Genomic DNA, 72,089 nt, shown 5'->3' with positions numbered 1-72,089 from the left:
TCTTGGACAGGCTGAAAAAGTTGCCAGTTCAACACACGAACACCCAACTTACGGTCAAGGCTCTCAATCAAATTCAAGTCTGAACTTTGACTAGGCCACTCCAAAACTTAATTGTCTTACAGTAGAATATGAGTGGAATAAGGAAAATCACTTTAAAGCATCGTATCCTTAAGCTGCTGCAAACTCGCCCCAAGGCAGGTATGACCTGTAGGTGGACAGCATCAAATGTCCCATGGCAAATGGTTTGTTTTAGTAAAAGAGTGAAATGATGAAGGGCAAATAGAACGTAAAAAAAATGAACGTAAAAAACATAAAAACAGAGAAAAATTAATAAAACAAATCTAGAACTTACCTTTTTCATTCTTTTCGGGTGTGACGAGCCTTCGTATGGAGAGTTTTTATTTCTCTCATTATTGCGGTCATCATTTGAGGGCCGTTTCGAGGTTGAGAGAGTAGGTGGCCTGATTATGAGAGGTTTTAGCAAACCAGCACACAGATGTTCAGAAAAGGAACTCTGGTTGGGAGATGATGAGGGAATTTGGTGCTTTGGGTTTGGGACGGGGTTAGAGTGCGAGGGTCGAGCCTTGCCGTGGGACTGTGTTAAAGAAACGCTGTCGATAGCCGGTCTAGTGGGATGTATGACACTGGTATGCTGCTTGCTCCTCTCCTCTGCAGTCCTGGCAGTGTGGAAAAACAGTGCTGTGCAAGTAGGCAGACCAGCAGGATGAGCATGGGACTGAAGCCGATCGGCGGAAGTCACAGGAAGACTGCGACAAAAACTCTCTTGACAAGCATTTCCTTCTCCTGCTAAAGGTCCCTTCTCTTTACTCTCAGAAGTGTTGTGCATCAGATGCTGAGTGGGAGGAAAACAAGAAAAAAAAGACAGAATGTCATGTCGGCTACTGCTGAGAGATTCATACACTAGCAGTTCCGTCATCTAACACATGCTCTCAGCTTTCCACCCACCAACTGAGCATGACTGTTGACAATCCAGAGCAGAAATTATCATATACACTTTACAAAGGTTTGTACCTTCGCTCCAGCTATATTCAGAAAATAAATACAGTGCCTTGCAAAGGTATTCTGAAGTAATAATTTTTCCTATTACAAACCTTAATGCATAATATCATTGGGTCTTTGTACGATAATGAGCCCAAATTTGATTGAGGAAGTTGAGCAATGGACACATCTGAGAAATACAGGTTGTCGTCTCTTCATTGCTGGAGTTGGTTGAAGCCTGATTATAGCATTATTATGTGTAAAAATGGCCTTGTCAAAGTTAAAGACTTTGACTAGGCCATTTTTTTGCCCCAATCTAACTGAACTTCAGCATTTCTATAAATAAGAATGGGCAAGACGTCTGTGTCTTGGCCTGCAACCCTGGTAGAAACATGCTTATAAAGACTTGCAGTGTTATTGTACAACATTTTAACTCAAAAGGCAACACTGTTCAGATTTATATTTTGAACCATTTTAAAAACCATGTATCATTTTCGTTATGCTTCCCAACGATGAACTACTTTCTGTTGGTCTATCACACGAGATCCCAATTAAATAGAAAGTCACTTTGTATGGAACACTTTGCAGCAAACTGTCACTGAGCAAGGTGTCTAGTTTGCACAAAAAGATTACAGTTACACTGACTTTCTTTTTAACAGGAACCTCATTTTCAGAATCTGAGTCGTCGCTGCCGCTGCTTAGATCCTCATCATCTTTCTCCATATTGTCAGAATCACTGCTGGTTTCTTCGCTGGAGCTCTCTGACAGGGATCCCGATAGGCAGCCATTCAGCTTGGGTGTCTCTGGCTGACTTTTCTTATGATCCTGAATGAAAATTAAATACGATTGGAAAAACATTACATAATAAAAAAAGAGGAAAAAAAAGGAAAAATGAGCTTGACTTAATACAAACCTTTTCCTTTCCTGTCAGAATGGTATTCTGGTGTTGCACAAACTCACAGAGGTTCTGCTGACTCCAACTTGAGTTGGTTGGGGTTTTCTCCTTTTCTTTAGCGCATAATGGACTGATGTTCAAGCTCCTATTTGGGAAGGAGCTGCCCCATCCGTTCCCTCCTGCACAGACTAGCATTTTAATCGACTTAAGAGGAACAGGGCGTGCAATGTGAACCCAACACAATGACCCCCCCCAGCAGCAACACTTAACTTAGTGTTAAACTTAAAACATCTCTTTGCTGTTTAGGTTTCATTTACATTTCAGTATTGCTTGATGTGGGATGACATACTTATGAAATGACTGTTTTCTTATGTTAGAGACCTTTATTTACCTGAAGAGCAAAGTTGTGAATCAGCAGGACTATGGTTATTGAAGGCTGGTGCAAACAAGGGATGCAGACCCAGAAGAGGGTTAAAGAGGGCTGCTGCTCGTCTGTTATCCATCTCTGCAGGCCGCCACAGCTCTGATTAGACACGACAGATTGTCATACATAAAGGCTAAATATGCATCTATTCTGTCAAACAGAAAACGATGACTTGAAGGAGTATGACTTAATTTAAAATGAGTAATACCAAATATTACTCCATAAAAAATTTTTTTTTTTAGGTTTTCTATCAAGTTTACCAATGAAGCCACATCATATATGTTTGTTTAGAATAATTTTTTAAATAATATGAAACAACTGTATTTTTCTACAAAGTCATCATACCATGAGAATCATATTCATATTTAACCATCATCAATAAAAAATATTATTTTCCATTACTCAAAGCCTTACACATCCTTACCTGGAAATGCTTTGAATTGGCTGTGTGCTGGTAACGCAGATAAACCCAGTTCACCTGTCTGGTACGTCTGACCTAAAAAAAAAAAAAAAAAAAAGCAAAAACCACAGTCTTAAAATACAAAAAGTGAAAATCTAAAAAAAAATAAAAAAAAAATAAAAAAAAATAGGATAACTGGTTGATGTTGGGTGAATACAAGGTTTTTATTTGGGGGTGCTGAATGACGGTATTGTGAGAATACAGCTTTAATATCACTCATGCATCGACTATTTCAGCAATTCTCTGCCGCCATCTCACTTTTTTCAGCAGCACCAGCATTGTTTCCTTTTGTCAATTATGGTTTAATATTCTCCATACAGCTTTATTAAAAATTTCTAAATCCACTTGTGATCCACTTGCGGGAAACCTGCAATTCAAGACATTTTCTTTCCTGCCTTCTTCTTCCTTCTTTCCATGGTGATCCGTGTTATCTGTGTGCCATTGATGGGGGCTTCTTTCATGCTCATGGTTAACTCAGGGTTGTTAGGACGGTAGTTTAGTTACCTGATTGATATCATGCTGAGTATGACAGCGTGAGGTAGAACTACTCAGAGTAGCTGCTTTCTACTCGCTGTAGATCGGCCATTGTTTTCTTTCTGAAATGGGCCCAGATGGCAACTAATAGTTTTAATTAGGGATGACCCAAAAAAAAAAAAAATACTTTGTCCTGCAGCAAAATCAGATGACAGAATAGCTCAATTTATGGCTTGACCAGCCCTGATCGGTGACCACCCGGGTGAAACATTTACAAGCTAATTACCAATAAAAGCTGCTAAATTAAATATCAAGTCTAAACTGTCTCTGTTAAAATAGTGAAATCTTGTTTCACTGCGACTGCTCTCTTACACACAAGCTGGGTTGTCACACCAGCTCTTGATATAAACAATTCATGAAGGCTCACGTTGGGAGGGCTCAAAAAAAACAAAAAAAAAAAAATAGATTTCATAAGCTGTTCTCATATCTAATGATAGTTTTTAGAGAACTTGAAATGGGTTACAAGCGGTACGAGCAGGTCAAATCTTTACAATCAGATATCAGAACAACAACTTCAAATAATCAGTGCATCTCCACTTCATGTTGTAATTCTACATTTCTTTGCTGCGTATCAGGATAGCATCACAAAACTCCACCAACTGCCAGTTTAATGAGGCTTATTTTTACATACAGCAGAAATATTGTGGCTACATCAAAAGATTAAATCTGTCCACCTTTCCAACTGTTTTTCGTTCAACAAGCAATGCTGTGGCTGTCAACACATTTGCTTTGACTGTTAACATGGAGCCCTGCAACAAAAGAATCCCCTTTGGAAACTATTATTTGTCCCTTAAAGGAACCAAACGTATTTTCTTTGTCTCTGAGGTTCCCGTTTGATGGACGTGTGGCGTTGCAACAGAACTCAGTTGACTGATTGGCTACAGCAATGTGACTGCGTCTAAAATGGAGTATAAAGTGTATATTTAAAAATGAATAATTTATAACTGTGTCCATGTTTTGGCAAAGAGAAAAGGTTTTCCGGGCATCTTCTCATGGAGGAAAAAATGAGTTCAAACTACTGTATTTAAATCAGCATATTACCCTGGGTTCATGTGTAATCTGACAGTTTTGTGCATCACTGCTGCTCAGTACATAATGGCTTTGGCCACAATTAGTATTCAGAGAAAATAAGAGATGTCAGAGGCTGCACAAACCGAGTGGGGATGACAGGCATGTTAAATCACAAAAGATAAACCGGAGCAAAACTAATTTCACAAGGGAGTCTACTGGTTTTTAAATGCCTGACATTCTTTAATTGCTGCTTTATCATGTTAATACTAGGAGATGGTTATTGTATTGTCAAAATCTTGTTGCTTTTAAAGGGAAGTTTACTGAATTCTCAAAATAGATTTCCTTTTAAAAGATTTATACAGATGTGCAACTCTAAAGTGTGCTCTGTAAAGTCTGATTAATGATGCATAAAATTAATAAAAGCTATTAAAAACATGCCTCTGTGGGTAAGTTAACCAGGTGTGCAGTACAGGACGTGTGTTTTTTGACTTGCTGTTTAATTTATACAAACCAAAGATGGTGAGAGGGATGCTGCCTCCAGGACTAGGCGCTGGACTGTACTTGATAGGGACTGATTGAAGTGGAGCAGGAGATGATCTGGGTACAGATGGCATCCTTTGAAAGGAGGGTGGGGCAGAAGGTGAAGAGGCCAGCCGCTTTTCTGACTCCATGTCTGTCAAACACAATTCAGTCCAAGATCAATGTCTTTGTCTTACAGAGAGTCCTTGTGAGAAATATTTGAATAACCCAGTCAGAACAGCAACTCACTATAACAATAGATTTTTGACCCTAACACAGCCTGCCGCACTGTAGAAAAAATAAAAAAAAAATCTTGCTCCTTTAAGTATTTTTTTCAGTTTGTTTTGCATATTTGTCACACTTAAATGTTTCAGACTGATTGATGGCCATGACTGTGTCTTGTGTTCTTGAATATCTTTAGATCAGAACACAAATGTGTTGCTTTTTCGCATCTGAAAACCTACTTCATGTTGTCTTACAGGTTCTTGGCTCCGATTTCTTGATTCTACAACTCTGGTAGCAATCAGACATGGATGTGGTTGATGAAACTGAACACAGCGTTTGTGGTTAATCACTGTTACTTCATGATTTAACAGAATGGGCAACTGGTATACTCCTTATTTTCTAGAAAGTGTTTTTCTTTTCTATTTCACATTTAATTGGGCGGAAAAATATGTTGACTTATTTGAGTTACCCCTGGATTGTAAGTGTAGTGTGTAACAACATTTTTGGTCACATTCTTTCAGCCAACAACAACAATCGGTACTGTAACAGATGGTTGATGTAAACCACAATAATCTAGTTACGCAGTCATCAGCATAGATCAGCAGTATTCTAACTGCAGACACAGTGTCTTTTTAGCTAATATAACAACAAGGCAATATATCAAACACCTTGACAAGGTTTGGTCACATGCAGAGCAATGAACAGCTTGAAATGGCATCAGTGGTGCTTAGAGTGCACTAGCAGAACGGACTATGATATAAATAAACGAAAACACATGTTTGTCAAGTTCCTACTGGAACTGCCATGTGTTTCTGATACACCATTAATTAGCATAGTATGAACATAACTAACTCATATACAATAAATGTTGAATAAATAACTTAGGAGTGAAATCATGTTCTTTGCAAACTTTGCAGCGTCACTTTTGTAGTTGCAATTCCGACAGTTGTTAGACAACTAATGTCACAACCAGTAAATATATTTTTACTAAGAATATTGCACCTTAAAGGAAAGTTTTGTGAGCTGTCGCAGAGGTCCCGCAGCATTATTAAGGTTATTAATTCTGCCAATGAAGCTGTCAGGAAGAATCAAGAGTCTTTGTTGTCATTATGTAACCACTATGAAATCTTCATTGAGACACTGGCTCAGAAAACATATGAACAAATAAATCAGGACGCTATGAGAGCCTGTGGCCTTTTCTAGGGTATTTCAACATTTAACATCAATCTTAGCAATGCTGCAAAATTCAAGTAACACTACCAAACAAAACAGAAGAACAGATCTTTTAAAAGAAATTAAATAAAAATAAAAATCTACTAACCTTTTCTGGTGAGTAATTAATTAGGACACCCCACAATTAATAACTCCTAAAGTCCTAATCTTATCATTATGAATCTCCTGAATAGTTTGTAAAGCTTTGGGCTGAGGACAAAATTATGACACTTGTTAAACATTGAGTGCACTGATATGGAAGAAACAAAACAAGACACGGATACTTAAATTGCCTAACACCTGCCCTTTAGTTGCTTATGAGGGGCAGCGTAGTGAGGAGAGATTTTTGTTGAGATTAGTTTAATAAATACAACTTTATTTTCTGAATGCTTCTAAATCTCTTAAGACATTGATATATGACGTTTATTTAAATCAAATCTTTATTGAGGTGTTTTTTTTTTACATAAATGCTGATTGGGTTAATAGTAAGAACGTTTGCTACTGTAGAAATGAAAAAACAAAATTATTTCGGTTTTGCAGCACTGGAGTACAGAGGTGGTGCAGCAGAGATAAACACTCCACTAAAAGCTGTCTTTTTTTTCAGATTTATTCTATTTAGTGAGGACCTGTTTTTATGACTTTGTGTGAGAAAACTCAAAACCAAGTGCTTTTTGGACATTAAACTCAAAAGGTTCGTCTTCGAGGACCAGTTTTTACTAATGATCAAAACTAACAGCCATTAAATCCTGTCCATATATATCCAGTCTATAGGGAAAAGGACCAATAACCATGACTGATAAGTGCACCCCTGGATCCTCCATCTCTCATCAATTACCCTTCACAAAAGGAACAAACCCTGTTTGGAAGATCTCAACATCAGCTCACTGGAACCCAGACATCATCAGGATCGACATTATGTCCTCCATCGCTTCATTCCCTCCGATTTGAATTAACAGCCTAGCACATCTCTCTCAGTTAAATTCACATTTTCGCAGCTTGCATCTAACGCCCGTCCTCCCGTTCCAGACGCTGTCAAGCCAGAATCCCGAGCCCACCTCTACATTGTTCAGTAACCTGAACATTTTTTTTTAAATTGTCTGAGTGGGTCAGACAACTAAGCTAAATCATGACACAAACTTTAAGTTCAAGGGTCCAAATCTGATTCCTGGATAAGGTCGCTATAGAAAAACATGTGATGACTTACTCCCTTTTATTCAACTAACTTACAAGCCAAATAAATTATGCGAACAGCAGTATCTTTGTCTTTAATAAATCCTTAAAAGTACTCTAACTTTATAAGAACTGTTATTTTAAAAGTTAATCACTTTTCATCCTTTATTAAATGAAGTGACTAAAGATTATTTCACTAAAGAAAAACTGCAACCAGACCCTAACTTACAATAGAAGCAAAAATTCCTTATACCCAGATATTGTTATATTGCATAACCACCGACTGTAAAAAATGGCACTGTCTGTCTTCATTGACGTGATTATTACACAAAATTAGCATTTTTTTTAACCTAAATTCGTTTTTATTTTTTCCCACAGTTAAAACTAAACTTCAAAGCAATTACATTTTACTTATGTACCGCCAAATCCCATCACACGTCATCTCAAGGCACTTTACAAAGTCAAATTCAATTAAATCATACAAGCAGATTGGTCAAAAAGTTTTGTATCTAAAGAAAGCCAGCAGATTCACTCCTCCATTCACTCCTCCATGAAAGAGCGTAGAGCCACAGTGGAAACCTAAACGTGTCAAAGACTGTGTGATAATATAATAAAGGCCAAATTACATCCGTTTATTACTGGGATAAATTATTTTCTATTTTGGAGTTCTATTTTCTCATTTTTATTAAGCATATTTGTAATGAAGTGGTAGCTCAAGTTTCATTCAAAAGTTAAGAAACCATCCTTTCTACAGATGTGAGCTCAAAATGTACACTTTATTTAATCAGTATTATATATATATATGGATTATTTTTCTAACCACAACATTGTTAAAGAAAACAGCTTTTCATATCAATCCAGTTCAGTCAGTTTACAAAAATCTCAGCTGTAAATTAAAGCACACTATGCAAGAATGAAGGTGATTTAACTGTCTGCATAGATAAACATAATGTGGAGGAAACAAAATACAATTTTTAGGAGCACTGAAATAGATTTCTTAATATTAGGGAAACAAATCAAGCCTAATTTAGGTACTAGAGTCCAGGGTTCTATCAGCCTTTCAGGTTAGACACTGCAATGTCAAAAATCTCATTCTTAAAATGGTCCAACAGAGACTTATGCCCTGTATAACAAAACACGAGGTCTCACAGAGGTACCAACACGCTGCCAATGTCCAGGATGAAATGAAAGGCAGCAGGGATCAAGGTAAACATCACTAGCACAGCACTTCTCTGTCTCTATCTCAAGTGCACAGCATAAATCATATTGCAACCATAATGGGAAATGAGGCTGCAGTGTGCTAAATGAAGCAATAAAACAGATCCAGCGTGCTCCTTTCAAGGCATTAGTGACATTGTCTACATCTCCACTGCTTTACTAAAGATGCATGCGTGTACAGCGCGTACGCTAAATGGTCCCATTTCTTTGAGCATCTTTGCGATACTCTGATGGTTTCCTTGTTTTAAATAATCTATTACTTTGAATAGCCAAAAGCACACAAAGGTTTAAATGATAATGTGTTGTCCTTTGGCAAATTCAACAGTTTATCCTTGAGAAGTTGGAAAACCATCCAATTAGGCTACAGATATAGAAGAAAATGGCAGAGGAAAGACCTAGTGAAATCCTGCTGCCTTATGCAATAATATTTAATAGTTAGACACAATAGCAGAGCTCTATATTAAAAGATGGGGCAAATTAATCGGATTCATCTGATAAAAAATAATAATAAATATAACTATTGTAATAATAATAATAATAATAATAATAATAATAATAATAATAATAATAATATTGTTATGTATATGCTGCTCAAAACTAAGTTAAGTTCATCAGTAAGTTGACCCATACCAGTATCTTTTACGGATATTATCTATGGCTCTTAGAACAATTACTAACCTTTGTTGATGCAGTCTTTTCTGACTGTTAAATGGAAAACTTTCAATACTGTAGTGCAACAAGTGCTGCATGAATGTGTATCTGAGCTTTTTTACTCTGATACCCTCAAATACAATCCAGGGTGATCTATAGCCTTAAAAGTCACATGATAAATTCAGCATGTATTTGATTTAATATTAGTTTAAATTCAGCTGTTCTGTGAAGGCCTCAGAGGTTCCTTGGAAAACATTAGTGAAGCAACAGCATCATGAAGCCCAAGGAACACAGCAGACGAGTCAGAGAGAAAGTTGTGGCGACACCTAAAGCAGCAACCCAGGTAAAATGAGACACGCTATGTAGTATGTGTGGTGGAAAGCTAACTCTACGCACCATGTCCACACCGTGAATCGCCACATGGTCATGGCAACATCATGCTGCGGGGATGGAGAAGCTGGTCATAGTTGATGGAAAGAAAGAAATACAGATCCTGGATGAAAACCAGTTAGAGGCAACAAAAGCCGGATCTTCACCTTTCCGCAGGACAAAGAGTTTGTGGTTGAAACGTGACAAAATGTTAAAAGGGGTATGAATACATTTGCACACCAATACATTTCTGACTTAACAACTATATCATGTTCCTACATTATGGATACAGGTCAATAACAGAGAGATGTAATAAATCTGACCTAACCTAACTCAGCATTTAAAACTCCTGAAATGAAAAGGTTTTAATATTAGGAATAAACGAAGACCAGAGTGTCGTATTGAACAATGTGTCTATTTCCTGTTGATTATTCAGTCCAGAGAAATGCAATATTCATCTGACTGCAGGAAGCCAGTTGGTGCATAACAATGAGATCGGCTAATGAAATCGACCATCAAGCTGAAACGCATACATATTAAAACCGGTGTGTCAATGTCATTAGGTTTTCGCATTGTTTGCTCTTTTTTGCCTTTCATATTTACATCAATTTATTTACAGTGAAGAACAATGTGTCTGTCAGTGTTTGCGTTTGTACATTTTTCCATTAGCTGTGTTGTGAGAGAGGCCGTTTCAAAATCATCATCATTCGCATAAACAGTTACAATTATTATGAAGATTTTCATTGAAACAGCTTACCGTACCTGTCTAGAGTTATATTGTTATAAAACTATTTGCCTAAATGATTCCTTGCAATACATCAATTCTCCTTAAGAATCTCTTGCGTTATGTTGCTCATCCCTGGGTCTGTGATGAGATTATTTATTAACTGAGGCGTTGGATGATACTAGATATTAAGTTGTGCTTCACACAATAGATTAATTTAAAATATATTCTGTTCCTTAGAATAAAAGCACACATCATAACTAAGAAGTCAAAGTCAATAAGGTTACGGCAGTTTCATTGTCTTGTTCATTTTCACAGAGATTAAAAGTTGAACGTTCGCATGAGGCGTTCCTCACACTATTCACTATTAAATCTTGTTTTAAAAAAGAAAACATTTTAAAAATACATAAACTGGGGGAAATGTAACACTTCTTTGAGGTTAGTTCTAAAAAAAAAATACACCTTTGTGTTTTCTGTTCATAGAAAATTTAGATTTTTTTTTTTATCTATGCCAGCCAAGATAATATGTTATTGTATTCCTAGTTACATGTAAATTCATATATATTAGTTTGTCTTGCCTTATTTATCTATTTGATCACGTTTATTGTGCAGTACCGAAAAAGGAAAAATGACAAATTATCCTAGAGAACTCAGTGAACATTAATTCATACAGTAAGATGATAAATTATGGCCTATTACTGTGAAACTATGGAAGCAAAATGTCTGATCAAGTGTTGCTGATTTCAGAAGGTCATAGCCGCTGGTGGGAGCTGGATGGTGTTGACTTTCCCTAGCTGCCATTCCCCCCCACCCCGACAAAGACTCCATCTGCCACTGAGCCATTTACAGCCACTGAGTCAGAATCTCAATGATTTCCAACGAATCTACAACTCCGCATTCACCTTGACGCCACCTCTAAGTCTGTCTGAGCGCTGACAAAACAGATCCTATCTGTGCAGGGTGCCAGAAAAACTGTCATTTAGCAAAGTTGCATTTCTGATCATTAGGAGCTGATAGATTTTTACAATCCCGGATGGCAATTCATTTATTAGAATGACATTTTTTTTGTGTTCTGTTTTTGTTTGTGAAATTATATTTAGTGTTTCTGAGATATTCAAAAATTCTTGCAAGTGTTGGTTTCATCAAAAATCTCAAAGGAGAGCTTCCGTTGGATGGCTTTTCTCCACAAAACTTAGAAAACAAAGTCTACCCTGAAGCGGATTCTCTGTCAGGGGAAATAAAAAAGATTTGTAAAAAGGGGAAACCAAACTAATCAATGTTAACAATATAAGGAATGAAATGGACAAAGTCATAAAACTTCCTCAACTTTTACAAATTGTCATGGCACAAGCACAAGTGCTCACTTGTACTTGTACTTATTTGTACATTTAAAAGAGATAAATAGATAAATAAGGGACACGGATAAAGTATATTCAACACTGTATCGGCTCAAGACTCTCCTTGAACAACATTTTTTCAAGTCGTAAAAATAAGTTCCTCAGAATTGAGGCCACAGACTTTACCTACAGATCGGATCAGACTGGAGTTTTACATGTAGAACTCCGTCTTCTGACTGTAATTTATAGGGTGCCCCCCACCCCCACCCCCGAGGGTGAAAACTATAGATGCAAGCTCTTATTTTGTTGTTGAAGACAAGTCCATGCCACCTTGTCTATGGATTTTGGACAACTATTTTTGGTAGAATTGATTGCTAATATAAATTAAATTCATTAGTGTCCTGGTACAGATCCAGCTTTTAGGCATACATTTTCTATAGGATCGAGGTTGGGGGTTTTGGGAAGGCTGTTACAGAAACGTAAAGTTCGCCTGCTTTTACCAGCCTAAAACCAGTTTCCATGTGCATTTGGGATTTTGGTCCAGCTGAGACACTCAATTTTATCTAAATTCCACCCATCTGACCCAAACTGTGACCTTCAGATGAAAGGAAATAGGAACTACTAAGGCTCAGCTGATCATAAAGAGGAAGCTGCTGGGATGCCAGTGTAGCATCAACATAGACTGAGAGGGCACCCACTAGGGAAGAAGGGCCTCGTTCAAAGTTATCAGTATTAACATGGGGAGGTCCAATAAAATGATGGATTTTATGTAACTCCTAAGATTATTTATTCATTTATTCATAAAGAAGGGGAAACAGAAGGTCATTTAAAACTCCTGCCCTAGCCTCCACCAAATTCAGATTAAAGGGGAAATGTTGGCTTTAGAGAAAGATTGGATTCCTGTGGAGAAACTCATTTTGCCTCTTTTTTTGATTGAGCCTATCCCCGGCGCAGCAGATCATCTGCATCTCAGCAGCGTCAGTGACAGGAGGAGCTGAAGATGTTTCCTCTATTTGGCAGTGTACAAGTCGTTAATTTCATAACACAATTTAAGACGTCTTGATCTGTTACAAACATATTATAATCCAGAAATCCCCTGCTGGCGCTCTCGAGGAGCGGAAACAAAATGTTGAACTTAAGACTGATGATTTTCTCTGGTCGTCTCATTAATTTTTATTTATTTTTTTTTTAAATATGGAGGTCATAAACCCTACAGTGAGCAGCCGTGGATGACTAACTGCTTTTGAAAAGACATGAAACACCTTATAACTTATCTCCAAGCACTGTAATCAAATAAAAAACATGAATAAATAAAATCAGATGGAGTAGGTACGCTACAACTGGTACACAGTGAATATGTTACACCCACTCACTGTGTCTTGAGGCAACAATTACAATCTTAATAGCCTCTAACACACATTTGTACAAAAGCGAAGGGAAGTCACCCAAATTAAACTTTAAAACAAAGCCAAACAGTGGCTCCAACCCCACAAATTACTCCTGTTGGATCACAGTCATTTATTGTCAAATACCCTGTGGTAAAAAAACATTTTCTTGCTCTCCCCAAGAGATTTAAATATGCTCTGAAGGTTTAATGCTAATTCAAGGAAAGATGTGAATTAATTAGCTGCACACAAAATGAGAACAAAGTGTAATGCAGCACAAACTAATTTCATAAAGGAGGGGTTTTTGGGGCTTAACCTAATTGGACATCTTAATCCTATACTGAAATGAGAGTTTAAAATGAGGTGTTCACCATTGTGAAGCATTTCTATTCAGCTGTTGCTTTCTCCAATTCAACAAAGCAGATTTATTTTTCTCCGAAAACCAAAAGAGAAGAAAGCACTTCAGGGAGCAAAATAGCAGAAACGGATTACGAGCTGCTGATGTATCCAAACACTTACTGCATGAGACTTTGCTTCAGTTTTAGGGGATCGCTGCTGTCATCCTGAAAAACAAGAACACAAACACACGCATAATGTTGGATTTTACTAATAGGAGTACTTCAGCATTCGTTACCTGGGAGAGCTTCGTGAAAATGTTGGCAGATCGAAATGCAATGTACACCATAATTGGAAATGTACTTTTTCTATTTGCTGAAAGCCAGAATAATGTGAGACATTTACTTTTCAGAGAATTAAATACTATCTTGATAGAAATTTAAATACACTAATTAAAACTAGTGGATTTTTTTTCAATGCAATTCATGTAGCGCCAATTCATAACAAATGTCATCTCAAGACACTTTACATATCAAGTCAAATTCAATCAAATCATACAGACAGATTGGTCAAAGCATGCATGAAGTGACAGTGGAGAGGAAAGCTCCCCTTTAACAGGGAGGAAAACCTCCAGCAGAATAAGGCTCAGTGTGAACGGTCATCTGCCTCGATCGACTGGGGGTTGGAGAAGACAGAGCAGAGACAAGAAGAACAGAAGTACACATTGATCCAGGAATCCTTTCTATATTAGAGGGTAATGGCAGATGATCTGCCCCCTGGATGGTGCCACAGCTAACAGAACACCAGACCAGGTGTCTCTACTATGAAGGGGAAAAAAAACAGATAACAAAAAGTTATAAGTTGAAATGACAACAATGCAAATTGGGGAACAGTAGGAGAACTCAGCAGAGTGAGAAAAATAGACCCTGATGTCTTCCAGCAGCCTTAGCCTGTAGCAGCATAACTATAGAGATAACTCAGGGTAACCTAAGCCACTCTAACTATAAACTTTATCAAAAAGGAAAGTTTTAAGCCTAGATTTAAAAGTAGACAGGGTGTCTGCCTTTATGCCTTTAAACAACTTGGAAAAGCCCAAATGATGATGATGTCAAGGTTTTGTTGGCTTCTGATAAATTCCTTCTCTAGATCTAAGTAAAATGGGAGAACACCTGTTGAAAGAGGCGGCTGGTGATTACATTTTGGGGTACACTAGAGGTCAATTACCACAACAGCAAACTCTATGGGAACAGAAATCCGTCTACAGTCACATGCTTGCTACTGGATTTTTAAGTCCGACCCGAATTCCTTTATCAGCTTTCCCTCATATCAAAAACCTTGTGACTTTTTTTGTAAATAAATTAATAAATTTTTATTTGCTGCACCTTTGTCTCGTCTTTTTATTGTTGTTGTCTGACTCACCTGTTTGCATCAGTATTTGTGATATTCGCGCTTATGCATTTAGATGCCGAGGGTGTGACACGCATAATGAAATAACCTGATTGGCTGTAGGATAACACAAAACACACTGATTACGGATGTATTTTAAAAAGGTAAGACCACAACCATACTGATTACACAGGAAAAACAAAAACAAAAAATAAAACAGAAGAAATCAAACCAGATATCGCTGCAGATAACTGAGTCTCCGAAAGTCCAAGTCATACTTGGGTACCAGATACCAGAAGGTGCTGCATTCATCTAGTTAAACAATTACATGAAGGCATAAACAGCATGTATATGTCCACAGTGTGCAGGGAGGAGACAGATTCTACATCCCATAGATGAACACGTTTTAGTGTGAAATGTACCAATCGAATCGTGAAAAAATAAATAAAAAGGACCTTGTGACAGTTTGTAAATGTCTTGAGGGATAAAAACCTTAATTTTTGAAGACATGACCGAATGTAACTAAAATCCACATGTTTGGCCACGGTGACCATCATGACATTTAAATTATGTCATTAAGAATGGCATCCTGATAGTGAACTATGGGCATGGCGAGACCATGCCAGGTGGTTCAGGAACATTTGGTGGAAATATTGAAGCAACATCTCAAGACACCAGCCAGAAACCTATATCATAGCGCCAAACTAGTTAAGGATGGGGTTTAAGGACAACAAAGTCATTCATGTTTAGGAGTGACTATCACAAAGCCCCGATCTCAGTTACAAAGAAAATCTGTAGGTTCAGCTGAAAGGGTTTCTAAAACTGGCCGACACAGAAAGCTGACCCAGCTACACCAGTCTACTTTAAGTGCAAGTTGTCTACTTTAAAAAGGTAAGTTTAACCGATGATAAGGAGATTTATTAAAACCTTTGCATTTGAAGAAACTAAACAAAGTTGGCAAGGAAATCCTCTCGCCCTGAATTTATTGTAATTTTTCCCCAAACATAATTAAAAGGTATTTGCCATCATTGACTATTTTATTTTGTTATTAGGTTGGTCAGCATATTCTCTCATAATGATTAATTATAAAAAGGTGTCTCCATTGGAAGGTAATGAACCATCCATGTGTCCTTGATAAATGCCTTCTTAATGATCAGTTTCCAATGAGCTGGACCAAAATTACACTCATTTAGGGTATGGCGTCAGACTGAAATGATGCATCATTGTTGTTCATAAAATTATGTTTTCCACTAAGAAAAAAATATGCATTATAAAACCACTGAACTAAACTCAGAACTAGAGTACATTTACTCTTTAGAGGCATCATATATGCAAGGGAGCAATGAATAAAAGCTGCTGCAGCAGCACCACTACAGCTTAAACATTAAAAAGGAGCTATAAGTAATATTGACACCTTGTACCTCAAACAGCTTGCCAATCACAACAATCTGATATGCCGTTTTTAAACAGTGTATTGCAGTTGTGAATTTTTACTTCCACCTGAAAGGTTTATGACGTTGTGTTTTGTTCTATTGCTGGTCTGCTTCTCTTACTGGGTTCCATGTTAGCAGGCTGCTGCTCTTTTGCCAAGATAAAATACCAAATGCTGCGCTTTGTTTTGGGAACCCAGGGAGCTCTCATATGATTGGCTCAGGAACCAGGAAGTAAACACGGGCTACACTCTGAACCAAAGTAGTTTCGGACCGTAGCTCTAGGTTTAAAAGGAAAAAAGCGTGACTAAGACATTGTTGATGGAGAGGATTGATTGTTGATAGGGAATGTCACTTCCATCCTAGGTGGCAAATCAGAATAATTTAGGTTGATCTTATAGTAAATATCTTACTTATAACTCCTTTAAGTATTTTTAGATACACAAGGATCAATAACAACTGAGGTGCATAATTTATATAAGAGTACAATTGCTTACACAAGCCAAAAGGTAAATGTCTGCTAATATTAATGCACTGGAGCACCCATCAAAAATCTTTAACATAAAAGCTTGTATTAGTGCCACTGCGGAGCCACAAGCATTTTAAACATCAGGCCCATTAACAAAGCAGGTAGAATAGCATCTCTGATGCATCGGTGGTTTAAATAAAAGCCCAACAATATGCACCTCCGGGGGGGGGAGATAAATTGAAACAGAGGAATCTCCCTGACATGTCCTAATAATCCACTTCCCGTGCGCTGCTCCCCTCCAGCTCACCCAATCATGAAGTGTCAACACTGACCTACAAAGCACAACCCCAGTCGAGCCTTTCATGTTTAGAAACATCAATCACGGCAGACAAAGAGAGGGGGACATCAAATTATGCAGCATTAACCTTCAGGGCTTGCATATTTAGACCGTCGATTTATTTATGCCTGTGTGTTAAGAGCTTTTTGCCCTGTTCCTTACAGAAAAGCGGGCTACCAGATTGATGGACCTGCAGCTCAGCAGGAGAGGAGCATCTTTGATTAACGGGTGCAAACTTGCAGAAAGGGTAAGAGCAGAGGAGACAGGGTGAAAATGAGTGAAACACAATTATGAGAAGCCCCCCCCTTAGCTTGCTGTAAAAGCCAAAACAACAGCGAGACATGTAAACGAAATACTTTCCTGTTCAACGAGAAGATATTAAAATATAATTGTATTATTTCATTTGATTTTAACTCGAGGAAGTGAGGAAAACAGCAAAGGACAAATGTTTGAAAATGTACCTTAAATCTTTTTATTGCTTAATTTCAGCATATGACCTGTATGCATCCACGTATGTCTGTCCGGGCAGCCAGGGCTGGACTGTTTCATTTCATTTATATGCGGCACTGCCACAGGGAACTGAACACAATCTTTAAGAGTCGCTTCAAGAAAAGGAGTCGACGACAGCGCTTTAAGCAGCAGAACCGCCAAATTACGTGCAAAACTTTAATATCAGCCTCCTTTTGTTCCAGGAGCCTCAGATCAGCAGGGGGACGACAGCGCCGCGTCTGCAGTGGACAAGGACGTGTGCGCTGAATAAATAAGAGGCAGATGCAGTGACCTTCTACCTGCGTGTTGATTTACTGGCAGCCACTAGACGCATGCATTACGCGTCAAGGCTGTGATCGGATTTATCCGGGAGCCGCGGCTACTGAAGCCATCTAAAAAAAAATTATAATAATTTCAAAGCAACTAATGGCTGCTGCCATTTCATTGAGACTACAAGTACGCTGAGATCAGACACACAAGCTCTTTGTTATCCATCATCTGGATCTGCAAACACATATCAGCATTGACATGCAGCAAATTTAAAGGGGTCGGATAAAGCAGACTAGATGGCATTTGACGTGCTGCAAAATAAATTATGCAGATCCTATTTACTGGATTATTATCCAGACGATAAGTGTGGAAATGTGATTTAACCCTGCCTTTAAGAGGATGGTAAAATGTTTTTAAATATTTACAATTGAACCTTACAGGTGGATTTTTGATAGCAAGATTTTAACTATGTTGCATATTATCGGATGACTGCTGCTTCGTCGTTGGGCTGCAAATCCAAGCAGAAGCATTTCAGAGCTGTATTTTTTGATTTAGGCTCATTAAGTGCTCAACTTCTCCTCCACAGAGACACAGTAACATTTCGTATGCACTATCAAATAACCTTACCAAAACAAAAGTGGAGAAAGAGTGGTTACAAGAGATACCTTAAACTTTCTGTGAACTTTTTGCATGAGAGCTTTCTTTCTTCTTACCATGGCTGCAGCCCTAGCGCCGCTTTCACCTAAACCGGAGGGGATGTGAGGATATAAAAGGAGGTGATTCTAGCTAAACGCCTGATGTTAACACTACTGATCGATCACTTATAGTTTAAAACACATCTAGAAGAGAATATTCTATTCTACTCTTTTCTTCAAATTAAGAGGTTTCCATTTATTTCCTCAATGTTTGGTAGAATAGGTTTTTTTTTAATTTTTTTTAAATCAGTTTGACTAAAGAGGGACTTTACTGTCCTTAAACTACTTTGTGACTGACTTGGTGGTATGTTCTGGGTCATTGTCCATTTGGAGGAACCGTTTGCACCAAAGCTTTAACTTCCAGTTGTTTTAAATGTGTCTTAAATATTACCACGTCACGTTCTTTCTTCCTGATGCCATGTACTTTGCGCCCCATTGCCTTACAAAACATGATGCTGCTATCCCTGTGTATTACACCTGGGAGGGCAGTCTCAGACTTGCACGTGTCCTTTTTCCTTCATTTGCATCAGTGGGAATTGAGGCCAAGCACTTCCGTTTTTGTTTACATCAGGCACCAGGATATCATCAAGATGAAGGTATTGGTGTCTGAACACGTCTGCAAAATGTAATCAGGCTTTTTTTAATGCTGCTTTGGGAGTAATGGCTTCTTCGTTGCTGAGTGTCCTTTCAGACCATGTTGCTACGATATTTGTTTCGCTGTGGAGAAAATAACTTATCTTCAGCCAGCTTCTTCACAAGGTTTTTGGCTTTTTCTTCTAGGGTAGATTTGTGTGTTTCACACCAAAACCCGTTTAATCTCTAGGGACACAGAACGGTATCTTGAATGGACCTTTTTTTACTCGCATATAATTGTTTGAAAATAGATATGGCCCCGTCATACATTCATAAAAAAAGGACTTGGGTTTGAGAAGTTCAACAATTCTCTCTAATATCTTTACTCATACCTAAAGATTTTGCCTCCAAAATCCATGCACAGGTTGGTCTCTTACTCTCCGGGGAACTCAAAACTTGTGAATTTAACAGAAGTTGGCATCACCTTGGACTTCACAATCAATTCAGCGACAGGATCGTCTTAAGCTTCCATATTCAGAGGATGTTCTAAAAAATACCTAAAAACAAATCCTTTCGGTAATCATGGGGTTATTTAGTAGAGGTGTCCCGTTACCAGTTATTCCAGACCGAGTACTTCAGTTTAGATACTGAGTACTTAATAAATTGGTACTTACAAATCACAAATAACAATATCATTGACCATTGAGAACAACTGACCATCAAGGGCGATGAATTTGGTTTGTTTGAGCTTCATTCTCTCCTTCTTTTTCTTTTGGAGGGTCATCAAACATCCTCTTTGGTGTACAGCACCACTACCTGGTATATAGTAGTATCTAGCCTTTGAGTTGTAGCGTAGCCTGGCCCAGGAGGAATATTGGTATTGGTTCAGAGTATTGGGTTGCTTTTAAAAGTACGAGTACTTGAAGCTGGTATCGGAACCGATACCCCACTATTATTTAGCAAACAAACACTATTTTAACAATCCTAACAAAACACATTTTGTTCATTGACTCATTTTTAATTGACCTAATTACTTCAACCTAATATTTTTTTTGGGACTGTGAGAAAATGGAGTACCCGGAGAGAACATGCAACCCAAGGAGAGCACGCAAACTACATACAGACACACCCCCCAGGCCGGGGTTCGAACCCAGAACCCTGCCACCACTGTGCAGCCCTATCTGCACAGAGATGTTACCGTTTTTTCAAAAAATGACATCCTAAGATTTTTATGTTACTAATTATGAAATAACCCCTTCAAGCAAAAATGAAAATAAGTTGCAAACGTGTTTTCAGGGGCAGCTGAGAGAGGCTGCTGTGTGGATCAGGTAGGCAGTCACAACGCACCGGTGTCGTTTTAAATAATTACACAAACCAGCAGTTAGGGAGGTCAGAATCTTGTATCCAAGTAACTATTTTCTACATGACAACAGCTCTATTTCAAACACATTTCGGTTCAACAAGACGCGTTGCATTATTAGTCAGGATAGCTTTTTTTTTTTAAGTTAACTATTTTGTTTTTTTACTTTTAAATTGGCGTGTTCAACTTCAGCTGCGCTACAGAAGGGGGACACTACGGAGAACGACGCTTTAGGTCCAATTAGCCCAGAAAGCTTTAACTGCTGCTTGCCTTGGCGACAGAAAATACGTTAGTCACAATAAAAGATATAATGAGAACACCGGAGCCCCAAGTTACAGAGTACCACACCACATCACCGCATTTCTTTATATAAAAAAGGGGGGAAACGTACACTTACTTCCCAGTTTTGAAGCTGTTTCTTCTTTTTCTTTTTTTTAAAGGTCCGCTGATAAAACAGGGGGCAGGCGGTCAGTAGCTGAGTCCGACTGTTGGTCTGTTACCGCAGATTGGAAAGACTCCTTTCTGAGTGACGTCAAAAAAGGGGTTTTTGTTTTTTTACAACGCGAACTTCTGATCCCAGATCTGCAGCGAAAGGAACGATCAGTCAGGAGTTAAGGCATGCCGTTGTGGCATTTAATTACACCCCACTGCTACGTCTGCAACCCGCGGCTCTGTATCCACAAACGCTCCTAATCATTTGACCTAAAGTCATTTAAAAAAAAATCGAACAATGTTTTAAAAGAGAAACAAGACTCAAAAAAAGACACGTTTTTGCATGTTCATGGTGTTTTTAAGCAAGAACTGCTTATGATTTTATCCACACACCCAAGGTAATGGTCATAGAATTACTTTTTTCCTAATTTTCAATAAATATGGAAATTAAGAAAAGCTATTTATTCTGCTCAGTGCACGTTTGATTGTGACCTAAAATAGAAAGATGTTGACATAAGTTTTGTTAGCTTTTTTTATTGGGTAATATGAAACTGAGGGCAAAATGGTTCTTTGAATAGTAAACGTTGGTGACCCCTGCTCTAGTGAACAAGTCCACATTAGATAAAAACAAGTGGGACAAAGACAACACAGGAATGACAAAGAGAAATAATTTTCCCCATATGATGGCCTTGTTTGTTGTAGATGAGTACAAATTTAGAGATATCTAAAACATAATTTTAACCACAGGAAAAACTTTAAATATGTGCTTTAAATTTGCTTTAAAGATTTTCTTTCACTATCATATGATGAAATGCTTGCCATACACTTGAAAAGCATAGGTTCATATACTTACAGAGCCATCATCAGTGGCATAATATTTACTGGTAGGTTATTTAGTATGGGATGTTGTGACTGATTAAATTGTTATTGATTGAATTGAACTTCCACTTTTAGTATTATCTCAAGTGCTGTATAGTAGTATATTTAGAAATGTAAGCAGATATGTATCTTGGATGTGTGATTGGCTTGATGCTGAGGTTTTCTAGCCTGTCCTAACACTTTTCTCCTAGAGTAAATGTCCAATACAAATGATAAATACACTACAACGGTATAACTTTCATAAGCATATGAAAAGTAATATGTTGAACTATATCTGAAAAGGGAAAACTAAAAATATTGCTTGAAATCCATGTTGGAAATGCATTTATGAAATACTTAACTCAGTAGCTCTAGTGGTTAAATGATAATTATATATATGTGTGTGTGTGTATATATTGTTTCCTGGCTACCCGACGTTTGATTAAAGATTTTCTAATTTAACCTGCTGTCCTCAATTTGTTATCCAACATATGAGTTAATATGAGTTGGGCATTAATGGGTTATCCAAGATCCAGCACAGATTGTCTTTATGGAAACTGATAAAAAGATATTAGAATGTGTTCATATTAGTCTTATTACTTCACCAGCAGATAAGGATACCCCTTCAGGCATGGGCGCTGCGTGGACATACTTATTTTTTTTGCCACATTATTTAATACAGATTTTAATCAATCTGCTGATCCCTTTAAACCAAAAGCCTCCCATCTCTGATAATAAATTTGATTTCTAAGAAGGTCGAGTGTTATCTCCTAGGTTTGCAGCAGCAGTGTTGAGGGAAACATGCATTGTAAATCCATGATAATATCTAATGAACACGTTCAGTTTTAAAGTGTCGCAAAAATAAAAGCATGAATCAATGCATTCTTAAAATGCAATCAAGACTTATTTCTTAAGCATTCTGTTTGCGTTTAGTTTAGCATCAAACCGCATCCAAACATTACAAATAAATAAAATATATATTTTATGATTATGCATGTTTTAGTTAGTATATTCTACATCTGATCTGTGAAATACAAAACATTAAGATGACCCTGGCGTGCTTAAGAGTGAATAATGTTGACATTGTTGTAACATGCTCCGAATCATATCCAGGTGATCGTCCAGATTTTCTGTCAAATGTAGCTCTGTAATCTGCTAAAACCTTCCCAATTTCCTTTATTTTTTATCTATTTTTTTTATGTTTTTTGATGATGATGATTTGTGGTTGTATTTCTCTTCATCTTCAGTCTTCCATCAGACGCCTGAAGGTTTTGGTTCAGAGCAGACCGCCATTTGGAACTGGAAACCTACACACCATACAGCTGACAACAGACAACAATAAATCAAACAACAGCTGATTTATAATCTAATAAAGCACTCATAGCTGAGTAAAAGTACAAGTAGCAAGTATACAAAATTATTGCACATATTAACAACACACCTAAACATGCAGGGACCCTTAAGGGTACAATGAAATTGTGGTCGATGCTGTGTTTACGCTTATCTTTAACACATACAGTATGTCATATTGTACATGTACATGTCCATATTCATGAGTAAGTCTCAGTCAGTGGCCCCTTCCTTTCTTCTCCAAGCAGTGGTGTGTGGCAGATGTGAAAAAGGAAATTCATTTGCTGATATTTGAGTAAAAATAGGCCATCGTGGCTTTTGTGATGAGACAACAGTCCCCTGTGTGACAATAAAATACGGATGCCCCAGTTACAACAAGAAAAGGCTGCAGACATGTGAAGGGATGAATGACACATATAAAAAAAAAAGTAAACTTTCAAGGTAAATCAGGAAAAATATTTATTTTTATGAGAGGTTAAAGAGTTTTTGTTGTTGTTGTTGCTGTAAACCATTAAAATAGGGGGTTAAAAAAATCAAGATTTTATTGAACTTCGTCAGGCTGATTTTAAAGCATAATTATTGGTTTGCTTTTGTTTCATTCTTGTTCATAATTTGATTATTATGGATGGAAATGAAAAAAAAACAACAACAACTAACTGACTACTGTGTCACCACACTGACCATTCAGTCACATCAGTCAAATCATTGGACTAAAAAGCCTGTAGACAATATTGGCCACAGGTCATATTTTGCTTTTTCATGGATTTCCATTTGCATGGGTGTTAGGAGTTGTTCCCACAGATTCTCAGCTAAATAAATGAACATCTAAGTACATTAGAATACCAAATAAAGTGTATTATTTTCATTCATTTCCCTCAAAATAGAAACGTATATGCAATCCATGAGATATTTCAAACTTTTTATTTCTGTTATTTTCTGTTATTGTGGTTTACAGCTAAGAACAACAAGTTTCTCAGTAAATTTGACAATAACCTAAAACGAAAAACAATAACAGAAAAAGGTTTTTTAATTTAGATTTTAGGGGGGGGGGGGGGGGGGGGGGGGGGGGTAACGATCATTGCTAAAGAAGCTGGGCACTTAAGGAGCGGCCTGTCTAAAACGATTAATAGAAAGTTGTGTGGAAGGAAAAATGTGCCAAAATAAGGTGCACAAGCAACGTAAATCCAATTCAAGAGTTTGGTGAAGAGTCATAAGGCATGGATAGTACCGGTAGCTGGAGTCAGTGCTTGAAGAGTCAACCTACACAGACATGTCCACAACTGTTTTATTCTCTGGGTTAAGCCACTTTTGAACCAGACACAACATCAGAAATGCCTTTCCTGGGCTAAGGGAATAAAAATCTCAACTGTTGCCCAGAGCTCCAAAGTCCTCATTAAATATTAAAATTATTTTTCAGTTTAATTTTGGTGTCAAGGTCTCAGATATTCACTGTGACGTTTCTGCAGCCAATGGTGTGTTTCAGTCCAAATTCAGCCCAACTGAGTTGCAGGAAATTTTTGTTTCATGCTTCCTTCTTGTGCCAAAGCTTTATATAGATGCTGATTTCATTTTCCAGCACGCTGCAAAAAGGGAACTAAAAGTAAGCAAAATGTTCTTGAAATGAGTGTATTTGTTCTTGATTTGAGCAGGAAAATAAGATTATCTGCCAATGGAATGAGTATTATGACCTCTAAAGTAAGATAATTAGATATACTGCACTTGAAATAAGAGGGAGATAAGCTGTTCCTACTTTAAGTGCAAAAGTCTTATTCCATTGGCAGATAATTTAAACTTGCCTCCTCAAATCAAGGACAGATACACACATTTCAAGAAAATTGTTCTTACTTTTTGTTCCGTTTTTGCAGTACAGGACTTGGCACCTTGTCAACCGAGACAAAGATATCAAAAGCTGATTCAATGACAATGGTGTTACTGGGCTTGACGGGTCAGTAATCCGGCCTCACCTGAACCTTAAAGGGATACATGGCCATACTTTTCAGTATGCCAACATTTTAGAACGAATGCTCTTATTAGTCTTCTGAAATATTCAAACTGAGCTTTGGGTTAAGACATAATCATCAAATTTACCCAAACACCTGAAGCGTATTATTCCATGTGTAATAAAATTGACCCCACATATGAGTTTCCCTTCTAAATATTCTTATGGTCTGAGACCTCTTGCCACAGCTAAGATGTGTTGCAGCTCGTCAGCCGCTGCATAAAGGGAGCCATGTCAGGGTGCCACGCCCCCTTTCCCTGGGCCTTGATCTTGTCTGTAAACAGTGTAGACTTAAACGTTTTTAATTTTGATAAATGTGTAACGTCTGAGAAGACAGGAGTGCTTAGTTCACAGTGGAAGCTGGTCGGGGTCTTCTGCCATTTCTATTCCTTTTCCTGCTGTTTTGTGGCTAGACTGGAACCTCAGCTGTTGGACCTCTCTGTTCACATAGAGATGTATTTTATTTCATAGTTAGACGGGGGTATTTTGCTCGTTTCAACCTTGGAGACCCTGAAACTTAAAGCTTTCCTGTGTTTATTTTATTTCAAACCGTTATTGATTTGTTTCCCTGAATTGCAAAAGAAATAATTTTCTTCTGATATGAATTATTTTCCTTTATAGTGTGTAGTTTTGTGTTACACCCAGACATCATCCCCGGTGTTTAGGAGGTCGTAACAAATATAAGATAATTGATTCACTTTTAGGTGATAACTTAGAGACGACCTTTAATTTTTATTGAAATATGAATCATTTCTTATTTGCAGACAGCTTAAAATATAATAAATAAATGCCCCCACATGAAGAGCATGTGAATACATCTATTATAAGATCTACCTTCTTAAACTTTACGTCAGATGTGATAAATATTTATATACTACATCCACACTTGGTGTATATTTCACATTCAGACATAAATAAATAATCCTTGCTTTATTTTTTCGTATTGCATAATTTGAGAAATATGTTATTCTCTTCTTCAGGAAGAAGCTTCACTATTAATGTGTTTGTGTCCCATCTGGTGGTCAAATCTGGAAATTACCTGGCACACACACACACACACACACAATGAATAAACAACAGGATTATCGAGTCACAACTGACTAATCATTCACCAAATGTTGAAAATAACATAAAGGGGAGGGGGTAGTCTAGATTTACAGAGGAATTTGTCAGCTGATGACTTTATGGAAACCTACAATTAGATGTCCCTGAAAATAAAGAAGAAACAAAAAAAATATATATATCCTGCTGACTTCTGTCGGTTCTCTTCATCTCAGCTCACGCAGAGCGGGTAACAGAGCCTCTGGCCTCCCAGAGGAAGTCTCTTTTCACATGACAGAGATTGAGATCATCAGATCTCTTTAGATTGCATTCAAGGTTCAGTGGCCTAATTTATCCTTAATCACCTTAATTATGCCACAACACATGCTTATTTGTGCTGATAAAACAACCATAAAACACGCAAAAAAATATTGTTATAAATACAAAAGTAGCTCAGGAGTTTATCTCCACTCATGCGAATGATGATACAATTTGTTGCAGAAGTATAATGTCACACTGAGGAAGAGCCTCCTGCAGAATAACCCAAAATTTAATCTGAGTACGTTTATTCAGCCCGGAAAGATTAAAACCTGGTGCCACAAATATTGATACCCTATAAATCAGCCTATTTGTGAGTTCTACTTCCATTTTTTGAAGTTGATTGGAGATTTAGCATCTTAAACAGTGATCAGTGCCTTTCTGTTCGGGCATAAAATTGAGGGGACACAGTTATTTTCTTCTAGGCACCACGCTGCGCGACAGAGCACAGTGAGCAGGATGTCTCCATCACAACCATCACTATTGTGTGGAGTTTACCAAACAGTGAGCAACACTCCAGTTGGGTAGGTCATTAAGCAAAGCATGAGTATGTGGAAATGTCTCCCCCAATGCAAGCTGCTAAGTACGGTGGAAGGGACCTTGATGCTCTGGGTCTGGTCTGGAAATCTTACAGCACATAATCAGAAAATGGTTGACCAGAAACAAAAGGAATCCCCTTTTGAAAAAAATCCCCTTGTGAAAAATTTAACAAAAAAAAAAAAGACCCAAATAATCACGAAACACAGACATCATATGGGCAAATAGTGATTGTCTTTATTCATTCACAGGTCGGTATATTTACAATTTCCTAAAAATTATACGATTGCATTTCACATGGCAGAAAATAAACTAATTCACATCTAAAAAAAAAGGAAAGAAAAAAGACAAGAAGCTTGCCAGATCTTTATAACGGTTCACATAAAAGTGGCATGTAAAACTAAATGTTAAGAATTCCCATGAAAATCCACAACAGATATAATGAGGTCTGAAAGGTTCCCTAGCTTTATGCTCACATTGATAAATGTTGTGAAGCCCAAACAATGCAAGCCATTTTCAAAGAGCAAGCATAGCCCTATGAGGCTCCTCTTCACCATCAGCTCTCCTATTCTTTATATTGAAAATATACTTGGGAAAAAAAAAAAAAAAAACAGAAGATTCCTGAATTATTTAAAAAGGACAACTTAAAAAACACTTAGTTTTTCACCAAAAATTACTTTTTAAAAACACATTTTAGAATAGACAACCAAACAGGCAACTCATAGAGGGAGTCTGATCAAATTAATATGAAGAACAAATCGGCTTTTATAGAATTAACAATGCAGGGAAGCAGCTCTGAATGTCTTGTTATGATTCTGGTTTAGGACGATTATAAAAATAGCATTTTGCATGAAGCAACTTCACTTTATGTGCATGCATACCATAACTAGACATTAGCTCATGGTCTAACTAGGTTCCTGCTGTGATGAAGATATTAAAATGGGACATTTAGAGCTGTGACAAAAATCAACCAGTCTTAGAACAACGGCTGAAAGAAAACTAGACTAATTTTAGACATTTATTTTAAGCATAACTTGTTCAAAACATGGCAACAGATTATTAACTATTTAAAAACAGGTGCAGGTCTTCACAAAATCTGGATGAGATTTGACACATTTAAAAGCAGGATTCAAATGTGCAAGATGTAGCACGGACGCTCTGAGATGACAGAGCACAATACTGTGATGGATAAAGTCAGGTTACCTTCAGCAACTGCACTGTTATTTGATATAGACGTCGATACATCTTAGTTTTGGCTATAACGAGTGTCCTCTCTGACTTCATGTCAATTATCTATCATAGCAATTTGAAAAAACAAAAAAAAACATTTTTTGCAAAGCCCTAAAAACATCATCTACTCACTCAAGAAAAGGAAGAATCAAAAGTTAACCTATGAGTGACAGAAACTGGGAGCCGAAAATTAACTAAGTTGCCTTGACTCAGAGACCTGCACAAAGATTTAAAAAATCCTGTTAAAATCAGTGCAGCTCACTACAAAAAGGAGTAATGACAATTCTAGCTGCTTGAGCGAGGAGGTTAGCAACTTGGGGTCATTATTCTTCCAATGAAAATACATTTTTCGGAGTCCAGGTCAGCGGCACGTTAATTCAAATGAAGCGACAGACTGATTTAAGAGGCAACACGTCTCTGCAGAAAGCAAACAACCGCCAATTCTAATCTGGAAGAAAGGGAGAGAGTTTTCTCAAGGCACGCTGTCAGTTTCCTCAGCCTCCACCAGGCAAGACTGGTCCGAGTCCAAGACCCGGAACGGAGGGTGGTACTCGAACGCCGTGATCATGGTGGAGCCGAAACTGTGCCTCTGGTGCAGAAACCAAATCACAGCAGAGACTCCCACGATGGCCACCACGCTGAGAATGACCAGAGCGGAGACCAACGGGCTGGGTTCTGAGGAGGGGAGAGGGAACAATGCAGGGAAGGTCTCAGCTACGAGGACAAAGACCTCAGGGATATAAAGAGAAACAACAACAGAAAGCTCAAAGAGGTTCACTTACTGGGTCTGGGCTGCTCCGCTGCTGAACAGCAAAAGAAAAGAAAGTGAGTTGAGACAATGCAGACTGTAGCTTCAAAGATCACACACTGAGTGCATATAATTAGAGTGGCATGAAAAAAAAAAAAGTATGTGCACCCCCTTGATCTTTTTCACACTACAATCACAAACTTTAACATAGTTTATTGGGACTTTATGTGACAGACCACGACAAAGAAGCACACAATTGTGAAGTGGAGGACAATAAGGTTGTTTGAAAAGATTTTTCCAACAGATATAGAGAGTCTTCAAAGCGTTGGTATTTTCCTCCCCAAGTAAATACGTTGCAGGACCTCCTTTTGTTGCAAATACAAAACAAGTACGTTTTTGGTTATGTCTCTCGCAGTTTTGTGCATCTGGAGACTGAAAGTTTAGTTATTGCAAATACTTCAAATTCAGGTAGATTGGACGGAGGGAATCTGTTTTAAGGTCGAGCCATAGTCGCGTGTGGACTTGAATATTTTATACTCTTGTATGATGCGACCCCCATGTAAAGTGTCACCTTTGTGACACAGACTGTTTTTGATGTTGGCCAAAAGATCAAGCTTGTTTGTATATGCGACCTACATCGCCTGTGGCAAACCACATACAATTTGTCACTACTTGTCAGATCAACGTTCATTTTTGAATTAACCAGGAGTCGGTCAATTCAAGAGTCTCGCATTGCAGTTGAGCTCAACTTAAAGAGTAACTCAACCCCAAAATCAACTTTATTTTTGCCAATAAACTGTTAACATGGTTGTCTTATAGAACTGTCTACATATCCTGGTAATCATTTAGAAAAATTGGTGCATATTTGTTGAAATCCTGCTTTTGTGTCTACAATCCTCAGTGTTGCGCCATCCTAGACGCCCTCGTAGGGTTAAACGGGGGTCTTGCATTGAATTTCAAATTAACATTGCTTTCGGTTGATGTGAAGCAAGTCTGATATAGTGACGTTGGTAGCGACTAGAAACAAATCTACCAACTTTTTATGCGTTATTGGCACATTTATGTGAAAGCAATCAATTGTTGTGCAGTTGGTGTCTTGAGGCAGCCAGGAAGGGTTGCCTCAAATGTGGGTTGGACATTGGACATTCGCGCTCCGCGGCTTCAACAGCCTGCAGACAGAGAGCGGCAGCCCCAGATCGGCCTCCCTGTATCGGCCCGAACAGGAATGCCGTGAATTTCCCCCTCTGCCTTCCATCATATTAAAACCTGCCTGCTGCAGTCAGAGCAAAGAGAAGATCAACCATTCTTTGTGCCCACATTACAAATGAATCAGGAAGTGCAAAGGTGCCGGTGATCCTGCAGCAGAGCTCAAACTGATAAGCCTGCTGTGACGAGGGGGGGGGGATCCTCCACCTCAAAAGACCAAGCCGGGGGCACAACTACCAGCATAACTCTGCTCATTCTCCATGATTCAATATAGCAAAAATTAAGCTCATGGCTGCTTTCCCCCCCATGCTGAACACAGACCCATGCACTCCCTTTCCCACATATGCCCGCCCACTTTGATGGGCTTTTTCAACTTTGTCTGGGGGCGGAAATATGCTTTAACATGGGGGTGAGTTACACTTTAACTCAGTTCTGTTTAAAGTTGACATCTCATGCTTTTTAATGCCTTCATGTTCACATTTAAATCATTCAGTTGTGGTCTATATAAAGTAGAATGGCATGGTTTTGGTCTGAATTTCTCGCTGCTCTTTTGCTGCTGTTCTGAGGTGTGTCTGAGAGCAACTCGTTTTGGTGCTCTTTAAAAAGGATCCACGTTTAGTTTTAACAGTAGACTTGATTTGAGAACTATCTATTTTAGATGTAAAAACAATACAGTAAAAATACTGTACTGTAAAATAGTACATAATTTCCTTTCACTTGATTATGCATGGTTTTATGTAAAAAAAGACCGAAAGCTGTTAAAAGAAACTGTAAACACAGCTTCAAACTAAAAGGCAGAAATGTGCGCAGATTTCAAACATTTTCTACTTTTAGTTTTACACAGGAGGATGACTCACTTTGAGGTGCTTCACAGACCACTCCATTCTCCACGTCATCCTGGCAGCTCACGTTCTCCCACCTCCCTGAGCTGCTGTGCAGAGCCACACAGATATCCCCCAGTGGGAGGTCAGGAGGAGAAGGGCTGTACTCCCAGTTAGTAAACCTTACAGACTTGTTGTCTGACCACTTCATGGCATCATCTGAAAAGACACAACAATCCGTCCTTGCCGTTTCTGTACAGTCTTTTTTTGGTTTGCAGGAATCTTCCAACAGTTTCTCTTATGGATGGGAGGAAATATATTTCAATAGGCCAGATAACAATATATCCCCTGCTGTGTGTGTCAGGAATGCTTTGAAAGCAAAAACAACAAGGATTTCCTGGCATTATCTAATACCAAAGTTAAACTCTTAAAAACTGAAAACCACCATGTTTTCAGAGACTTCTGGTCACATGACCCTTACCGTCTGTGTCATATTTCATTCCCAGCCAAATATTGACGTTGCCTTTCCACACCTCTGGACTATAGCGCATGACAAAATCATTTTCTTCTGCACTCTGGATTGTCAAAAGGCCTGCAAAAAAAAAAAAAATAATAATAATAATTATGGCGAATAATAACATACATAAGTCGAATGTCTCTTTTCTTCAAATAATTGAAAACATCAGAAGTACCAAATCCTTTGCAGTGCGAAAGCGCTGCTTCAAATACATAGCTCTTGATTTTGTCTTCTTCTCCATGGACAAAGTGGTAACATTTGTCTCCAAAGGGGACCCAAGTGCGTCCATCTGCAGGACATTCTGGAAAAAAAAAAAAAAAAAAGCAACTCAATACAAACTTCTAAGCAAGGCTAACGCTTTGGTCGATTCAATTTCAAATAGTTTTCTACACTTGAAAATCAAGCCTCAAGTTTCACTTGGCAAGACTTATAGCAGGATTAGCTGCCGAGTTATAAACAGAATTTACAGCACGTAGCCATAGTTTGTTGCTTGAAAATCATTCTATAGCCCTTTTCTTTGGGAACTAGAAAAAAAAAAAAATACTATGTATGTATATCTCCATAAAAACATTTCATTGTCCCAAACAGGTCTATACAAGGTTGAGACAACATCAGCTGGACAAAACTTGTGATATATTCCTATATTATGTTGTAATCTATATTGCAAAATCTAAAGCATAAGTAAAAATTTGTCTAACTAAGCATATTCTAGTTCCGCTAACGTTAGTATTTTTATTTATTTAACCATTTTTCCAGGAAGTCCCTCAAGAGAAAATCTCAGGAGACCTGGCCAAGAAGCACACCCGTATCTATGATCCAGAAACTGGCCTTAAAGGAAGACAGACAAAACAAAGTCTTCCCAAAATTATTCACACCACTCACACATTTAGGTTTAAGGTGATCTTTTAATGTCACCAGCAGGTTTTCTTCTGACTGGAAAGTATTATTAAATCTCTGGAGCGGCCCAGCCAGAGTTCTGACTGGCAATTACAACAAGAGTTTAATTGATGTAATGCCGATAAAAGTTTTTTCTATTGATTATCCAAAATGTTATGAAGATTTTTTGAAATTTTCACTAAATGCAAGTAAAAACAGATTTACAGGGTAGCAATTTAGGGCTTAACAGGGTAATAGTAGAATAACACTTGTTAGCGGCTGCAATAACAAATAACAAAAATAAACACATTTTGCTGGTCGTGTTCCACTTTTATCAGAACAATGACCCAAGAACATACAGCCAGAGCTACAAAGCAATGGTTAGATGAAAGCATATTCATGTGTTAGAAGGGGCAATCAAAGCCAGGACTTAAACCAATTTAATATTGTTGGCAACGTTTGCCGATTTTTACTCACAGGGACATTGTATGCTTGACAAGCATAGAGATTACTAATATCGAATCCCAATAATTGTTGCAATATCAATGTTTGAAATACAAAGGACTGCTTAGAAGCAATATTTGGTATGATATATTTCCAGCGTCATGCCATTTGGTCGATGAGTGAAAATATAATTAATATAATTATTGTAGTATCCAGCAATGATTTGTTGTCTTTCCCATGTCTATCACAAACTCTGAATAAATTATATCAGTTTGTGGTTGTAATGTGACTGAATGTGAGAAAGTTCAAGGGGGATAAAAAGTTTTGCAAGAAACTGCAGCCAAATTGCAGTAGGGTGCCATCGCACTTGATGAAATGATTATCACTAGGGGTGAGCACCTCTACAGAGGCAGAAATTTTGGTGGTTTACTGGTCTGAAGCATGTAGGTGGATGTTAACGCAATGCTCAAGAGAAAAGACATCTGCAGTAAACTCAAAAAAGCAAGTGTGGCTGCCCATCAGTCTGGAAAGGGCTGTAGGTGGAAGTGTAAAACCTTCTAGACAGCTGCCAATCTTCTCATGGGTGGACAGCACTGCAAGTTCACCACAAAGTCAGATTGGCAATGAACAGAAGAAATTGGAAAAAGCCCAGGACCTACTTCTCAGACACAACAGGCCTCAACTTGTTAATTACTAAAATATGTGACAGCAAAACAGTGTAGGGGAAAAAAAACAAAAAACTTTAGCATAACTTTTCTATAAGGTCACCAGCAAATAAAATATTCACATCAAAAAGAACATGGCAGCACAGCTTCAGTTAGCAAAGCTGAAGTCTAAAACAAGAGTAAACAGTAAATTAATGTCCTCTGGATCAGTGGTTCCAACCATGGTGCGTGGGCCATCAGGTACCAGGCTACACAGACAGAATAAATGGCATTATTTCCATTTTATTTACCATCAGATTCTAAACTATGTTAATTTTGAAAAAAGCGGGATTCTCTCCATTACACTTGTATTGACGAATCTCCATGGATCCATTGGATTCAAGGATTTTTTGCCACCAGACGTTTTTTTTTACAGAAAATACACCTATTTGTATCCACCTGCACTGCAAAAACGGAGCTAGTTCTTAAAGTTAGTGTATTTATCCTTAATTTGAGCAGGTAAATAAGATGATTTGCCAATGGAATTAAATTTTTGCACTTAAAATAGGAACAATTCATCTCAACCATCTTATTTCAAGTGCAGGATATCTAATTATCTTATTTTAGGGGTCAAAATACTCATTCCAATGGCAGATAATCTTACTTACCTGCTCAAATAAAGGATAAATACACTAACTTTAAGAACATTTTACTTATTTTTAGATCCGTTTTGCAGTGTGGGCCCCATTTCAGAAAGAATGGCAAAAGCAGCTACTCTGATAAGTTCTACCTCACACTGTCATACTCAAAGTTTGCGGTTTCAGAACAGGTGATATCAAACAGGTAACTAAACTCAGCATCTAAAATCAACCGAGAGTTGAGCGCGAGCATGAAAGAAGCCCTCAATGGAACGCAGATAATGCAATTCACCATGGCAAGGCCAGGGAAGAAGAAGCCTCCAAGTGTGCATTTCCTGCAAGTGGAATTAGAAATCTTTAATGAAGGCCTTTGGAGAATATTAAACTATAAGTAACTAAAAGAAACAATGTTGCATGGGCTCAGTTTGCCCACACTACTCTGCTCGGGAGCCGGGTTGTTTCACGGAGTAATTTGTTGTCATAATTGGACTCGTGGTAAAGGCTTCTGAGCTTTCTGAAATGAAAAAGCCAGGGTATGTAGGAATTTACCCCAGAAATTAGAAATTACTCTGGCCACTAACCCAGCTTTCTGAAACGGGGCCCTGGAGGATATGTTTTACTTACTTTGAACACAGATGACTGGAAGTAGTGTCTTTTTACACTATTCATAGTCTGTTAAAAAGAAAATCTCAAAAGAGTACCAAAAGGAGGCGTTCTATGGTCATCAGAAAATGAAATGTGAGATTTGACTATTTTTTTTTTATTATTAATCTCCATAAATCAACTAACCTCCCAAAGAAATAAATATGATATAAGATAAGAAATTCCTTTAAGGTCCCACAATGAGGAAATTCTGGAGTGACAGTGGCAAAGACACAAAGTTACACACAGTTTATGGTAATGAAAGACAGAAAAAAAAAAAAAAACAACAACAACAACAACAACAAGGTACGAACACTATATGCAATAGTTTAGTGGTACAAAATAGATGCATAAAGGGAGGAAATGCTAAAGCACATGCACAAACTGATGTGTAGCTGCACTGCAGCAAAAAAAAAAAAAAAAAAAACACTGGGGAAGAAAATCTAGGTAAAGCTGAACTGAAGGCTAAAGAGAGCTGTGTACAAACTAATGACAGATGATCACTGTACATTACTGGTGTTAAAAGCTCTTGAATTTGCTGCTAAATTTAATTCGACACACGGCACTTTCTTACCCCGGTTCTGTTTAAGGCATTTTTTTTTTTTAAACCAACAAATTAGATTTCAGCTAGTAGTTTTGTAGTGCCTCAATAACCTTGAAGCTGCTGCAGCAAATGAACCATTGATGCCTGAGAATAGGAGGTAGTAATAAAACCAGAAAAAGTTTCCTATTCAGAAATGTAGGGCATCAGAAAATCTCAAAATACTACTTTGCAATTTTTCAGCCCCTGCTTCCTCTGCGTAAAACGGAAGACGCAGAGGAAAGGACCCCCTATACGACCCCGGTCTCTGAAAACAGTTTCCTTATTGTAGCTTGATACTGAATAATAAATAAATGAATGAGGTTTTCATGGAGGCCATCATGTGTGGATGAGAATGAGTCACTTCCATTGTTATAATTTATTTAAAACAGGAAGTCCCATTAAAAATCTGAAGTCTGAACAATTAAAGAAAGAAAAATAAATCCATTAAAATTACATTTCTCCTTTACTGTATTTTTATAATACTTTTAAAACATTTAACAGATGCATTTTTGTGTATTATTCAAACACTTTGGTGCACGGTGGGAAAATGCTTTTCTGTCTGTGAAAGCCCTTAGGACAGGGTTGTCTGAAGTGTGGCCCCATTTACATGGGGCCACACTTGTTCAGACACTTTGCAGGTGGACCCCCAACTGCAAATCAAGAATCATTTAGCACAGGAGGTTGAAGCAGATGGAGGCTTTTTATTTTTAACTAGGGAAAAATTATTACCTACAAGTAAAAATCTTCTTACAAATAATAATATTAGGCACAAGACTAATTATTCGTCTTCTAATAATCAGTGTTTAAATTCTCAAATTTTATAGTAAATCGGCCCACATCCATCTAAAAGCTTTTAAGCAAATGTTATGGTGCACCGAAAGTTGCTTTTGATTAATTTAATAAAATTGGATAAATAAAGCAAACATTTTCTAAGACTGACCCAAATCCTACTCTTATCCTGACAAGAAAATGTCCATCGAGCCCAAAAGAATTTACAAACTGCCTGACCATCTTTCAATACGACAAATGTGTAAAACCCTGTTTAAAAAGGGGACATATCATGGTTTCTAATGCCTTCTTTTTCACATTTAAATCATTTTAGTTGTGGTCTATATAAAGTGGAACTGCGTCGTTTTGGTCAGAATTCCTTGTTATTGTAGGCCCACAGCCCCTCCTTTACCATCTTCTGAGGTGCGTGTGAGAGCTCCTCGTTTTGTTGTGGTATCTTTAAATGCAAAGAAGCATTTCACACACCCTGCCCCCCCTTCAGGTCACAGAGCGTTCCACTCCACCCCGGTCGGCCATTTTTGTAGCATGTTGGGAGACGGTGTGGTGAATCAATTGTGTGGGTTCATACACCCAACGACGAACATTTAGCCTCATCCACTTACAGTGGTGGGCACAGTCGCGCTAATCTGCAAACAAGTTATTGTGGAGTTAACTTTTTGGTAATACCATCATTATTCACGCTAAGTTTAGAAACTGTGTGTGGACCGCTTAGTGTCCACTTTATTGGGGTACAATACTTGTAAGTATGATAACAATATTCACGAGATATTCATCCGCATTATGTCTGAAGACACGTGACTCAGGCTGAGTGACAGCTGGTGTTTAGCAGCTAGTGTTTTCCTTGTCATATTTCCCCAATTTATCTTTGGTTTACTGGTAGGGAAGCTAATATTTATGTTCGCATAAATGCGCTTGTGAGGCTGAGTTTTTGGTTAACTGTTTCCTCCACTGTCCACTTGTTGCTTCAACTTGGAATACAAAATTGGAATTAAAACAATTTAAATGATTCACAAAATCAATTAGCTGGAAGTGCATGACCTTGTTTAGAAAGTTCAACAGCAAATACCGTGACATTATTGTTGTTCAAAGAACATAATAGAAAATAGAGAAAACTGAACGTCTTGAAAAATATGACTCAAACAGATTATAACGATACGTACGCAGCACCTGGACAGACTCCATTAAACTTTTCTGCATTCCCAGAGATTCAAAGTACAGAACAAAACACATGTAAGGGCTTAAAAAGTGGGCTTTTAATGATGTGGCCACTTTAGGTTTTGGATATACAATGTTTTACTCATCCATTTCCTATAAATCTGACTAATTTGTGTACTTTAAATATTGCATGCTCATCTTGTGGAACAGCTAAAAGAAAAAGAAAAAAAAATCACAAGACCATTTTTGGGGTAGTTTTAGTTATATTAAGTATTGGACGCCCCTGCTCAAGAACATTCAAATGCAACCATTTGGAGGCGGCTTGGAGGTTCAGTCCTTCCAAAACTTACATAAGGCCTATAGATTAAACTCAACCTGCTTATGTCAGCTATTTTATTTTAAACCAGACGACTAAACAGAAAAAGCTTAATTTTGTTTATGGATCTGACCCCTCTTTGTTTAAATTAGTTCAGCTGCAGAGGTACACCCCTCCGGGTATTTTTGGTGACAGGCAGATTCATAGCTGACACAACTTTGGAGCGTTGTCGGTTTCAACTTGTGACCATTGTTCCCCTTTGCACTATTTTACGTGCAGAACCGGCGCCATGATTTCAGAAAACGGCTCTCGTTGTCATTTTTTGGCAGACATGTCTTTTTTTAAATGGCTTCCTTTTCGAATATATTTATTTATTTATTTGTTTGTTTGTTTCTTAAGTTTCGTATAGCTCCAAAGCGTTTCGCAACATGGACAACGTTCTGCGTAGTCATGACGCGCAGGGTCAGATTTTGAGGGGACAATTGTCGACATTGAGGAAAGTTGGGAGAGCCAGCTGCGTGTGTTTACATACCTCCGTGCGGTAAAGCGCGTCTCATCGACTGAAACCCTCCACAGACAACAACATAAACACCCTTAAAAAAAAAAAAAAAAAAAAAAAAAACAGGCCTAGTCGGTGCAACAAAAACCCACTGCGTCTTTCAGTGACCGTGGCGTGTATTTCTTATTTTCTACCTCTAAGAAGTGATTTTACCCCCCCTCACCTCCAGCTGAAGCCGTCTGCAGGTGGACACACAGAGCGAAAACCAAGCAGAGGAGGAACGGAGAGCGGGGGAGATCGCCACCTTTCTTCCGCGGCTCCATGATAGCAGCACCACCAGAAAAAAAAAAAACTGCAGCAGCAGCTCCTGAGTTTCTCTCCTCGACTGTTGCTCTCGACTCGCAGCGTCGCCAGCAGCGTGAGCCGTGATCCCTCCCACGACCCACCTCCGCGCGGCACACGCGCCCCTTCCGAACCCAACCGGGCCTGGACGCTGCGCCTTTAAACAGCGTCCGCCATGTTTCCGTCGAATCTGTGTTTATGAGCAATAATATCTGGTGTGCAGCAACAACAGAGGCAGCTGAAGTTTTTTTTCTCCCCCTGCTTTCTAGTAGCCACTCAAAAGGGTTTAAAATGTGCACATTTGTGAAAAAAATATTACCATTATTATAATATAGAAAAAATATATACGTTACTGTTCGAAATCAACAATGTTCCTGAACTGGATTTTGTTGGTGTTGTTTTGCACCAGACCAAAAACGATTTTGCACAATTAAATCTGTAGATGGCGCTGCAAGGACAGGGATCAACAACACAAGTCAACTCTAAAGTGTACTTTCTACATTCAGACTCATCGAAATATGTTCATTATGGTTTAATAGGCTTCGTCTTGAAAGTTGTTTAAAACAGACATAAATTTATCAACATCACTACCTAATTAGTTTTGAATAAATGTACAAAGGCACGTTACTTATATGCCTTGCCAAAGCATTCTTATATTATATAATATAATACAAATATAACCAGAAGCTGTAATAATCTTCTTCTTGTTCTCTTCCATGAATAAAAAAAGAAGTCTTACAGCAAATAAATGTTTGAAAGAGGAGCAGTTCTCACACATTGTGCCTGCCCAAAACTATTCATCCCCCATCTGGAATCCTTGTTTATAATAACGGAATTAAAATAAAAATCAGGGTTATGGCAAGGAGATCTTTGAACCTAAAATAGCTAAATCGTAAAAACAAAACAAAACGTGGAAACATGGAAAAAGCTGCTCAGCAGTTATAAAAAGGGTTTGGTTGCCGTAATGCCAATCGAGATTTTTCCACCGATTATTGAGAACAAGAATAAATAGTTTTTGGCAAACCATTAAAAAATGCAAATAAGCTTTGATTTTTTATTTTTATTTTTTTAAATATTTGCTGCTTTTACTCTGTTTTCTTCTCACTTACGAACAATCGTTCTCATTTTTGACCACAAACTTCTGGCTTGAATGAAAAAAAAAGTTTAAAATCAAAACCATATATATATATATATATATATATATATATATATATATATATATATATATATATATATATAAACTTAACTGCAGGGCTTAAACCTTGTCGCTCGTTATTTGTACTCCACCTGACTTTCCAATTTTCCACCATCACAGCCAAATTAAAGTTAGATTATTTCATGGTGCTTTCTTGTGCTCATTTACTCTTCTGTTTTTTTGAAAATGTGTCTAATTTATCACAGGATGCTTTAACGGTGCTGGCTAAATAAAGGCCGTCAGAAGTAAAGAACTTCATACGGAGTGGATAATGGGGACAGGGAGGCTTGTAATTAAGTGGAAGAAAGGAGGTTTCAACTTCACTGCTTGTAGGCGCATGTGGCACAAACACAGACAGCTGGAGCGTGAGTTTTGTTCCTCGTCTGGAGCCTGTGGCTTCCCGTAGGGTGGCACAACACTCTGCGGGCTACTGTGGGGGGGACCCATCTGCCACGGAGAGGCCTGCTCACAGTCGGGTACGTCCAAGCAATTAGAGTGCCTCCACTAGTGCACTACCCTCCTGGTGCCCCAAACCCACCCTGTCCAGGCCATGCATGTTGTCACCAATCAAATGTGACAGTGTTGATAAAGTACTTACCAGATCTTCACCTTCTGGGTTAAAAGCAAAGGGGATCGTAAACATTTTTATGCAATTTAAACGGTACAAGCTGTTTAAGATTTCTCTCTCAAAGAATGGGGTTTTAGTTTGGTTTTTTTTTGTTGTCTTAAGACAAGCCTGTGTTCATCTTCTCATTTAAAATTTGAAAATTAAATGAAAAAAGCACATCATATGTTTCCTTTGATACCATTAGACCCTCACCTTTGACACGTTTCTAGCCACACACACGACATGATACAATCTCAGTAATCCCCTGTGTGTAAAAGGGTAATTGATTAATGTGCAAGTTGGATAAATGGGGCCAAGGTTGCGGCGGTGAAGTTTCCATTTTTAGTTTTCACATTTGAAATTTCAAAACAAATCACAATTTTTCTTATATTTTGGAATTATTCTTTAAGACTGGCCTTTTTTAAATTTGTGCTATTAAAGTACAAATCCAGTGAGTCATGAGTGCTAATGAATCATAATTTAAACATTGGTTTCTTCTAGAGATGTAGCCTTGGCTTTTAAAGTCTGTTTGTACAGAGAGCTTTTGCGAGAATTTTTCGAGCTGCATCGAGTAAATCATCCATAAATGTTTATATAGCTACATCACCGTTTAGAATAACATTACTAAGCCCTATGAACCTGCATGCAATTTCTAGAAACATTAGGGATGTTATAAAATGTAACCGTGGGTGTTGTTTAAAAAGAAATTACACACGTAACACCTCACACTCACAATAACAGCTTTGCTTCAAAATATCCTTGAGGAGCCAGCGGTTTTGTCTCAATCAACGACCTCTTGCAAATGGCACCCCTGAATCTACAATATGTCAAAGCTTTTGGGACCTCGACGTGTTATAGAAGTGTTGTCCAATTTGTCAAAGTACGTCTAATATGAATTGTATTGACTCGCTAACTCGGAACTTCAGAAAAGCTTAAATATAACTTCAAATGCTGATTGAGATGTTAAAATATGAAACGTAGTCCTGTCCTGCTTTTCAGAGGAAGGACCACATGTTTGGAAACCTTGAATGTGAAAACAGTGACTTAAATTTTTTTCTTTGTAGCATATGGTTTGCTATGTTTTTTCAATTTTCCTGTAGGTTTCCAACATAAATGTTTGCTTTTATTTTCATTTATGCTATGGACCTATTGGGGGGGTGAAGAAAAGATTTTAGAATGTTTTTAGGGGTAGATTTTAAATATTTTGTGCTGAAAGGTTGTTTGCATTTTCTCCTTTAAGAGAGCACCGAGTGCATCCATCTGTAGGCGGCTGCTGTATTATCCACATTGCCCGTTTTTTGTTTTTTTTTGCTAGAACCTGTATTAGTAATGTGGAGCAATGTGTTTCCTTTGCTTTAAACTTGACTGTGCCACCTTTGGCTTTGCCTTAAATATAAAATTATATTCTGAAAGGCTCAAAACTAACAGATTAAACTGGGATTTTTTACATCCCAGATTTGGTATGTAATGGCAGGTGATAAAGCAAAAAAAAAAAAAAAAAAAGGCAGGGAAGTTGCGGTTGCGTTCAGGTGCACCTTTTGAAGTTTCCGTCATATCATCCTCATAAACAACTATGAATTTAAATGTATTTATTTGGTTGAAGATTGTGTCATCTGATATTTACTGGGCTCATCATATTAAAGAGGGATTTTATGGTATTCAAAGTGACAACTGTGGCTCTTAATGGGCCATTTTTTAGCACAGTGTTCAGACTGCATTTCTTTTCTGACAACGAAAGCATTCAAATATTTAAATAAGTGATTAATAATGACATGGGTCAGGGTTACAATGCTACAAACTTAACATTGGCTGTGGTGTTTTTTTGAGTGATGTGCAGAACCAATCTGGCTCCAAACATGGAGTGCATCCTCATATGACCAGACTAATCTATCCTAGTCTCTCACTGTCGTGACCAAAATCTTCTGCATACAACACTGAACAAGCGTTATTTTGTTCAACAGTGAACTCTTGCACAGTGAGTGTGAATAGAGGCTTTTCCTGCTCATATCTTCTATTCACAATATGAATTGCTACCTTCCAGCAAACGGTACAGAGTGCCCATTTGCTAACTTAATAGATAAAAATATTCATTCATCCCTACCTCCATCAGATTAATAATCATTGTAGGCATTTAGTGTGCGGACGTATGAAGGCTGCTTCAAGGATTTGGTTTGCTGTGTTGGTTGTTGGTATGTATGTGTATTTTTTATGTTTTTATTGTGCAGCACATGTTTTTGTTTCAGTGGTGTAATATGTACTATGTGTATTCAGTGTTTGTGTTTTTGTTTTTTATGCTGGCATTTTTGTTATTTTATCTTTTTAGCACATGTAGTCCAAGACAAATTTCCCCTGTGGGGATAATGAAAGTATAATCTAATCGATTGCAGGTTTGCATTACTATTTTTGACATACTTTTGTTTTTCCATGGGAAAAACTTGCTACATGACTTAGACTTAGACTTTCTTTATTGTCATTTTGTAGCACAGAGTGCATACAGAACGAAATTTCGTTTTTTCATACAGCTCAGAAAGATTGCAGTAACTCTACAGGATACCTTGCAGTGAATTTACAGTACAGGATAAGAAAAATGCAGTGGTAAATCACAGTCAAATACAGGATAACTTTCAAAGATACATCACAGTCATTCTGAGGTTCTATCCGAGTGCTCCTCCTTGGCTCTTGGACAACGCCTTTGATCATTCTGAAATCTTATGAACGGCTCCCAGAGCTGGGTAGAGTAGCCAAAACCATGCTCACGTCAGTAGCACTGCTGCATACATTTGCAAAACAATGTCTTCTAAAAACAAGAGAACGTTTTTTTTTACAATACTGGGTAACATCATAACTTCTGATTTATGAATATGAGAGGCAAAAAACACAGTTGGTGGAAATTCTGGTATTTTAAAGATGTATCTATTCACAACATAAAGCTTCTGTAGGCGATACTTACATAATGTATCGAAGTAGTGTAAAGTACCTTCTGTGACAATATATTCACTCGACCTCTCGGTGGCTCCGCAGGCTCAGCAGATAGAAAACAAAACAATAAAGTTTGTGTACGAACAAGAAGTCTCGCTTCAGCATCAGTTGTAGGTGGGAACCTTCAGACGTTTTGAAACGCAGCCAGAATCATTAGTACGATTTGCCACAGAAAGACCCTTTCTTCAGAGGGTCATCTCTTTATCAATTTAAGGGCACCAATTTGTTTCTGAAACGTTTGAATCTCCTCTCCCATCTCATATTAATGTGTAGTATTAGTAATGTACATTAGTAAAAGTTAATGTAGCTCAGTGGTAAGGTAAGTTTATTTATATAGCACTTTTAAGTAACAATACATTCAAAGTGCTGTTCTCAAATGTTGTTGCAGTGGTTCTCAAATGTTTTTTATGTTGCGCCCACCGTTGAAGAATGAAAATTGTAACTTATCGTTTTCTGTTTTAATGCATTAAAGCCGCCATTCTGAAGATTACCCAGAATCCCTTTTAAAATGTGTAACAGTTGAATACAGTAAATAACAACCGACTAGTTTCTAACAACTATAATTTTTCAACATTGCCACACTTTTAACTTTATAATATTACCAACATTATAAAAAAAAGTTTTTATCTCCAATGCAATGGAGCCATTGGTTTCAGGATTACAGAGAATCCCTTCCTAGTTATTCTGCTGAATGCAGGTACAAACCAACCAGCAGGGGGTGCTGTTATCACATTTAGAAGGCTTTAGACAGCCTGTACTGCATTTTCTGGACAAAAATGGGTGTTCTTGCACCCCCCGTATTTGAGAAGCACTAATGTAGCTTATCAGCGCTATAAAAGACTAAAATCACACAAAATTAAAAGCAAATTCGTTTTATTACAAAAAAGAAGTCAAAAACATTAACAGAATAAACCATGGGCAACAATCTAGTGGGGGTGGGGGAAGAAATTTTAGCCATAAACAAACTTCATAAAACAAAAAACAGAAAAGAAATTCATGGAACTGTACATATATGTTACCTTTGGTTATAGTGGCACAAATAAAAAAAGCAACCTTTATACAGCTCTATGAAAATCTCATATTTTCCCAATCTGTCTGTACAAAACTCTTCATAAGTTAGAACCATTTCATATAACTTAATGAACGTTCAATATGGTGGTCACCAATATGAGCTTTTTTTTTCCACTTAAGCACCTCTTTAGCCCTTGACCCAGATTATGGCACTTGGTTCAGACACCACTAGCAGCATAAACCTCACTGAGACTGGAATTACTTGTCAGTCTCATGCATTACATAGAAATCTCAAGTATAACCATAGTTGGCCCTTGACACTTATTTCAGATCTCAGCAAATTACAGGGGAAAATAATCTTTTATATTAAGCAACCACTAAAAGTTGATTTTTTTTTAACCACCAAAATGTTTTGTTGTTTCTGTGCGTCTAAAAAGGATTTCTAGGCCCCCACAGAGTTATAGGCGGTCATCATAGAGAAACTTACAAAAGCCTTTAAGTAACTTGTTTTGGAGACGTGGTGAACCCAGATGTCACTCTGCTGCAGTTCCCGACCAGTGAGCTTTTAGAGTGCCCTGACCCTTGTGTTTCATAGTTTCAGTTGTTTTAAATTCTACTGTTCATTTCTACATTTATGAAAGTTAACAGAAATCTACCTTACTTGAATTTGTCTTTCTCATTGTGACGGATGGCTAAGAGAAATTAGGCTGTTTTACAAAAAAAAAAAAGTGTTTCGTCACATTTTGAAGCCTCTGCAGCAATGACTGTGGAGGCTGCCCTAAATCCAGCCCTGGACTCTTTAAATAAGGGGGGGGGGGGCTCTGAAAATATGTTGCAGCTAATTTGATGCTAACTATGCACCATCATAGAAAAATAACTGAGGAAAAAGTAAAAACCTGTCTGCATCCAGCTCCTGAGTGTGGTGTTTGGTCTGGAAGGACGGGCAGGACCTGCTAACCCGACCGGATACAGAGGAGAAAGCAAACTCTGAGGTAGATAACTGGTCCGGCTGGTGACCAGCTCAGACCACAGGCTTCGAGGACGAAACTTTAAGCAGAAATCTCGCTTAAATCCACTGCATTTGATTTTAAAGCACATTTTCTTTTTCTGTTAAACATTTTTTTTCTGTTTATTTCTGCAGTCAAAGTTATGTGGCACACTAGCTCATGCTTTTGTGCGCTCAGAACGGTCTAAGATCTAACGTCGAAGAAAACGAGGTGTAAAGAAAGGCACTGTGTTCAAACTGTAATCTAGTTTGTTGAGGCCTTCAAACCTCGGTTAAAGAGACAAATCGTACAGTCTTCGATTGAAGAAAACTAAACTTAAAAGTGCCAAGTTTGTTTTCTAATAAAGAGCGAGGCGTTACAAATCAGATTTAATACCCAGCCAACTGATGTTTAGTGGTTTTTCATAAGGCTTTCGTTGTTTCACAATCACATGTCCCGTGTTTTCCTCCTCGTGTTTTTTTTTTTCAGCAAAAGAAACAAAATAAAACCATACATACCCCATCAAATGAACAATTATCACCTGAAAACAAAAAAAACAAAAACAATTGAATTCGGTCCAAATTCCTTCCCCTGCCAAGTTTAATTTAAGCTACCCTAAAATACCATGATTTCTTTTTTAAAAAAAGGTGGCAAAATGTGATTTATCAGGAGAATTTCCACATCCCTACAACTGTGAGTCCTTCAGCTAAAAAAATAAATATTAAGTTCAATAGAATAATTACATGTAGTCAGTTGATTCAAGGCATTCGTTCAGACATCTTTCTACTTTCCCGCTGGGCCTACGTGCTACGAGCACATTTCTTTTATCTTGACATTATTAAAACGTTTTTTGTGCCGTTGATCTCTCCACGTTTACTGCTCCTTTCCCCTCTTGGCAGCAGCGCCAAAGCTATGTCGGCAAATTCAATGAGAAGTCCTTTTTAAAGAGAAAACAACACTGAACACTTCAGCGTAGCAACACTCACGCAGCAAGCACAAAACATTTTCCAAATGTCTGGCAGAAAAACAGGGAAAAATGGTGAAAAAAAAAAAGAAAAAAAAAAAAAGAAAAACCATACAGATATCTACAACCCTGGACTTCGCACAAGCAGTCACATGATTCTTTTGGATCCTGTGGGAAAACCCCAGTAGAAAAAAAAAATACATTTTCTTGTATGAAAATAAAACTCTGTTGTTTTCAATAGAATATGAATCATTTGAGGATCTCAGATAAGCTCTGAAATCAGACCAGAAAAAACAGCGATTTAATTAAACATGTGAAAAACAGTTAAAGTTCTTTAGCGTCCACTGGATTTATAGATATGGTTGTTTTTGCTGTTGTCCAAACGTTACCGATCCACTACTTGGTGTGCTGGTAGGAATAAGGGGAATGGGTGCCAGACGAGTCGGCTTGAGTCGGGACGCCATTTTCCTGGAAGAGAGCACGAGATCAACCTAAGCCTTGGGTTTCTGTTAAATGAGAAGATCGCATTGTCTCAAATTCACGCACCTCAGCCGGGACGGCTGCTGTCGGCATGTGTGCGTACTGCGGGATGTATGCTCCTTGCATAGCTGTGTTGGCGGCCATGAACTGCAGGAAAGGAGAAACAGTGTAAACTCATGGTTTACACGAGTCGATCCGGACCCAGCACACAGATTATTTTTAGGAGGCCTGTGATTTCTGTGATCGGGAAAACTTCATCTGGGTTTGTGGGACAGGACATATCTTTACAATGCAATTAAATGCAAAACGACATATTACCATTAGAAGTCATTTCTGGATTGGATCTAAATAAATTTGGAGGTCTCCGTCCAGCTAAAGATTGTTGTACACTTTATGTTCCCGATGAAAGAGACTCTGGTCTTATTGATTAAGACATTTAAAGCAAAGCCTCTAGTTTATGAAACAACTCTCGTTAGAAATTTTGTCTGTACGCAAATAACTGGAACATTATCAGCACAGCACAAAGCAGGTTAGGCCTGTTATGGAAGATGGAGTTTCCGCCTATGGATGAGTAAGACAGGAAGGTGGTGGTTCTCGCACAAATAGTGCCTTAGGCTAGCCGTTAGGCATTTCAATTTACCACCACCCTAAACGGCCCGGGCAAAAACCAAAAAGAAACAATCCCCCCAAAAAAGCAATGCGAAAAGAAACAGGAACCATTAAGTGCTAAAAATATTGATCTGTTTGACATTAGATATTGAAATTAATACAGTTCAGGTTTGCATACTGACGTTTTGAATTGGAGCATAAATGCACTGTAGATTCCTCTAGAAACTGTGAAATAAAGCCAAATCGGACATGCACACATTTTTGAGCAACATAAAACATACCAAGATGTGCTGCCATATTTTTCACTGTGCACAACATAAAGATAACTATTTTTTTTTTTCTAGCGGTTGTGCAACCCCCAAAAAAAACAGTGTCACTCTGGTCAGAAAATAACGGTGTCTCTATCTAGAACCGCCTGTAAACACAACCAGAATATTATTGAAGACCTTGTCATGCTGATGAGAATTTACTTTCCTATATGAAGATTTTTTTTATTAGGGTACAAGGTTTAGGGTCCACTGAGCATTCTACCTCAGTTGTTTTAATGCAATGGTGTCCTGTTTCCCTTTTGGTTCAGCTCATTTATCATGTTTACTTTTTTGTGCGAAGAGATGCGCTTTAATTTTTTTGAAGGATGACAGGAAGGTAATTTAGTCCCAATCAAGTTAAGTTTGTTTTTTTTAAACCAGAGTGCTTGCAGTTGCTACTTTGGAATTTTTTTTAAACTTATATTTATTTATCTGTTTATACCCATAACAGATTAAGTGGAATCTGTTCTGCTTGTAAGCTGTTGGCCAATTTCCTGATTTTGACCTCATCTAGAAATTAGATCTGGACCTTTGAACGCTAAGCCTGAGAACCCCTGGTCTATAAGTTTTAGGGATTCATGAGACACTTTATTAATGTTGCTATTATTATTATTATTATTATTATTATTATTATTATTATTATTATGTAACAGAGCATGTAAGCTCATCTCTGAACCCGTGTTTCTATCCATCCCTTACCGTTCCTGAACCACCCAGAGTCAAGTGGCTCATCTGCTGCGTGATAGGGGCCATCATTGAAGTGGGCTGCAGTGACACAGACGGGTCTATAGATGGCGATATCACTGCACCCTGCAAGAAGAGAGAGGACGGTAGAGGAAGGTGTTCAAATTCACGAAATGTCACAAAAGGAAAAATTGACTCTGCATCTAAAATACATAGCAGTAAAAACTTTGGCTGTAATGGCATATCTGCCATGAAAAACCCATGAACCTGTTATCTGAAATGCACATTCCATGTGAGTTTTGTAGGAGCGAACACGGGAAAATGGAGTCTGAGTACGCCCATCATGCCCACAGCTGACAGAGCTGCCTGTGAGCATCTTGGCTGGCCTGATGCCTCAGACAGTGTTTTCTCATCTGCTGGCTAATTACCAAAACCTGGTAACGGCTCTTCTCTCAATTTAGAGCCATCTGTTGTTAAATATTAAGCATCTGTCATTAAATACACTTATTTATAAGGACTCTCCAAAGGAAGTTGTTTTCACATTCCTGCACAGACGGTTTAGTGTTTTAGCTTCACCTTGTACATAATCTTCCACGTCTGTTTACAAAAAAAAAAAAAAAAAAAAAATGTTTCGCTTCTGTTACATCCACCGAAGGAAACGCTTAGGAAGAGTGATCAGGAGAACGGCAAAGAACGGAGAGAACTGAGATGCAGAGTACATGCAGGGGGTTGGTGCTCTTACCGGGTGCTGCATGATATAGGGTTGATGGGACATCCAGGAAGGGTTCTGCACCTGGAAAATAACACTCTGTAAACACGTCGCAGCCGTAAATATGCTATATCTGGTGATCACATGCCACTGTAAACAATATGGAAGGATAAAACGTCACTCCTCCCCAACCACTCTGGACATGCCAAGCTCACTTCTGAGGTGAAAATTTCCATCAAGAGCTGCGAGTGATGTTAATGAAAGAGAAGGAGTCAAACCTGATATGTTGAAACTGGAGACATGTAAGGAGACATGGACGTTTGAGCTATCATCCTGCTAGAAATACTGTATGGAGCTGGAAAAAATCTGTGAACAGAGAATGAGATGCGTTTCTTGTAAAATGCCAGGGCTGAAATCAGTCAGGGGGGGTGAAGATTTAAACTGGTTTTACCCATTTTGCATAGCAGCTGTGCTGGGGTCATATGTCAGCGTCATTCCAGCCTGGGACAATAGAAGTCACTAGATTAGCATCTTTAAACCCGTAGCTTCTAGCAACAAAAATGGTCCCTGTGGATTTTTTTTCCCTGACTCACATTTCCAGAGTTCTCAGTCCCTTTTAAGCTTATTTTAAACATAATTATACAAAAATATATAAAGTTACATAGGAATTTCTGTTCAACAGCAGCCAGGCTTTAAATATGGAACCTGCAAAAAACCCAGAAGGACACAGATAGATGGACGAACGGATGGACCGATGGATTCATTGTCAGATTAATTAATGGACAGACAGAAGAACTTTTAGAAAACTAGATAGGGAATAAAGTCTGGAAATACCTAATAATGTTAATATTTTAACTTCCTTTTCCATCTTTATCCAAACTTTGAAAATACTTAAATCGACAGAGGCCCTCTGAGGAAAGGTAGGTTCAACATTTGTGAATTTACAGCATTCAAACTTGGTGATCTTTGGGACAGACAGCTGACGTGACAATAGCCTGTTGGATTAGTTACTAGATTTAAAGACGTAAAAGAAATGTCCTGAGCCAGGCAAGTCTAGCAGGAATGGGGAAGGTAAAACCAATCTGTTTTAACAACCACCCACTGAATGGACCGAACCCACATTACCAGAAGCGTGACTAGTTTGACTGCATGCCTTTGGTTAATCAGACTTATCAGATACGTGCAGGCTAAATAAGGAGGCCAGGAACAAGATTTGGTTGCCAGAAGCTTTTACAGTCTTTGGATTTGAATAAAAGTAAATAGTGTCACAAAAAAACAGCGCAACATGATTATATTTTCCTGTGAATTCTGTCCTTTTATAAAAGAGGCTTGAAAAATCCGCCATGTTCATCGACTGTCGAAGAACTCTTAAAGCGAGAAAGAAAAAAAAAAAAAGAAAAAGTGGCCACGCTTTTCCAGCTGGCTCATGTAATATCTGCAACATTGTCTGTAATTCATAACGCAACCCTTCAGGACTTTAGCTCTGCCAATCATCCTTCCTGGGCCCCCACTCACCAATCTGGAGTCCATGTCCCTTCCCCAGGCCCGACCATTCTGGCCAAATTTATGATGACTTTGTCTCTTTTTCTGTCCTCCGTCAGCAAACTTGCACAGCAGTGGTTCAGATGGCCCTAAAGAAGGAAGGGGGACGTCAAACATGCAACATTTCTGCAACATGCTGCAACACACAACCACATGTCGGTGTCTGTCAGTCTTTCCTATTCAGCCTTTTAACCCATGAAGCAAGGGATTGCAGGTTTTATCAAGCAGCCTGGGAACTGAGACGTATAATTTAGCAGCTGTGGAGCTGTAATCCCCTCCCCTTCCTGAAGGAGGCTAGGCCAGCACGGACTATTTCAGTCTAATAATCCAATTAAAAAGGCTTGGAGAGGGAGTGGTAGCTGCTTTCACTCGTCTTTTTCTCTGCCAGTCCGAGCTGAGTGCTTACGAGCTCTTCGCCACCAGACTCACCGACTCCTTTTGGATGCATTAATCATGTGATTAACCCCTTTGTTGCGCAGATAAAGCTCCACCCATTAAGGGCGCGCAGACAACCCATAACAGATTAATCCTTTTTGTTTTCCTCTTGATACGTTTGCAACAGCAGAGCGGCTAAACCAAAACATTTTTCTACCAAGGTGTGCCTTAAAACCAGCCCTCGTCGCCATCTTACCGGGAACGCCTGCAGGCGTTTTGATGAACTTCCCATTAAAGTGAGAAATTACTGCTTCACATTTTTCAGTTGACTCCATCCTGCACACAAAGAAGAAGACAAACAGAGCCTAATCAGCAAAAGGACTCCAGCAACAATTGCGACTCAGGTGCTTTCCTAAAGCAGTTTCCTGTGCAGCTTGGTGGAAGTGCTGCTGCACCATGAGAGATTTTATCGGCCCCGTCCCTACTGTGCAAACCGTAGCCTGTGGAGTGCACAAGCGCGTCGTCTCTGGCATTTTATCCAAACACACCTATAGGAACACACCCAGATACAGCCATTCCAACAACACACAATGAGTTTTGCTTTCGCAGTTGTAATCTAGGCTTTTGTCTCATCAGGCCATTCATACGTCAGGTTGTACAAGTACAACTGGTGGAAACCAAAAATTATAGACAATTACTCTCATTCTGAAACTCTTTGTATAGTGAGTTTCTACCTGTAGATCCATGTAAAGCACCTTCAGATTTGTCAAAATGTTCTTAGCTATTTTAGGCATTTATGTTAATAAGCATATTTTCCATAAATATAAATTTTTTTAAAGCAGTCATATTATAGTTATATTATTAAAACATACACAAAACAGCAGACTTGATCTCACTATGTTGTATAGTTTGAGCTATGTTAAAATGAATACCAATTTCTCTTTTTTTCCTGCTTAGCGTTTCTTAAAAGTGAGACTCCTACTTGTCTCTTTTCCCGGTTCTGGCACTGTGTCTGCAAAACTGATCTCTTCCTGTTTACTGGTTAAAAAGTACCACTTTTGACCTTAAAGAAATGTCAAATATATTCTGTGGAAAATTACAACCTGCCAATCAAATGACAGAGGAAGCATCAGTGATCAATGGTAGCTATTGTGCCTTGCTAAAGGGTTTAAAACCCTTAAGGTTTTTCAAAAATTTTTCAGGTTGCAACCACAACCCTTAATGCATTTTATTGGATGTTTGTGATAAATCAACACAAAGAATGGCATAATTGTGGAGTGGAAGAAAACTGACACCTAACAGAGCACTTTGCTCTCAGACTGCAGGTCTGGTGGTTCCCAGAGTCTCTAAAAGTAGAATGGGAGGCAGATCCTTTAGTTATCAGGCTCCTCTCCTGAGGAACTAACTCACAGTTTTGGTCAGTGAGGCAGACACCCTGTCTAGTTTAAGATTAGGCTTAAAACTTTCCTTTTTGATAAAGTTTATAGTTAGAGTGGCTTAGGTTACCCTGAGCTATCTCTGTAGTTATGCCGCTATAGGCTTAGGCTACTGGAGGACATCAAGACCCATTTCTCTCATTCTTCTGAGTTCTCCAGTTTTGCATTATTTGTTGCAAATCTGATCAATGTGTGCTTCTGTGATTTTGTGTCCCTGCTCTGTCTTCTCTAACTCCCAGTCGGTCGAGGCAGATGACCGTTCACACTGAGCCTGGTTCTGCTTGAGGTTTTTGCTCCCCGTTAAAGGAGAGTTTTCCTCTCCACTGTCGCTTCATGCATGCTCAGTATGAGGGATTGCTGCAAAGTCATCGGCAGTGCAGACAATTATCCACTGTGGATCTACGCTCTTTTAGGAAGAGTGAATGCTGCTTGTCAAGACTTGATGGTATCTGCTGGGTTTCTATAGATAGGATTTTTTTTTTTTTAACAATCTGTTTGATGTGATTGAATCTGACTTTTGAAAGTGCCTTGAGATGACATTTGGTGTGAATTGGCGCTATATAAATAAATTTAATTGAATATCTTTACTTAAAAGATTTGAAAAGCGTGGCCTGCATTTGTATTAAGCACCTCAGGGTTCAATACTTTGTCGAACCATCCTTTTTGCTTTAGCTCAATCTATCTTCTGATCAAGTCTGACTAGGATCTGGGTCCCAGCTGACGAAAGGGATTCCCAATGCATGATTCTTCCAAACATCATATTTTTAAGAGGGAAAGATGGGTTAAGGATGATAACATTGTACTACAGTGTGCTTGATGTAGGTCATCTTTCAAAATCTCTTCTGTCATAGGTTTGTTGTGTCTTTATATGGCTTTCAATCAACAATGTCGTCCCTTTTGTAAATGGGAGTGAATACATATGGACAGCAAACCTTTCCGACATGTTTGCAGAGTTTTCTGTTAAAAATGAACATATAATATTAGATATGCAAGAAGAATCCAACCTTGCAAAGCCCACTCCTCTGCTGACTCCGCTGGGGTCCCTTAAAATGCGCGTGGATATTACTTGGCCAAAATGCTTCAACATATTTTCCAGCTCCTGCTCGTCAATAGACAAAGGCAAGTTGGAGATGTATAGGTTTGTCGGGTCCTGTTCCTGTTGCTGCATGATGACAAAAGATGGAAAAAAAGCAGACAAACAAAATTTAATATGGATTTAAACAAATAATCAACTTATGACTAATTGTCGAATAATGGTTTATCAGATTAAATTTTGTTCCATCCGATTAACTGATAACGTCTACTTAGATGGACCTTCTTTCAACATTGTAGTATGGCCGCCATCCAGTAGAGGACGGTGCTGCTCACCCTTAACAGATAGTTGTTCAGAGAAAAAAAATCATGGCGGGGGCGTTCCATGAACGCGACATGTTCCAAACAGAGTCCGTTCCTGGATTATTTTACAGTTTAATGATGACATGGATGCAAAATGCACTTCATACGGTTCCGTTTTCAAATATAAAAGATTTTAATAATGTGTAAGATAACCACATTCTTGGTTAATTCAGTCCGTATTTGCTATAGCCGGCACAAAAAAAGCGCTAACATATAATAGGGTTGCTGCTGTTAACAGTTCATCAGCTTTCCAGACCCAGAACCAAACACAGAGAAGCAGCCTTTAGTTCTAAAGGAGGAAATAAACCGGGAATGTAACGTAAGTGGCGCGGCTAACGGCCGTGATTTTAAAAGCGTAAATTTACACCAGACGTTGCAAAGTATACTCCACAGCTGCATGTTTCTGCTCTGGAAAGAACTATCGCCACATGGAACGAGCACCAAATAGAAGGCGTGCCTTGGCCTTCCTTCCTCTAGTTGACGAACTGTTGCGCGAGGAAAGGCAGACAACAGGAGAGAATACGTGTCTGAAATTAGAACTTCAATCTAATTTAGGCGTCGCGTAGCGTAAATACGCACGTGCTATGCTTCTAGTGTACATTTATTGACGGATTAAAATGAAAAGCTAACCTAAGCGCAGTACCCGTGTATGCTGCTTTGCTGCACTTATGCGCCGCATCCGGTGTGTTCCCTTCTTTATGCTCCCCTTATCTGGAACTCCCAGAAGACTGTAAAAGTGCTGAAACCCAGAGTTTCTTAAAATCAGTGTTAAAACTAATGTGTTTGAGTGTTAATGCTTTAGTTGAAGGATCACCAACCTTTTTGAAAGTGAGAGCTACTTCATTGGTGTTGTGTCATACAAAGGGCTACCTTCTAGTGACCTTTGAACTAGAATAGTCAGATTTCACCTTAGCTGTATGTAAAATAAATACAATTTTCATGCTTTGTTATAGATATTGTCATTTTTAAATCTATATACATGCAAGTGTGATTAAACAAGAAGAGTAATATAATAAAAAAGTTTTAGAGGCAGCTCACTGGTGGATTGTGCTTTTTTTTTTAGAAAAGGCTCGTGGCCACCACATGTGGTCCTAGGGGGCTACTTGGTGTCTGTGGGCACCATGTTGGTGACCCCTTTAGTTTGTAGTCCAACCTGTCTTATACCTTGACCTGCTGCTACTATTCCACTGCAATGTGCTTTACTTTGCAATGTTTTCCTTTCTTATGGTGTGTTCATGTACAGCACTTTGAACTGTCTTGTTACTAAAATGTGCTATACAAAAATACTTGCTTTGCTTTATCTAAGAAAAGGTCACTTGGATAAGCAGATCCGTACATGCCACTGTGGCTTGAGGTTCTGTTCAGCTGACTTCCTGCTTGTTTTGTTTGTTTTTTTAACAATGTCAGCAGAAACATGAAACGAGTCCTTGTGAAGAAGTCATTTCATTAATATTCATTTTTGATCTGGACAGGCTTGCTTTATTATCACATAAACTAACAATAACAGAAAACTCCAAGTTACAATAAGATAACACAAGTATTTAATAGGAGGAATTAGTCATTAAAAGCAAGACACAAAATCATGAAGAGTGCATACCCAATTCTGTAAATCTTTCCAGAACGGTTAAGTATGTAAGAAAATGTAGCATTACTTCCCTGAAGCTTTTGATACAGCTCAGATTGACCTAGCCCCCCCCCCCCATGAGCAAACAAGTGAAAACATTAAGGTGATCAAAGACATGTATTGGTTCCCAGAAAAGAAAAACTTTCACAATGACAGAAGCTTAGAACACAACCTTTTACTTAGAGCTACCAGCTTCAACTAACATGAGCACTCTTCAGTGTAGACGTTGTTACTGTGGGAAGTAAAATTTAGCTAAATTCAGTATTACTGAGGTGTTTTACAAAATAGAGGGCAGAAGGCGCAAAAAAACAAGAAGCAATTAAATGGTGCCATTTCAGATGATCCTTTCGGTTAACATTACAGAAAGCAAGAGCATGTCAATCTTTCCCCATCTTGGAGATGTTTTTGTGGAATTGCTGAAGGGGTGAGCTGAGCCTGAACCAGCTGATCCTTGGAAAGGATGTACGCCTGTTTCATTCTACCAAATTTGCAAGCCGTCTATCCTGGAACGTGCTTGATCTGGACTTATTGGCAATCTCTGTTTTATCTCGAAACTCAGTAATACTAATAAAGACGGCATGAAATGTCAACTACATAATATTTTTTTTTACTTTAAATTATAATAATGTTTTACAACAATGGCTCTCTTTCACGTACCCAGTGTGACGTTACTGCTACTCCTAATATCGATGAGGCATGATGGCTCGCGGCAGCAACGCCAGAAAACATATTAAATGCTGTTTAATGCAGATTTTGTAGAGAATAAATCGTAAGTTGGCTACAAAACTCTGTCCATGCATCGCTGCCAAAATTAGCAGTAGGTTTGTTGGTGACCCTGGTATTAAAAAATACAGATCTCATTACAAGTCTGGAGACATCATGGCTAGTTTCACAGACACACCACTTCTCAATGAAATAGTAACATAAATAGAAACCCTACTGAAGGATGACTTGGTAAATTAAAAAAAAAAAAAAAAAAAAAAAAAAAAAAAAAAAAAAAAAACAGGAAAAGCTACATCTTCTTTACTAGCTAAACAACAATATTTAATACAGATATTTCTTTATATATCAAATGATAAAAATGACATCTCATGTCCCCGACTGATTCACAGAAGAGGGAAATGAGGTAAATGCTGTTTGTTTCTTGGTTAGTGACACGAAGAGAACTTATTTCCCCCTACTAGTTCCTGTTGCTATAACACACATCTACTTCCTACTCTGCTTTCAGTAAGAAAGGTTACATTATGTTAGAGCCATTCATATACTCTACCTTTAAAACCTTCCAATGCCCGAAAAGTTTGAAAAAAAAAAACAACAACAACAACAACAACAAAAAACAATCTAATCTCTTGAGCATAGTTTTAATTTTTCTTTTCCTGGAATCTTCCTCATATTCAAGGTGCAACAACGACACAACTAGAACATCTTGGGACAAACAGAGAAGAGTGACAGCACAGTTCCAAAGTACTCAACCGCCCTGATTACTTTGCTTCCAGTGAGTCAGACTGTCTTAAAAAAAGAAAAAAGAAAAAAGGTGTGGATGAGTGGTTCTGCAGACTTTCTGATACTCATTCAAAGTCTCTCTTTGGACATTGCTCGCTATGTCCCTGCGTCACTTCAGTTTGCTTAAAAACAGGATAGAGGAGGATAAAACAGAACGTATTGGGACCAGGAAATCTAAACCAGATGACCAATATCAGAATGTGTTCTCTTTGACCCTGTTTACACGACAACAAATTATTGAAAAAAAAACAAAAACAAAAAAAACGGGGCTTTTGTTACGTTTCTGTTAAACATGCTTACAGGACAACATTCTAATTACATTCTCTGTTTAAATGGCAACAGCAATAACTAAGAAAAAAAACTGTAGAAGAACATTGTAATTGCCATGCCGGGCCACTAGTAGTGATATGTTCTATGAATTTCAACATACGCACGTGTACTCCCTAAAAACTGCTGCAACAAATAAAGTTGGAGACAGTAAAGTTTTCCTATGGACAGACGGCGAGGTTCAACTGTCTCTTAAGGTGACTACATTTTAGCCGTGCCTAGCCATGGTTACCTTCAGAGGAGTCAGCAGCCAAAACAGCACTCCTCTATCCGCCATTTTTTCTTCTTCAGTGGTTTTTAGAATTGTAGGCAGCCGTAATGTTCTGTTGTGCATTAACAACTGATTTCTGTCATGCTGTGCATGACCCAGGGATTCCCTGTAAGAAAAGCTCAGTTTTCCCCGTTTACATGACAACAGAAACCGGGACGGTTTTGAACCATTAACACTCTGGAACCTGTTTTTAAACTGCGCTGCTGTCTGAGGAAACATTCACCATTGTCGTGTAAATTAAACCGTACAAACGCAACCAAACTGTTTCATCTTCACCAGAAAACACTATCCTGTAAGCAGGGCTTTTATGGAATATGAATAGTCTAGTAGGTACGTAAGAGAAGAGATGCCCGGCTTTTAGCTAGGAAAGCTCTTTGGGAATCAGCATGTTGGTGCTCGGATATTATTAACATGTGTCACTCAGTAAATACATTAGTCCCACATGGGTAATGTCTTATCCAAACAAAGAAGTGGCTGTAAAAACAAAAATTGTTTTAAGTATGCCCAAATCAAGTTTGATAGCTTCAGTATTGTGCACATAACCACCTGACCTTGTATAAGATTAATAAAAATAGAGCCCAGTTAACATGAGGTCATTAATGTTCAGCCTGAGTTAACCTGAAGTAACTTCTCTCGTAATACTACCCATTTTCTCGTACAACCCCCTCCTTAAAGCTGTAATGAGTAACATCAGGGCTGCACCTTGTGGACATCTTAAATAACCCACATCGACACCGGAACATGTCAGCTGCAAGAACCTTGTAACGTATTCAGGTTTGTGAAGAGATGACTGCTCACGCCTAAATAAAGGTAGTCCTCGGCCAATTCAATACGGCTCCTTAGTCATATAACACGCACAGAAAGAGACAGCACATCGTTTTCCTTCATGATTCAGCTGTGATGCTATGACGATGAGACGAAACGGCACCGGACATGCGTAGCATACAGCTGAGAAATCATGTGCTGCCGTTTCTTTTCCACCACAAAAACTCCCTCATCCTATGGATGATGGCGTGTTGCTACGCGACTAGTCTGCCATTAGCTCTTACCTTGGCCATCTGAGCCTGGACGCCAGAGGTCTTCAGGGCGGCCACGGCCTTCTGGGCTGCAGCAGGGCAGTCAAAGTCCACAAAGCCATATCCTGAGGAGACCGGCCGCACAGTTAGGCACCCGTTTTGTATTTCATAACTGCAACCACAAATTAAGCTTGCGTTTTCATATCAGAGAACAACAACATCTCATTTACATAGCTGTCCTGTGTGTTCATTTTTTTACTTTTACATTTCAAGCATCTTGCAAAAGTATTTTGTCATGTGGCAACCTTTAAAGTATTTTATTGCAATTCTATGGAAAAATAAGTCCACCGTCGAAAGAAAGCCACATAACATTTGTATTTGTACTTTGCCATGAGCCATCGAAGAAACGACGGAAGAATGCACTCTTGTCAGATAAGAACAAAACTGATATTTTTGGCCTACACGCTATATGTTATGCATGGCGGAAAACCAACACTGCACAACATTTTGAACACACCACCCCCACAGTGAAACAAGGAAGCCGCTACGAGTTGATGGGACGGTGAATGGAGCTAAATAAAGGTCAATCCTGAAATGAAAAACCTGACAGTGGCTGCAGAAGACTTGGGAGAGGGGTTGGAGGTTTACCTTCCAGCAAGACAACGGCCCCTGAACATACACAGGCGGAGCCACAACGGATCGGCATAATCATGGCATAGAAGGGCCCGGTGAAAGTACAGATCAAAATTTAATCAACATTCTTCTGCAAGACCTGAAAATTGCCGTTCATGGACGCTTATCATCCATTTTTGACTGTGGCTGAGCTATTTTGCGTACAATGACCAAAAACTGCAGTCTCTAGGGGTCCAATGCTAGCAGAGAAATGCCCCAAGAGATGAAAGGTTGATTCATGAGATATTCATTAAGGGTGGCTGAATACAAATGCAGTCAACACTTTCGAAATTTATAATATATATATATTATCTATATATATCTATCTATAATCTATATATATATCTATATAATATAATATATTATATATAATCTATATCTATAATATATATCTCTATACTCTAACACTCCCTCTCAATAACATACATCTCTTGTCTTTATATATCTCCTCTCTCTCTCTCTCTCTCTCTCTCTCTCTATATCTATATTATCTATCTATCGCGCTCTATCTCTCTCCCTCATCCTCCCTCTACTTCTCTCTAGTTCTCGATCTCTCTCTCTCCTCTTCTCTTCTCTCTTACTAGATATATATATATATAAGTGAGAGAGAGAGAGAGGAGAGTGTTGTCCGTTTGGTTGAAAGAGGAAAAAAAACAGCTGAGGATGCAGATCCTGCAGGTTTAGGTCAGCTCTTTGTCCTGTGGGGGACAAACAGGGTGCACCTACACGCTTTGTCCTCTGCTGCACTTGTTATATTTAGTGTGAATAAAAATCAATTGTTAGGATTGCACTGAGTTCTCCCAGCTTAGAGAGAGGTCAGACCGTCCTTAAGCGTTTTACTCAAATCTTTGCTTCGGTTAACACAAAGAGTCTTCAAAACAATAGCTTTAGTAAAGCAGGGAATTCACCTAAATCAAAAGTTACACTAAATTTAATAAGTTTACCTAATGTGTATCGGTACAAATGTAAAAAAAAAAAATTAAAATCTAACGATGTTAGCTTACAGCGAAAGCCTTTAGTTCCCTTGTATCTATGTAATCCCGAGGAAGAGTGACAAAGCAGTCGCCAAGTCATTTTTAGTTTGCATGGCAATTTACCAGAACTGGACAAAAACCAACCCCGTTGCTCCGCAGGAAGAGGGACGTGTGGTCGAGCCTACCCAGGAAGCAGGCAACAACCGTAACACACAAGCACACTGCAGCAGGGATCTAAAATAACTTGGAAGCTGACGGGCAACATTCAGCAGCTCGGCTGTCTGTTTCCTGATCTCTCCACATCAACTGAAACCACAGCTCTGACGCTAAAGTCCCCACACAGGAGAGCTACAACGTTGTGTGGAATTTAAAGAAAGTTAAATCAGATTCTCTATGGCAGCAATGGCAGCTTTTAGTGAGATTTTAGCTTTTAAAAACAGAGGGCTGGCAAAGAAAGAGGTAAAAATCCAAACTTTACACACCTTTGCACTTGTTTGTAGTTTTGTCTAGGATGGCTTTTGTTGATACTATTTTTCCGTACCTAAAAAAAAAAAAAAAAAAAAAAGGAGGAAAAGAAAGGAGACCTTTGGTTAGCAGGCCTCTGCACCAGATGCAGACAGTTATATAAAACTCACACAGAGGGAGGATTGAGCAACAATCCATGACATCACTGCACAAATATGAGAAACAGGAAGTGGTTTCCATGTGGTGCTGAAAACCCCAGTATGTGTGCAAAACACCAATCTCAACTGGTCCTTTCTTTTTTCTCAAGCCAAACTACGCTGATCTTATCAATCTTCATCAAACAAAACCCTCTTTCAGTCAGAGCTGGCTCACCTTGGTACCGTCTTCTTAAAGCTCCTACACTTTGGGCTGATCAAAGACTATTTCATGCCACAGTTTCAGGACTGTTATTGACTGCACGCAGAACAAAGGAAGGCATTGACACCGACGTCTAAAAAGGAGCAGCGATGCCATTTTTATTTATATTTTATGCATGATGCAGCTACTGGTTTATATTTCTTTCAACCGCATATTTTGTTTGCCGTTTGCACAAAAGCTTTTAGGGAATGTGGAAATCTCTAAAGATAACATATTTCATGATGCAGATTAAGATGTAAAAAAAGAAAAAAAAAAAAGATAAAAAGGTAATCTAAAGAGTGAGCCTGTCTTTTGTCTTACAACAGCTGCAGTTGCTGCTGATACAAGCCACAATGCACACTGCAATCAGTCCGAAGGACACTTTAGCTGAGGATTATGGTGGATACTAAACCAGGTGAAAGAGCACGAACTGGTGACCTTTCTGAACACTAACCTCGACCCATATAGTGGCGCCATGTTCGCCATTGCAGCACCTTAAACAGAACGCTGCGCCGCATTTACTTGTAGGACACATCCTGTTTTTTTTTGTTTTTTTTTAGATTTACTATTTAAAATAAGGTAGCCTAAAAATCCTGAAGGCACACATAAATGGAGACGTTTACTTTCAGATTAAAGTAGTATTTTCTACTTGCATGAAATTATACACCCTAATAAGTTTACAATTAGAGCAATCAATGACCAAAAAGATTTTTTATATTTAAGATGCCCATTCTGAATTTTGTTAATTGCCGCACAGAGGCAGCTTAGTGGTAAACTAAGAAACGACACTCCTACGTCGAGTAGATTCGCAGGCCAGGTCGGCACTGACGTATCTCCTTGTCTTTCCTGTGGAATGTATTAAAGCTACCTCTAACACCATCTACTCCACGTTTTAAAACAGAAGTTGTGGGTTATTCGACCTTAAAAAAAAACAAAACAAAAAAAACAACGTGCACATTTTCCTCCAGGTTAAGTCCCAAACACAAAACGGAGACGGCTTAGCGGCTCACCAGCGTACGCTTAGACACAATCACCTCAACATGGTTTTGCACCGACATGTCTTCTGTTCCGTCCAACCTCATCTTCTGCCTTTTCACACCTTGATTGTGGCTTACTGGTGTTTAAAAAGCCAGCCTTTTTTTTTTTAAAAGGTACCCCTTTTCTTTGATAATTGACCAGAGGCGATTCAGTGGCGCGTCACTGCTCAATTAAGTCTCAAAATCATTTCATTTCAAGGATTTGCAGGCCAGCTCAGTCATTACTGATACTGTATATCTAATTCAATTTCCTGGCAGCTTTTCTTCACTTCATCTGTTCCTCCTCTTGAAAAACAAAAACAATGGGAGCCTCCCGCCGCAATCTAGACACCCTTTGTCGGGTTCCCCGGTTCATCTACGTGTGGTTCCAGAGACCACACAGAGGTGGCTCAGAGGCACGCCCGTGTGCACACAACCCTACGCATCACTACTGCTGGTAACAGAGGTGTGCTGCATGCATGCCTCCAGCTATATATAGATTAGTTTCTGGCTTTGAGGGGCGTTACAGGCACATCTGCATATGTTCCGACAAAGGCGCATCAGGCTGACTTTAAAACGGCTCCAAAATGTGCCAAGTCCTTCCTACAATAACGGCATGAACTTAGATACATCAATCCAGCATCACAGAACTAGTTGGGTTATAGCAGCGTCATTGGTAAGAGAGGGGAACTTTCATGTTGACCATATAGAGGCGCATGAGCTTCGACATGCGTCCTGACGACACGCATGAGGCACATTTTAAAAAAAGCTTTCTGGTGAAAAGGGCTACAGTTTGTATTTTTTTTTTCTTCCCTGTGCAAATTCTCAGTTAACGCAACAGCAAACAGGCTTAAATTGGAGACTAGAGAACATTCGCTCAGTTTTCTGAAAACATTCCAAGAATCAAGAATCCTTTATTGTGACCATGTGTAACCATGGTGAAATTGCTTATGAGGCAGGCACTGGCTTAGGATGTACAGAGAAAAAAAAAAAACAAGTAACATGACACGCAAGCACACCAAGCACAACAGACCCCCCCCCCCCCCACACACACACACACACACACACACACTAGGGGATGGAAATGAAAAAAAAAAGTGCGTAGCAGAGTCCGAGAGCTCAGATATACGCTCTATCCAGGAGTCTTTGTCAATTCTGGCAGCTCGCACTAGAGCAACCTGCAGTTGGAGCGCTGTGGAACATTTTCAGAAAAACTGAGCGAAAGTCCTCTAGCCTCCAATTTAAGCCTGTTTGCTGTTGCATTAACTGAGAATTTACACAGGAAAAAAAAATACATAAATAAATATCCATCCATCCATCCATCCATCCATCTATCTATCTATCTATCTATCTATCTATCTATCTATCTATCTATCTATCTATCTATCTATCTATCTATCTATCTATCTATCTATCTATCTATCTATCTATCTATCTATCTATCTATACATACAAACAAACTGTAGCCCTTTTCACCAGAAAGCTTTTGAAAAAGTGCCTCATGTGCTGTCGTCAGGATCTAATTCTACAGTAAAAAGTTGGTATTTTAATGTTAGTGCAATATAATATACCCACTGCATACTTTTTAAGACAGAAAAACAGTCCTTATAAAAAAAAAAAAAAAAAGCTAATACGTCTACCATTTAACCTTTTCACTTTCTTGCATTTCTACCAGTTGTGTCAATCAGTGACAGCCACTGCAAACTGAAACTGGCTTAGGAAAAAAAAAAATAAAAAAAAAAATCAATAACTAATCAATAAGAGCTAACAGGGAGAGGAAGTGTGGTACTCACGGCTGACAGAGCTTGACTAGGTCGTGGTCTGTGGTTGAGGGGGTCAGGCCTCGGATGTAGAGGTTTGTTTTGCTGAGGGGTTCCCAGCCTCCGGAGCTGCTGCTGCTGCTGTTGTTGGTGCTTGGGCTGGGCGGAGCCATCGGGTGGGACAACTGGGCAACGAAAGGCTGAGGAGTGAACGCATACAACAACAGCTCAATATTACATCCACATGAACAAAGGTGGCTGGATGTTGCTCGTTTCGGTAATAGTGTGAAATAGTGTGCAGTCACCTAGTAATACGAAAGACAAAATATTAGATTTCTCAATCACTGTTATAGCGCAGCAAATATGGAAGTTATAAAAAATAAAAAAAAAAATCACACAGGCTTCTCTTTAGAGCAGGGGTCTGCGACCTGCAGCTCTGGAGCGGATATAATAACTGCAGGTTTTCCGTTTTTGTATGGAATAATTGTATTGAATTTCCAATATTAAAAAAAATAAATAAATCTATTTTTCTTATTTTGTTGCAAAATATGAGTTTTTTTCCCCCCCACGATTTTCCACAAATGGTAACATCCCATAGAACAAAACGTATACATCCACAGTGGTGTGGAGTGGTGGCCTAGTGGTTACAGAGCAGAGTATGTGCGTCCTTGTAGAGGCTGCAAGGTTCTGGGTTCAAATCCCAGAGATTGCCATTCTGGGTCCCAGAGTGCTCCCTGGGCTCTGCGCAGACCCCAGCTCCCTAAGGGATGGGTTAAATGCAGACTATATTTCACTGGAATAGTTACAGTGCGAATGACAAATAAACACTTAAATAAAACTATAAGGGGGAAAAAAATAATGTTTCTATAAAAATAAATAGTAGATATTTATCCTAAATAACAAGCTGTCTTTTCTCAAAAGGGCGTTAAACATTTGCAGCTCTAAATTAGCTTTATTTAGCTGAGATCACACCTCTACAACCAGTGCAACAGGTACGCAGCGACCCGCAGCACGTGCGCTTGCGTTGCACTAATTTCTCAATGCAGGCTCATTTAGTTGCTCACCAAATAAGCCAGAACCATCTTCTTTACGTTGGGCTAGAGACCGCTTTTGTGTCTTTAGGAACAGTTAGCCGGAGTGGAAGTAGCACAAACAGTTGAAAGCAGATATTAATATTCACCGTTTTCTCCCCCCTCATTGCCTAACACCTAAACATACTAAGCTTTTCCAGTTGTAGGTTGGATAGGAGGACTATTATTATTTGTTGTGAGCCTTTTTACATTATCTCTCTACCCATCTATGCAAGCCTTTAAAATAATAGGGGAAAGCCCAGACGATGTTGACGTCATCGCTGCCGTCAGCTTCCGTTGGGTTAACTTACAACATTTAAATGAAAAAGGATGTGTTTTAAGTAACTGGCTCGGATACACTGCTTCCTCGTCACGTCACCAGAGGAAGTCGAGGAGATCGAGAAGAAAACTGTAGACGTGCATCTGTTCAGCGGCACACAAGCGCAAAAACAGCATGAGAAAGTCCGGCCATCGCTCTGCTCTAAAAGAAGACGGGTTCTGGGTCCCAGAGGTGGAAGCGTTTTGGAGTGCTAAGCATAGAAATCAACCCCCAGAACTAACGTGAAATATGTGGTGAAAACTGGTAAGAGTGTCATTATCCAGAGTTATACAAGTCCAGTACCGACATGGGCTGAAAGGCCACGGAATGAAGAACATCGTCCCCCCAAAAAAAATCAAAGGAAAAAGTCAGATTACGCTGAGTGGTGAAAGGCCTTCATCTTTGGAGACGTGTCCTGTGGTGCGCTAGACTTAAATGTAGGCATCTGGCCATAGCGACTATTAGCATAATGTCGTAATAGCGACTGGGGACCTTTCCAAAATGGCGTCATGCGAAAATAACATTACGAGGAAATATTGAAGCTGCGTCTGAAGAAATCATGAAGCTGACTGGAAGAAGGAAAAAGAAAAGCAACCATGAAGCCCTGATCTCAATGCCAGGGAATGTGTTTTTTTTATTATTATTATTATTATTTCTATTGAGTAGAGCTAAAGAGCTGTGTGCCTTTAACCCGTCCCAGTCGGCTCAGTTGTGTCGGCCCCGAGCTCGTAAAGAGACACCCATCAAGTGTGATCCAAGGGACACAGTTTAAAAAGGCAACCCCAACAAACGCCAAGGACACGTAAGGAAAACATTGGAAGTAATAATAATAATAATAAAAAAACTTCAAGAAAACTTCAATTCTGCCTATTTTTTCTGGGATGTACCACATCAAATGAATTTTGAGTCTTCCTGAAACAGGAACCGTCTGCTCTGATTTAATGTCGCACGGCGAGGAACAAAAAAAAAGTCTAGCGTGTCTTTTGACACAAGCGAACGTAAATATCTGGTTTCAGCGGCCTATGTCGAGATTTGTCCCAGACTCAGACAATGTATTTTTGGGCATGTCTTCCATGTGGATGAGAGGGCTATAATTGAGCAACTCTGTGCTTTCTGTTTACAAAACCCAGATGTCCCGGTCGGGCGGAACTATCCCCCCCCCCTCAGGGATTTGTCCTCCTCCTTACGATCTGATACTGATTATCTCCAAAGCCTCCCGCCCCCACCGCTCTCTGAGGAATCCCGAGCCGAGAGGAAGCTCATGGAATCCCAAGCATGAGGCGGTGACAGGATTGAGCAACCCAAGTCGGGACTACGGCCCAGAGGATCTTCTCTTGTGACCGACCGGTCAACTGCCTCGCATGCCTCTGAGCGTGAAACAAGCCTGACCAACTTGTGTCTTGTGATTGTTCCCAACTGGTCGGCACCTAATAGTCGATATCTGCTTCCCGCTGCACGTCTTAAGACATCTAGAAACCTTCGCCGCATGTTCTTAAATCGTGTTTGTGGGCGCTGGCTGAACTATTTTAATTCTTTAACCTCCTCAGATCTGAATTTTGGTCCAATCATAGGCCTTTAGACACTTAAAAGGCTGAAAAAATTTGCTTCTCTTCAAACATACGTTTGATCAGTTGTAAACCTCAATTACAGATCTGCCAGGAGCAAAGAAAAATATACGTTTGAAGTGAAACAGAAACGGACCATTTTAGGGATCAAAAAGCTGTTTAGGGTACAATTCTCAGGTCTTAAAGGAGGTAAAGTCTTTTTTTGAATGGATCTTAACTTTTTGTTATGGTTTCATGGTGTGGTAACCTTACAGCACAGAACAACAACAAAAAAAACTGTCTTAGTCATTGTGAAAGCTGCCTGTAAAATAATTACAGCAGTTTTCTCTCCTCCTCTGACATCTAGGATGGTTGAGTCCTGAAAGGGGCAAAGGCAATTTTGGCCAACCTTGATCCCCCACCCCCACTCTCATGTTGCACTTCTATTTGAAGTCAGAACTCGAAAATCCTGGCTTAAGATAGGAAAAAATCAACTGTAACAGTCGCTAAAGTCGGACTTTCCCCTTGGAAAGTCCGAGAAATTTTTAGGGACGGTTGTCGGATCCAACATAGCAGCTTCTCACATCAGCCACAGTGAACTGTACTAAAACAACTTTATTTTACAAGACAGTTGTTAAAGTCAGAGATGCACCGATCCAGTTTTTTCCGGTCCAATCCGAGACCGATACCTGGACTAAGCATATAGGCCGATACCCGATGCTGATCCGATTCTACTGTTGAATGAATAAACCGTATACCTTGCCATGTGAGTGAAGTTATCAGTCTTGAAATAAAAATTGTAAAAAAAAAAAAGGTTCTGCATGTTCTTAAGCATGGTGCTTTTGGAGGCGCTTATTAAAGTTTGTGGTGCTGAATTTACGAACCTCATCACCCCCTCGCAACTTACGCATCGCAGATGCTGCAGTCGGACTTGTCGGCGCATCAAGTTTGAAATGTTTCCAGATAGCAGACTTGGCTCAGTCCGGCAGTTGCACCATGTTGCTCTGTGTTTACTCATAGCTAGCTGCTGTACATGCTCTGCGTAATTGCTGTTGCAAACATAGAATAGAAGAGAATACATCGCCGTAACTGTATTTCTGTGTATGATATTAATAATTAGAAAAAAATTTAATAATGACTGGATCGGAACGCTGGATCGGCATCAATCATCCGATATCCAGCTAATTAATCAATATCGGGGCCGATATCCGATCCGGGTATCGGATCGGTGCATCTCTAGTTAGAGTGAGTCTCGAATCAATGTCACATGTAGCGGCTGCAACTCTGAACCGAACAAACAGAAAGTGGGGTTTGCGCGTAGAAAGTACAGCCTTAAAGGACGTTTATAAGAGGTGCTACATCGCCATATTGGAATCCTGACCTTTTGCTTTTTTTGTTTTTATTTTAGAATCCCAACTTCGCCGACCGAGTTAGCTGGATTTACCCCATTCCCAGCTGCAGTTTCCGATTTCCGAGGCAAATGGAATGCGGCATCAGAACTGCCCTCTTGGCTGCGATTCATAATTTTCCCCTTTGACGATGGCAATTAGAGGGTTCAATCTGCACTAGATACTTAACTGAGGAGACTAATTTTTTTCTGCATTAACTGAATATTTTTATGTATTGGTTGGGCTTTGGTTGACTGTGAAACATAGGATATAAAACTAATTATAAAAAGTACAACATATTCCTTAGCCTATGCAATAAAAAAAACAACAATACATAAAAAGCTAAATAATGATGAACATCATAAGATACTGAGTACACCACGTCCTGACGATGAGATCAACTACTAAAAAAAAAAAAAAAAAAAGAGGAGCAAAAAGTCCTTCTTGAGGGTTTCGTTTCACATTTTTGTTGCGTATAATGTAAAAGCAACCGTAGCGAGCTCTTAAATGCAACAGCGAACACTAAATAACAAAATCTAATGGGTTTTACTGACAGCAAGTGAACAAAAAACAAAAAAACACCCAAGCCAAAGCAGTCGAAAAGGAGGAACCAAAGAAACCCGATCCTTATTTTTTTTTTCCCCCACCAGCTTCCCAGAAGTTTTGTTTTCATACAGCTGCCAGACAGCTCAGAAGCAGCAGCACCAGCACCAGCACCAGCAGCGGGATGGTTGTGGAGGTGGAGGGAGGGAGAGGAGGGCATCTTATCAGCCAGCTCCAGACCAGCAGGGCCGTCATGGGCTCGCCGGAAATATACGCAGGGTTTCCAGTAACAGGCCTCGCCCATGAAGCTCTAGCCACAGGATAAAACACCCTGAGCAATGCAGGCTAAACGCGTCCAATAAAAACATTTCGGAGTCAACAGGAAACTGGGGAAAAAGGAGTTTATTAGTCATTGCATAGAGGGGGGAAAAAAGCCCAATAGAGACAATATTATATGTGTAATTGTAACATTTAATGATCTGCACACCCAAAACATCTGGAAACTATGTTTAAGACAACTGTATCCTTATTATCGTCGACTAGCCCAAAGTATGATTATTATTATTTTTTATTTTTTTCAGTGTATTTGTTCCTAAGAAAAACAGAATATATGGAGTGAGGGGAGGCTTTTTAGAGGCTGGCGCTTTACGTAACAAAGTGCCCCGACTGTTTGTGTCCCGTATCCTGGACTACAGCCAGAGAAGACGGGATTTTTTTTTTCTTCTTCTTCTTCTTCTTCTTCATTATTCTCAGTTCATATCAGATGGTTGGCAAGAACACAACACGGCGCTTTAAAGTCACAGCCGCGCATTAGTGCGACTTTAAAAGCGCCTAATTGTCGCGACGCCGATGTTACGACATTAACTTGAAGAGTTCGCTCAAGAGGAGACGGGAGTTTATTATATAAAGAAATAAAAAACAGACCAAGTGCGTAACTTACCTGTTTGCGATACGGAGTCCTTAGTGGGTTTCCGGTGTTTGCAAAAATCATTCTCAGTCTGAACGAGGAGTTACTTTTAACGTGAAGTTAGCAAAAAATGCATCAAACTCCACTTGTGGGTTGATTATTGGCTGGAGGAAAGAAAAAAAACACACACACAAAAAAACGTCCTCTCTAGTCAGCTAAAGGAGACAAAAACACGTTTTTGTCCATACTTGCTGTGTACATGTCCGTGTTGTCAGCTGTCCTGTTTTTTTTTTTTTTTTTTTTGTTAATGAAACCCCTCTGTAAATAATCCGAGCTTCGGTCGACCGGTCCGCGTCCTGGCCGTCGCTCAGGCGGGTTCATTGATTTGCAGTCAGTCACCGCAGCGCTGGACGTGAGGCTGACGCGCTGGGAGAAACCATTTGGGTTTTCGCCGTAGGGGGGACGCGTTTCCCAAAGGTAGCCGAAATACGTTAGATAACCTTATATATTTCGTGTATGCTGTGAGATTAGATGTCATTTCACGCAAGGAATAAGAAATCAACGTATAACAACTCACTTCCTGTTAACCTTTTTTATTTTATTTTTTTATTTACACACAAAACACCGCTTTTACCTGTGATTGAAGGGTGCATACCAAACGTTCCACAATGTCTAAAAGGTGGTCCTTATCATGTATATTTGTGTTTCTTTAGATACACTGTTGACATTTGACACTCAGATATATAGATATAGCCCTTTAAAAAAGCGCTGTGTTCATTTCAGGTACATTTTTTTGTGTGGTTATATTTAGTATCAATGTACATCAAGGCACTTTAGAAAACCACGGGTATAACTCATATCTGATTCAACTCAGATTAATTCAGTTAAATCCAGTTCATTCTGTTCATTCAGGTTTAGATTTAAATCCATGTACAAACATTTCTAGCTAATTGGTATACAAAATACAGTCAGTAAATAGTGTACTGTCAAATTGTTCTGGAAAAAGATGAATGCACATGAAATCTAAAGTTTCAGTTCTATTTGACTGAATTTGATTCAGTTCACTTCAGATCATTTCACGATGCAATATGCAGGAAAGGGCATTTTTAACACAAAGACAAATTAGTTCAAAACCATGTCAAACTAAATTAATTTATTTCAACCTGGTTTTTCCCAATAAATTTGTATTTAATACAATTGGATTCAGACTAAGATTCAGTTACCAAGTTTAATAAATAATAATAATTGAACTTTATTGATCTCACATTGGAGAAATTCACTTCTGCATCTTAACCCATCCCCTTGGGGAGCAGTGGGCTGCCACTGTGCAGCGCCTGGGGAGCAATCAGGGGTTAAGGGTCTTGCTCAGGGACCCAGAGTGCCAGGACCGGGGATCAAACCAGGTACTCGCAACCTTCTCTGAGTGCAAGCACACTGCTCTAACCACTCAGCCACAACACGATTTAGGTAATCATGCAATACCAACAAATAAAAAGTTGTTACCTATGAGCACGTGTTAAATGGAAATATCTAATTATTCCTTGTTGGATAGACTCAAATGCATGCAGTCCAATACAACACAATGTATAATGCATGGCAGGCCGATTGCGTCGACTTTTGAAATCTTGATGCAATCCCTCATCTTGAGCAAGCAGTGGGGCGACAGTGGAGAAACTGTTTCTAAAGGAAGAAACCTCCAGCAGAACCAACCAGGCTCAGAATCTGTTCCCATTGGCAAGCCAGAGACAGGAAAGAGTCATAAACAAACACCGGCGCTGCTGACAGTGAATGTCTGCAAGTGGAAAGATAAAGAGAAACAAAGTTAGTCAAAATAATCCTATGCGTGAAAATCAAGGATAAACAACAAACGTGGACAAAAGGTACGCATTGCATCCAGTCTTTTCAGTGTTTTATTGGTCTAACTAAAGGCATGGTTCAGAAAAGCCTTCCTTAAGTAGTAAGAGCTACTGAAAATGGAATACTTTAGACCTATTCTTAAAAGCAGGCATACAGTAGCATTAGGAGATATTTATGTTAACATTTTGCAATATTTTAAAGACTGGATATGGAAGCAGCCTCCCTGTCATGGATCAAACAATAACTTATTTTATATATATATATATATATATATATATATATATATATATATATATATATATATATATATATATATGAACTTCCCTTCTGCATATTAGCTAAGTTTCACATAGTTTATCATATCCTGACTCAGAACCCAGACAGTGAACACTTTTGCACCTAAACACTACTAATGGTAAAGTACATCAGCAACACTAGAACCTATTATTGATTTCCAATTACTTTATGGTTATCAGTGGCTGTGGTACTGTTTTTTAACTTGCTGTAGTGCAGCTTGCCTGACTAAAACCGTAACTTCCTCATTGTTTAGGTGGAGACAGAGCTATGCTGTAGATAGCAGAACTCCTCGAAGTACAGTAAAGACCAAATGTTTGGACACACCTTTTCATTCAAAGAGTTTTTTTTTTATTTTCATGACTATGAAAATTTTAGATTCACACTGAAGGCATCAGAA

At 38.8% G+C, this 72,089-nt stretch overlaps 3 protein-coding genes across 6 annotated transcripts in view; all 3 read right to left on the bottom strand.

Moving 5' to 3' along the window:
* The window catches only part of LOC105934178 (bromodomain adjacent to zinc finger domain protein 2B), a gene marked incomplete at its 3' end in the record, with an annotated part of 38,025 nt that extends 16,966 nt beyond the window's left edge, over nt 1-21,059 (bottom strand). Inside the window, 8 exon segments of the mRNA XM_036139415.1 lie at nt 353-853; nt 1,645-1,824; nt 1,913-2,082; nt 2,286-2,417; nt 2,743-2,814; nt 4,835-4,996; nt 13,653-13,696; nt 20,876-21,059. Coding sequence (XP_035995308.1) covers nt 353-853; nt 1,645-1,824; nt 1,913-2,082; nt 2,286-2,417; nt 2,743-2,814; nt 4,835-4,994 — 1,215 coding nt within the window.
* Nucleotides 21,060-27,228: 6,169 nt separating this feature from the next.
* Nucleotides 27,229-38,618, bottom strand: cd302 (CD302 molecule). Of its 3 annotated transcripts, none has more exons than XM_021322313.2 (6): nt 38,345-38,618; nt 31,711-31,836; nt 31,500-31,610; nt 31,055-31,237; nt 29,026-29,043; nt 27,229-28,918 (listed from the first exon to the last, which is right to left on the bottom strand). In XM_021322313.2, exons 1-6 carry the CDS (start codon nt 38,442-38,444, stop codon nt 28,716-28,718), a joined length of 741 nt encoding a protein of 246 aa, XP_021177988.2. In that variant the 5' UTR covers nt 38,445-38,618; the 3' UTR covers nt 27,229-28,715. The 3 variants fall into 3 exon arrangements, with proteins under 3 accessions (XP_021177988.2, XP_012729511.2, XP_035995307.1); XM_012874057.3 differs by having other exon boundaries at nt 29,026-29,046; nt 38,345-38,610; XM_036139414.1 differs by lacking the exon at nt 38,345-38,618 and adding an exon at nt 38,155-38,194 and having other exon boundaries at nt 29,026-29,046.
* A 5,482-nt stretch (nt 38,619-44,100) lies between these two features.
* LOC105934179 (RNA-binding motif, single-stranded-interacting protein 1) lies at nt 44,101-69,925 on the bottom strand. 2 transcript variants are annotated; one of them, XM_012874056.3, is made up of 13 exons: nt 69,572-69,925; nt 63,801-63,967; nt 60,613-60,671; nt 58,518-58,609; nt 53,353-53,510; nt 51,169-51,248; nt 50,511-50,626; nt 49,447-49,496; nt 49,274-49,361; nt 49,029-49,079; nt 48,302-48,412; nt 46,752-46,832; nt 44,101-46,673 (listed from the first exon to the last, which is right to left on the bottom strand). In XM_012874056.3, the coding sequence occupies exons 1-13, from the start codon at nt 69,620-69,622 to the stop codon at nt 46,602-46,604; spliced, it is 1,176 nt and encodes a 391-aa protein (XP_012729510.1). In that variant the 5' UTR covers nt 69,623-69,925; the 3' UTR covers nt 44,101-46,601. The 2 variants fall into 2 exon arrangements, with proteins under 2 accessions (XP_012729510.1, XP_021177983.1); XM_021322308.2 differs by lacking the exon at nt 48,302-48,412.
* Nucleotides 69,926-72,089: the final 2,164 nt, after the last annotated feature.

Source organism: Fundulus heteroclitus, chromosome 7 (genome assembly GCF_011125445.2).
Source record: "Fundulus heteroclitus isolate FHET01 chromosome 7, MU-UCD_Fhet_4.1, whole genome shotgun sequence".
NCBI classification, from domain to species: Eukaryota; Metazoa; Chordata; class Actinopteri; order Cyprinodontiformes; family Fundulidae; genus Fundulus; species Fundulus heteroclitus.
Note: the sequence above shows the minus strand (reverse complement) of the source record. Positions and strands in the feature narration are given on the sequence as shown.

What these genes read in the sequence shown, in the direction of transcription:
- cd302 (XM_012874057.3), bottom strand. Translation starts at nt 38,444, where the DNA reads ATGGAGCCGCGGAAGAAAGGTGGCGATCTCCCCCGCTCTCCGTTCCTC. An exon ending in TTCGCACTGCAAAGGATTTG is followed by an intron (nt 31,611 to 31,710) that starts GTACTTCTGATG and finishes TTTTTTTTGCAG; the next exon opens with GCCTTTTGACAATCCAGAGT. An exon ending in AGCGGAGCAGCCCAGACCCA is followed by an intron (nt 28,919 to 29,025) that starts GTAAGTGAACCT and finishes TCCCCTCCTCAG; the next exon opens with AACCCAGCCCGTTGGTCTCC.
- LOC105934179 (XM_012874056.3), bottom strand. Translation starts at nt 69,622, where the DNA reads ATGATTTTTGCAAACACCGGAAACCCACTAAGGACTCCGTATCGCAAA. An exon ending in AACGCCTGCAGGCGTTCCCG is followed by an intron (nt 50,627 to 51,168) that starts GTAAGATGGCGA and finishes TTCCTTCTTTAG; the next exon opens with GGCCATCTGAACCACTGCTG. An exon ending in GGGACATGGACTCCAGATTG is followed by an intron (nt 49,497 to 50,510) that starts GTGAGTGGGGGC and finishes CTATTGTCCCAG; the next exon opens with GCTGGAATGACGCTGACATA.